The sequence below is a fragment of the Pseudophryne corroboree genome, chromosome 5 (assembly GCF_028390025.1).
Source record: "Pseudophryne corroboree isolate aPseCor3 chromosome 5, aPseCor3.hap2, whole genome shotgun sequence".
NCBI lineage: Eukaryota > Metazoa > Chordata > Amphibia > Anura > Myobatrachidae > Pseudophryne > Pseudophryne corroboree.
The window spans coordinates 838691137-838762806 of NC_086448.1; the positions used below are offsets into that span (position 1 = coordinate 838691137).

Here is a 71670-nt window from a genome sequence, read left to right on the forward strand (position 1 = left end):
AAATAAAGTAAACTTTTATTAAGCACTTACAAGTGCCACCAGGAAGACAGAAGGCTGCAGAGGACGATAGACAGTCATTAATAATACTCATGCAGCAAAAAAAAAAAAAAAAATATTTTTTTTTTGGTGGAGGGGGGTTTCTGGGTGCTCGGAAACCCCCCCTGGGTGCGCCACTGATATACACACACGCGCGCGCGCGCGCACACACACACCCACACCCACACCCACACCCACACCCACACCCACACACACACACACACACACACCTGATCACAAGACAGAGAGCAGAATTGAGCAGCTTTGCCCTGTATAGGGGGTTGTACTCGGTGGCTGGTGGTGGGAATTCCTCCCTGGTACACACAAGAGTATTATACAAGTCACAGCTTTTATTAGCTCAGTCTGTAAACATGAAACATTCTGTAGAAGCCCCTCAAGGTGAAGACCACCTCCAGCAGGGCGACCACATCCTGAATTGGTTTCCTTCACCCAGGGGGTAAAACGGTCCATAATAATATACTGACATCCTCCTCAGCCCCACGGAAGAGCAGACAATGAGATCACAGGGCGCATAATGGTTTAACAGCCGTTCATGCTGCACGTCGCACAGGCCAACCTGCGGGACACTACACCCGACACCATCCTGATACACCGTTATAGTGTCATAGTGTATCCCCTGCTACAGGGTCCATGTCCTGATGACTGTGTACCTCTCTAGGGACCTGCAGAACATTGCACTATCCCATCATATACCCCCTGACATATACATAGTGATATATCCTGCGGATTATTACATTACTGACCTCTCTAGGGACCTGCAGAACATTGCACTATCCCATCATATACCCCCTGACATATACATAGTGATATATCCTGCGGATTATTACATTACTGACCTCTCTAGGGACCAGCAGAACATTGCACTATCCCATCATATACCCCCTGACATATACATAGTGATATATCCTGCGGATTATTACATTACTGACCTCTCTAGGGACCTGCAGAACATTGCACTATCCCATCATATACCCCCTGAGATATACATAGTGATATATCCTGCAGATTATTACATTACTGACCTCTCTAGGGACCTGCAGAACATTGCTCTGTCCCATCATATACCCCCTGACATATACATAGTGATATATCCTGCAGATTTTTACATTAGTGACCTCTCTACGGATCTGCAGAATATTGCTCTATTCCACCATATACCCCTGACAGATACATGGTGGTATATTTAGCAGTTATCAGGGATCTGTTGCTATTCCCGGCATTAGGTAATTGCATTTTGCCTAGACATACTGATATACATATCCTGCGCAGTGTACAAAGTGACATGATCCCTAATGCAATCATTCTGCACTCCTCTATGGGGATACTACACATGCGCGGGCTGCTGTCCCCGGCTGTATAGCCGCCATTGCTGGGGAGCATTCCATAGAAAACCCCCATAGAAGTGTTATAGAGAGTTGTTACTGAGCGCTCCACGTAGAGAGGTGTTACTGAGCGGGCCATGTAGAGAGGTGTTACTGAGCACTCCATGTAGAGAGGTGCTACTGAGCGCTCCATGTAGAGAGGTGTTACTGAGAGCTCCATGTAGAGAGGTGTTACTGAGCGCACCATGTAGAGAGGTGTTACTGAGCGCACCATGTAAAGAGGTGTTACTGAGCGGGCCATGTAGAGAGGTGTTACTGAGCGCTCAATGTAGAGAGGTGTTACTGAGCGCTCCACGTAGAGAGGTGTTACTGAGCGCTCCATGTAGAGAGGTGTTACTGAGCGCTCCACGTAGAGAGGTGTTACTGAGCGCTCCACGTAGAGAGGTGTTACTGAGCGCTCCATGTAGGGAGGTGTTACTGAGAGCTCCATGTAGAGATACTGAGCGCTCCATGTAGGGAGGTGTTACTGAGAGCTCCATGTAGGGAGGTGTTACTGAGCGTGCCATGTAGAGAGGTGTTACTGAGCGGGCCATGTAGAGAGGTGTTACTGAGCACTCCATGTAGAGAGGTGTTACTGAGCGGGCCATGTAGAGAGGTGTTACTGAGCACTCCATGTAGAGAGGTGTTACTGAGCGGGCCATGTAGAGAGATGTTACTGGGAGCTCCATGTAGAGAGGTTTTACTGAGCGCTCCAGGTAGAGAGGTGTTACTGAGCGCTCCATGTAGAGAGGTGTTACTGAGCGCGCCATGTAGAGAGGTGTTACTGAGCGGGCCATGTAGAGAGGTGTTACTGAGCGGGCCATGTAGAGAGGTGTTACTGGGAGCTCCATGTAGAGAGGTGTTACTGAGCGCTCCATGTAGAGAGGTGTTACTGAGCGCTCCATGTAGAGAGGTGTTACTGAGCGCTCCATGTAGAGAGGCGTTACTGAGCGCTCCATGTAGAGAGGTGTTACTGTGCGCTCCAGGTAGAGAGGTGTTACTGAGCGGGCCATGTAGAGAGGTGTTACTGAGCGCTCCATGTAGAGAGGTGTTACTGAGCGCTCCATGTAGAGAGGTGTTACTGAGCGGGCCATGTAGAGAGGTGTTACTGAGCGCTCCATGTAGAGAGGTGTTACTGAGCGCGCCATGTAGAGAGGTGTTACTGAGCGCGCCAGGTAGACAGGTGTTACTGAGCGCTCCATGTAGAGAGGTGTTACTGAGAGCACCATGTAGAGAGGTGTTACTGAGCGCGCCAGGTAGAGAGGTGTTACTGAGCGCTTCATGTAGAGAGGTGTTACTGAGCGCTCCATGTAGAGAGGTGTTACTGAGCGCTTCATGTAGAGAGGTGTTACTGAGAGCTCCATGTAGAGAGGTGTTACTGAGCGCTCCATGTAGAGAGGTGTTACTGAGCGGGCCATGTAGAGAGGTGTTACTGAGCGCTTCATGTAGAGAGGTGTTACTGAGAGCTCCATGTAGAGAGGTGTTACTGAGCACTCCATGTAGAGAGGTGTTACTGAGCGCTCCATGTAGAGAGGCTTTACTGAGCGCACCATTTAGAGAGGTGTTACTGAGCGCTCCATGTAGAGAGGTGTTACTGAGCGCTCCATGTAGAGAGGTGTTACTGAGCGCTCCATGTAGAGAGGTGTTACTGAGCGCTCCATGTAGAGAGGTGTTACTGAGCGCGCCATGTAGAGAGGTGTTACTGAGCGGGCCATGTAGAGAGGTGTTACTGAGCGCTCCATGTAGAGAGGTGTTACTGAGAGCTCCATGTAGAGAGGTGTTACTGAGAGCTCCATGTAGAGATGTGTTACTGAGAGCTCCATGTAGAGAGGTGTTACTGAGCGCTCCATGTAGATAGGTGTTACTGGGAGTTCCATGTAGAGAGGTGTTACTGAGCGCTCCAAGTAGAGAGGTGTTACTGAGCGCTCCAAGTAGAGAGGTGTTACTGAGCGCTCCATGTAGATAGGTGTTACTGAGCGCTCCATGTAGAGAGGTGTTACTGGGAGCTCTATTTAGAAAGGTGTTACTGAGCGCTCCAGGTAGAGAGGTGTTACTGAGCGCTCCATGTAGAGAGGCGTTACTGAGCGGGCCATGTAGAGAGGTGTTACTGAGCACTCCATGTAGAGAGGCGTTACTGAGCGGGCCATGTAGAGAGGTGTTACTGAGCGCTCCATGTAGAGAGGTGTTACTGAGCGCTCCATGTAGAGAGGTGTTACTGAGCGCTCCATGTAGAGAGGTGTTACTGAGCGCTCCATGTAGAGAGGTGTTACTGAGAGCTCCATGTAGAGAGGTGTTACTGAGCGCTCCATGTAGAGAGGTGTTACTGAGCGGGCCATGTAGAGAGGTGTTACTGAGCGGGCCATGTAGAGAGGTGTTACTGAGCGGGCCATGTAGAGAGGTGTTACTGAGCGGGCCATGTAGAGAGGTGTTACTGAGCGGGCCATGTAGAGAGGTGTTACTGAGTGCGCCAGGTAGAGAGGTGTTACTGAGCGCTCCATGTAGAGAGGTGTTACTGAGCGCTCCAGGTAGAGAGGTGTTACTGAGCTCTCCATGTAGAGAGGTGTTACTGAGCGCTCCATATAGAGAGGTGTTACTGAGCGCTTCATGTAGAGAGGTGTTACGGAGCGCTCCATGTAGAGAGGTGTTACTGAGCGCGCCATGTAGAGAGGTGTTACTGAGCGGGCCATGTAGAGAGGTTTTACTGAGCGCTCCATGTAGAGAGGTGTTACTGAGCGCTCCATGTAGAGAGGTGTTACTGAGCGCTCCATATAGAGAGGTGTTACTGAGCGGGCCATATAGAGAGGTGTTACTGAGCGGGCCATATAGAGAGGTGTTACTGAGCGGGCCATATAGACATGTAGGTGCAAAGTCTTTGCACAAGAGCTTGCAATTAGTTTCCTAGTAGAGAGGCCCTGACCTTGTCCCCAAAGAATCTGTGTGGTGCAGTGACAATGGGGTGACACTGGAGGTAGATGGGTGTCCCAGCAGCAGCAGCAGAGGGGGTAACAGAGCAGTGTGCTGGGGAGTGTTGCAGCCATTGTCTCCTGGTGTCTCCCCTCCCACAGCCCGGCCCCCTCCCCCCGCACATTCCCTCTTTCATCTACATTTTAAAGGCTGAGCCGTGAGAAGGATCGTCCGTCATACAGAGCGTTACCCCGGGGTCCCTGCCTGCCCCCTCCCCGGAGCCTGATCCATACACCGGTACCCTGCCTGCCCCCTCCCCGGAGCCTTATCCATACACCGGTACCCTGCCAGCCCCCTCCCCGGAGCCTTATACCGGGGTCCCTGCCTGCCCCCTCCCCGGAGCCTGATCCATACACCGGTACCCTGCCTGCCCCCTCCCCGGAGCCTTATCCATACACCGGTACCCTGCCAGCCCCCTCCCCGGAGCCTTATACCGGGGTCCCTGCCTGCCCCCTCCCCGGAGCCTGATCCATACACCGGTACCCTGCCTGCCCCCTCCCCGGAGCCTTATCCATACACCGGTACCCTGCCAGCCCCCTCCCCGGAGCCTTATACCGGGGTCCCTGCCTGCCCCCTCCCCGGAGCCTGATCCATACACCGGTACCCTGCCTGCCCCCTCCCCGGAGCCTGATCCATACACCGGTACCCTGCCTGCCCCCTCCCCGGAGCTTTATACCGGGGTCCCTGCCTGCCCCCTCTCCGGAGCCTTATACCGGGGTCCCTGCCTGCCCCCTCCCCGGAGCCTTATACCGGGGTCCCTGCCTGCCCCCTCCCCGGAGCCTTATACCGGGGTCCCTGCCTGCCCCCTCCCCGGAGCCTTATACCGGGGTCCCTGCCTGCCCCCTCCCCGGAGCCTTATACCGGGGTCCCTGCCTGCCCCCTCCCCGGAGCTTTATACCGGGGTCCCTGCCTGCCCCCTCCCCGGAGCCTGATCCATACACCGGTACCCTGCCTGCCCCCTCCCCGGAGCCTTATACCGGGGTCCCTGCCTGCCCCCTCCCCGGAGCCTGATCCATACACCGGTACCCTGCCTGCCCCCTCCCCGGAGCCTGATCCATACACCGGTACCCTGCCTGCCCCCCTCCCCGGAGCTTTATACCGGGGTCCCTGCCTGCCCCCTCTCCGGAGCCTTATACCGGGGTCCCTGCCTGCCCCCTCCCCGGAGCCTTATACCGGGGTCCCTGCCTGCCCCCTCCCCGGAGCCTTATACCGGGGTCCCTGCCTGCCCCCTCCCCGGAGCTTTATACCGGGGTCCCTGCCTGCCCCCTCCCCGGAGCCTGATCCATACACCGGTACCCTGCCTGCCCCCTCCCCGGAGCCTTATCCATACACCGGTACCCTGCCAGCCTCCTCCCCGGAGCCTGATCCATACACCGGGGTCCCTGCCTGCCCCCTCCCCGGAGCCTTATACCGGGGTCCCTGCCTGCCCCCTCCCCGGAGCCTTATACCGGGGTCCCTGCCTGCCCCCTCCCCGTAGCCTTATACCGGGGTCCCTGCCTGCCCCCTCCCCGGAGCCTTATACCGGGGTCCCTGCCTGCCCCCTCCCCGGAGCCTTATACCGGGGTCCCTGCCTGCCCCCTCCCCGGAGCCTTATACCGGGGTCCTGCGCTGCCCCCTCCCCGGAGTCTGATCCATACACCGGGGTCCCTGCGCTGTCACTTGGCCGGAGACTAAACTCCATCCTTGGATCCCCTGTGCCAGGATTACCGCTTGGAGCTATGCGGAGGGGCTGAGCCCGGTACACCCGGAGTGTGGCCCCCGCTGAGCCGCAGGATGAGCCCCCCCCGGACGCTGCTGCTGCTGGCTCTATGGCTGCTGCTGCACCAGGTGAGTGACTGTTACATTGTATCCGTGTCACTGCTGCTCACTGGGGGACTACAGGTCCCATCATGCCCTCACTACTGACCTGACACTGAAAGGGGGGGGGGGGGGGGTAGGTGTACAAGAGGACTACAGGTCCCATCATGCCCTCACTACTGACCTGACTCTGATGGAAGGGGTGGTATCTGGACTCCAGGTCGGCACCACTTAGGCTGACATGGACAAAAGGTCGACATGAGTTTTTTTTTCACCTTTTTTTTTTTTTTACTTTTAATTTTTTGGACTTTTTCATACTTTACGATCCACGTGGACTACAATTGGGAACGGTAACCTGTGGCGAGCGCAGTGGTAGCGGAGCGAGGCACCGTGCCCGAAGCATGGCGAGCGAACACGGCGCACTAACTGGGGTTCCCGGTCACACTACGGAGAAAACGACACCAAAAAAGCATAAAAAACTCATGTCGACCTAAGTGGTGTCGACCCTGAGTCCCAGACCCCAAGGGGTATAGGCAAGACAGGAGGACTACAGGTCCCATCATTCCCTCATTATTGACTTGACTGATGGAGGGCAATAGGTGTACAGGAGGACTACAAGTCCCATCATACCCTCATTACTGACCTGACACTGAAAGACGGGGAATATGTCTGACAGGTCATGGGTTTGATTCTGTGTGGAGTTTGTATGTTCTCCCCGTACTCGCGTAGGTTTCCGCCAGGTACTCCGGTTTCCTCCCACAATTGATGGAGGGGGATAGGTGTGACAGGAAGGAGGGGGGGACTACAAGTCCCATCATGCCCTCGTTACCGACCTGACTGATGGGGGATAGGTGTACAGGGGGGCTACAGGTCCCATCATGCCCTCGTTACTGCTGATGGAGGGGGATAGGTGTGACAGGCAGGACAGGGGGACCCATATGGCCGATATACAGGGAAAATGCTCTTATAGAACTACAAGTTTCAGCATAAGCCACTGAAGTCTGCCCAACGTGTGGCCCTCCAGCTATTGTGGGACTACACGTCCCATCATGCCCTGCTACAGTTTTGCTATTAGGAAATGTTAAAATGATGGCATGCTGGGATGTGTAGTCCCACAGCAGCTGGAGGGCCTCGCGTTAAGCACCCCTTTAGAGATCTTCTAAGAGACTGAAATAAGTTGAATGCTATTTATACATGCATGCTGGGGGCCTGTCATACACAGCTGAGGACTATGACAGTAGATTGCTAGCTCTGCAGCCGAGGAGGAATGGCATAGGGTGTGATGTTTCCTATTGAGCTCACGCCTGTACAAAGTTGGAATCCCTGATGGTGGTGGTAAGATGGCGGAGACGAGGGTGATGTCACACCCGGCACTAGTGTAAACTTGTCCAGACTTTTATTAGAACTTCTGAGGAGTCTCCAGGTGGCACTGAGTGATGTCACCCGGGAACCGGATTACTCAGCGCAGCCGCAGGTCATTGCACTGTCCTTAACCCCTTCCTGGCCCTGGTCAGTGATGCGCCTGACGTCCAGCCACTGCCTGGTCTACATCACCAGGACAGGGAGCGGTGTGTGTCGGGGAAATATATCCTGTGTATATATGTGTGTGTGCGTGCGTACGTACGTACGTACGTGGTTATGTGTGTGTATATATAATATATACCCGGTCTCGTGTTATTACTGTGCTGTCCCCACTTATGAAGCGTTGCAGTATAGACCTATATTAATAGATGGGGTTCTAACACTTGTAGACCTCACATTACACAGTGCGCCTGTCCTGGTTCCATAGTCTCCGCCTCCTGCGCTGGCACTGCTGGGGGGAGCTGTACTGGGCTGGGGAATAGGTTGGTGCTATATAAGAGCACCCAGGCTGAGACGCAGGTTGCAGTGACTTGTGGCCCCCGGGGATAAATGCGGTGCTGGAGCGTTTCCCAGCCCTCCATAGACGCACATAGGCGCTCATTCCTGCCTCACCCGAACCGCTGACTCTTCTAATGGCCGGAGACTCGTCATAAAGAGACGCCGATTTCCCTGCAGTCGCCGATGTGTTCTTCCACGGGGGTCTATTTACTAAGCCTTGGATGGAGATGAAGGACCAGCCAATCAGCTCCTGTCATGTCACAGGCTGGTAGCTCTGCCCCGCCCTGTGCGCAGATGCCGCCCTGTGCATTGGTAATAAGAGGAGTGGGGTCACCGTGACCGCCGTGCCTGGATCCTGGCGTGTGACCCAGGGGGTGCGTTTATAGAAGTCGCCGTCGCGTAGATTTACTGTGCACAGGAACAATAGGCGACACGCATGGGCAGACATCTCCTGATGTGTAACTGCTGGTTTCCATACATGTCTACTACACGCGTGTGTCGCCCGGTCAGGTGTTACACCCTAAGCAGCGCCCCACCTGTCTTCATAGCGGATTAATGTCCTCTGTACCCTTTGTTGTCTGGTTTGTGAGGCGGCGCTCGGAGTTATCATGTGACTTATATCATTTACACCTTTCCTCACACGCACACTCTCATGCTGTCAGTGTGACACACACACACACACACACACACACATACGCACACTCTCATGCTGTCAGTGTGACACACACACACACACACATACACACACACACTCATGCTGTCAGTGTGACACACACACACACACACACACACACACACACTCTCATGCTGTCAGTGTGCCACACACACACACACACACACACACACACACACACACACACACACACACACACTCATGCTGTCAGTGTGACACACACACACACTCTTATGCTGTCAGTGTGCCTTCCACATTTACTAAAGCAGCACACTTGCATACAATGTACATACATACATTGAACGGGATGCAGTTCATTTGCCGGCGGTCAGGATACCCAGCCAGAATCCACAGGGGCTATTCCCACTCGTGGAGGTCCACGACACCTATATAGTGGGAATAGAACCTGTGGCTCGCGCAGTGTACATTGGGGGTCATTCCGAGTTGATCGCTAGCTGCATTCGTTCGCTGCGCAGCGATGATGCAAAAAAAGTAACTTCTGCGCATGCGGCGCAATGCACACGTGCAAAGTAATATCACAACAGCCGATGCAGTTTCACACAGGGTCTAGCGATGCATTTCAGTCGCACTGGCTGCCGCAGAGTGATTGACATGAAGTGGGCGTTTCTGGGTGTCAACTGACCGTTTTCAGGGAGTGTTCGGAAAAACGCAGGCGTGGCTGGGCGAACGCAGGGCGTGTTCGTGACGTCAAAACAGGAACTGAACAGTCTGAAGTGATCGCAAGCGCTGAGTAGGTCTGGAGCTACTCTGAAACGACACAAAATTATTTTGTAGCCGCTCTGCGATCCTTTCGTACGCACTTCTGCTAAGCTAAAATACACTCCCAGTGGGCGGCTGCATAGCGTTTGCACGGCTACTAAAAACTGCTAGCGAGCGAACAACTCATAATGACCCCCTAAGTCCTCAGCATGGTAAACCAGCAAGGGGATCCTTTGCGCTCGCCCCGCTGCCAACATTCTGGCGGGCAGGATGCCGCTGTTGGGACACAACAAATATATACATACATATATCACACATACATACAAACACACGTACATACATATAACATGAATGTATATATAGCTCATGAAACGCATACATAAATATTACATGCATACAACACACATAAATATAATCTACACGCACTCATAAATATATACATACACATGTACATAAGATATGAAATAAAATATACATGTAACCTACATATAAGTGTATGAGAGACATAGGCAGGCCTCTCTGGTAGTGGGTACATAGCGGTAGAGTGCTAGCCTGTGGGTCCAGGAGCGATGCATTAGTGGGAGCGTCTGAAGAGGGTCTTTCAGCAGAGAGAAGTCTCTCATTCATCTGCAGGCACATTGCTCAGTCCCCTGGTAACAGGTCTCTCTCAGCCGCTCTCTGTAATTAGGTGGTCAGGCCTTATAAAAACTACATTTACTCTGCTGCTTCCTGGGATGTAATTACCAAATAGCACGGGGTCGTGTATATGTGTATGTCCTGTATATGTGTATACATATTCTATAGATGCTGGGATGTAATTACCACATAGCACGGGGTCGTGTATATGTGTATACATATTATATACATGCTGGGATGTAATTACCACATAGCACGGGGTCGTGTATATGTGTATGTCCTGTATATGTGTATACATATTATATAGATGCTGGGATGTAATTACCACATAGCACGGGGTTATGTATATGTATGTCCTGTATATGTGTATACATATTATATAGATGCTGGGATGTAATTACCACATAGCACGGGGTCGTGTATATGTATATGTCCTGTATATGTGTATACATATTATATAGATGCTGGGATGTAATTAGCACATAGCACGGGGTTATGTATATGTGTATGTCCTGTATATGTGTATACATATTATATACATGCTGGGATGTAATTACCACATAGCACGGGGTCGTGTATATGTGTATGTCCTGTATATGTGTATACATATTATATAGATGCTGGGATGTAATTACCACATAGCACGGGGTCGTGTATATGTGTATGTCCTGTATATGTGTATACATATTATATAGATGCTGGGATGTAATTACCACATAGCACGGGGTCGTGTATATGTGTATGTCCTGTATATGTGTATACATATTATATAGATGCTGGGATGTAATTACCACATAGCACGGGTTTGTGTATAGGTATGTCCTGTATATGTGTATACATATTATATACATGCTGGGATGTAATTACCACATAGCACGGGGTCGTGTATATGTGTATGTCCTGTATATGTCTATACATATTATATAGATGCTGGGATGTAATTACCACATAGCACGGGGTTGTGTATATGTGTATGTCCTGTATATGTGTATACATATTATATACATGCTGGGATGTAATTACCACATAGCACGGGGTCGTGTATATGTGTATGTCCTGTATATGTGTATACATATTATATAGATGCTGGGATGTAATTACCACATAGCACGGGGTCATGTGTATGTCTATGTCCTGTATATGTGTATACTTATTATATAGATGCTGGGATGTAATTACCACATAGCACGGGGTCATGTATATGTATGTCCTGTATATGTGTATACATATTATATAGATGCTGGGATGTAATTGCCACATAGCACGGGGTTATGTACATGTATGTCCTGTATATGTGTATACATATTATATAGATGCTGGGATGTAATTACCACATAGCACGGGGTCGTGTATATGTATATGTCCTGTATATGTGTATACATATTCTATAGATGCTGGGATGTAATTACCACATAGCACGGGGTCGTGTATATGTGTATACATATTATATAGATGCTGGGATGTAATTGCCACATAGCACGGGGTCGTGTATATGTATGTCCTGTATATGTGTATACATATTATATAGATGCTGGGATGTAATTACCACATAGCACGGGGTCGTGTATATGTCTATGTCCTGTATATGTGTATACATATTATATAGATGCTGGGATGTAATTGCCACATAGCACGGGGTCGTGTATATGTGTATGTCCTGTATATGTGTATACATATTATATAGATGCTGGGATGTAATTACCACATAGCACGGGGTTATGTATATGTGTATGTCCTGTATATGTGTATACATATTATATAGATGCTGGGATGTAATTACCACATAGCACGGGGTTATGTATATCCTGTATATGTGTATACATATTATATAGATGCTGGGATGTAATTACCACATAGCACGGGGTTATGTATATGTATGTCCTGTATATGTGTATACATATTATATACATGCTGGGATGTAATCACCACATAGCACGGGGTTATGTGTATATGTATGTCCTGTATATGTGTATACATATTATATAGATGCTGGGATGTAATTACCACATAGCACAGGGTCGTGTATATATATGTATGTTCTGTATATGTGTATACATATTATATACATGCTGGGATGTAATCACCACATAGCACGGGGTTATGTATATGTATGTCCTGTATATGTGTATACATATTATATAGATGCTGGGATGTAATTACCACATAGCACAGGGTCGTGTATATGTATGTTCTGTATATGTGTATACATATTATATACATGCTGGGATGTAATCACCACATAGCACGGGGTTATGTGTATATGTATGTCCTGTATATGTGTATACATATTATATAGATGCTGGGATGTAATCACCACATAGCACGGGGTTATGTGTATATGTATGTCCTGTATATGTGTATACATATTATATAGATGCTGGGATGTAATTACCACATAGCACGGGGTTATGTATATGTGTATGTCCTGTATATGTGTATACATATTATATACATGCTGGGATGTAATTACCACATAGCACGGGGTCGTGTATATGTGTATGTCCTGTATATGTGTATACATCTTATATAGATGCTGGGATGTAATTACCACATAGCACGGGGTTATGTATATGTATGTCCTGTATATGTGTATACATATTATATAGATGCTGGGATGTAATTACCACATAGCACGGGGTCGTGTATATGTATATGTCCTGTATATGTGTATACATATTATATAGATGCTGGGATGTAATTACCACATAGCACGGGGTTATGTATATGTATGTCCTGTATATGTGTATACATATTATATAGATGCTGGGATGTAATTACCACATAGCACGGGGTTATGTATATGTATGTCCTGTATATGTGTATACATATTATATACATGCTGGGATGTAATCACCACATAGCACGGGGTTATGTATATGTATGTCCTGTATATGTGTATACATATTATATAGATGCTGGGATGTAATTACCACATAGCACAGGGTCGTGTATATGTATGTTCTGTATATGTGTATACATATTATATACATGCTGGGATGTAATCACCACATAGCACGGGGTTATGTGTATATGTATGTCCTGTATATGTGTATACATATTATATAGATGCTGGGATGTAATTACCACATAGCACGGGGTTATGTATATGTGTATGTCCTGTATATGTGTATACATATTATATAGATGCTGGGATGTAATTACCACATAGCACGGGGTCGTGTATATGTGTATACATATTATATAGATGCTGGGATGTAATTACCACATAGCACGGGGTTATGTATATGTGTATGTCCTGTATATGTGTATACATATTATATAGATGCTGGGATGTAATTACCACATAGCACGGGGTTATGTATATGTATGTCCTGTATATGTGTATACATATTATATAGATGCTGGGATGTAATTACCACATAGCACGGGGTCGTGTATATGTATATGTCCTGTATATGTGTATACATATTATATAGATGCTGGGATGTAATTAGCACATAGCACGGGGTTATGTATATGTGTATGTCCTGTATATGTGTATACATATTATATACATGCTGGGATGTAATTACCACATAGCACGGGGTCGTGTATATGTGTATGTCCTGTATATGTGTATACATATTATATAGGTGCTGGGATGTAATTACCACATAGCACGGGGTTATGTATATGTGTATGTCCTGTATATGTGTATACATATTATATAGATGCTGGGATGTAATTACCACATAGCACGGGGTCGTGTATATGTGTATACATATTATATAGATGCTGGGATGTAATTACCACATAGCACGGGGTTATGTATATGTGTATGTCCTGTATATGTGTATACATATTATATAGATGCTGGGATGTAATTACCACATAGCACGGGGTTATGTATATGTATGTCCTGTATATGTGTATACATATTATATAGATGCTGGGATGTAATTACCACATAGCACGGGGTCGTGTATATGTATATGTCCTGTATATGTGTATACATATTATATAGATGCTGGGATGTAATTAGCACATAGCACGGGGTTATGTATATGTGTATGTCCTGTATATGTGTATACATATTATATACATGCTGGGATGTAATTACCACATAGCACGGGGTCGTGTATATGTGTATGTCCTGTATATGTGTATACATATTATATAGGTGCTGGGATGTAATTACCACATAGCACGGGGTTATGTATATGTGTATGTCCTGTATATGTGTATACATATTATATAGATGCTGGGATGTAATTACCACATAGCACGGGGTCGTGTATATGTATATGTCCTGTATATGTGTATACATATTATATAGATGCTGGGATGTAATTACCACATAGCACGGGGTTATGTATATGTATGTCCTGTATATGTGTATACATATATAGATGCTGGGATGTAATTACCACATAGCACGGGGTCGTGTATATGTATATGTCCTGTATATGTGTATACATATTATATAGATGCTGGGATGTAATTACCACATAGCACGGGGTTATGTATATGTATGTCCTGTATATGTGTATACATATTATATACATGCTGGGATGTAATTACCACATAGCACGGGGTTATGTATATGTATGTCCTGTATATGTGTATACATATTATATAGATGCTGGGATGTAATTACCACATAGCACGGGGTCGTGTATATGTATATGTCCTGTATATGTGTATACATATTATATAGATGCTGGGATGTAATTACCACATAGCACGGGGTTATGTATATGTATGTCCTGTATATGTGTATACATATTATATACATGCTGGGATGTAATTACCACATAGCACGGGGATATGTATATGTGTATGTCCTGTATACGTGTATACATATTATATACATGCTGGGATGTAATTATCACATAGCACGGGGTTATGTATATGTATGTCCTGTATATGTGTATACATATTATATACATGCTGGGATGTAATTATCACATAGCACGGGGTTATGTATATGTATGTCCTGTATATGTGTATACATATTACTTATATACATGCTGGGATGTAATTACCACATAGCACGGGGTTATGTATATGTTTATGTCCTGTATATGTGTATGTCCTGTATATGTGTATACATATTATATAGATGCTGGGATGTAATTACCACATAGCACGGGGTTATGTATGTCCTGTATATGTGTATACATATTACTTATATACATGCTGGGATGTAATTACCACATAGCACGGGGTTATGTATGTCCTGTATATGTGTATACATATTACTTATATACATGCTGGGATGTAATTACCACATAGCACGGGGTTATGTATGTCCTGTATATGTGTATACATATTACTTCATTAGTCTTGGAGTGCCGCCTCATTCTTTCTACTGTACAGGGGGTCGCCATACCACAGGAGGGCACACAAGCAAGGACTGTGAGTAGGGTTCAGCTGCCCTGCTGGAGTGCCGGGTTGGTATTAATAAAAATAAATAAAATATATATATATATATATATATTTCTGTCTGCAAGGTGATGTGACATGCATCATGAAAGCCACACCCACTCCAGTCAGAGATGACTCAAATGACATCATCTAGCTGCACCCACCTCTTTTCCTCGTGCCTCACACTCCACCTCCCAGAAGTGAGGTATGAGAAGCAGGCCACCAGTATACTTGTATCATGCAAGCAGCTGTATACCTCCTCCGAGGAGTTTCAGTTCTTTAGTTTGTTAATTACAAAAAAAACTATTTCTCAAATATTATGCTTTTCAACACTGACTGTATATCATCCCTGCACATTCACCTCACGTTCCGCTTTCCATCTACTCAGACCCTCTGTAGGGTGTGATCTGTAGACTGAGTCTCTAGAACATCTGTAGAAGCCTAAGATCCCTGCCTCGCCCCTCTCCCTGCCTCGCCTCGCCCCTCTCCCTGCCTCGCCTATCCTCTCCCTGCCTCGCCTCGCCTATCCTCTCCCTGCCTCGCCTAGCCTCTCCCTGCCTCTACTCTAGGGCACAGGTTCTCAAACTCGGTCCTCAGGACCCCACACGGTTCATGTTTTGCAGGTCACATGTAGATTTTTTTTAAATGTGGCAGTTGGTGATCACAGTGCAGCTGCTGGGTGACATGGAAAACGTGAACCGTGTGGGGTCCTGAGGAGCGAGTTTGAGAACCACTGCTCTAGGGCATCCGGAGATTTATTATTATTATTATTTATGTATTAACAGTTTTTATATAGCAGCATATTCCGTTGCGCTTTACAATTGGACACCGTGACGAAACAAAACTGGGTAATAATAACAGACACAGAGGTAGGAGGACCCTGCTCGCTAGCTCTCCCACATCTGCGTGCCCAGCACATACACCTGGTTTGCCACAAGCCATCGTCACCCGTGCTCGCACCTGACAAATGCTGGGTCACCGTAGGATCGGCTCCGCATTCCCCAAGCAGAGCACACTCTGGGCACAGGCTGAGTGGAGGATCTGTCACACTCAGGTGACAGAATTTTGTTTTCTCAGCTGTGCGCACGGACCCCCATAGAGTCCCTGATGTATGGGGAGGGGGGGCAAGGTCTCGGCCCCTGAGGCTGCGGCCGGGCCCTTAGGAGGAATTGCAGCTGAACATGGCTCATTTTGTACCAATTTAACCAAACTTGTTAAACCACTGAAAATTCCCCGTCAGGTTTGCCGTTTTCGAATACGCTTCAGAATATAGTAATTAGGTATCCCCCAGACTGGTGTGCGATGAGCTCATTTATAACTGGGCCGAAGGGCTGGGCCTATGTGTAATAATGAATGTGAGATTTTTATTTTATGGTCATGCAACAGTCCCTGTTTTTGTAACTTAAATCACTGGCAGTATGTAAGAAAAAACGAGCTTATTACTGTTTCTCATTCGTTCATTTATTTTATTTTTTCTTTCATGCCGCTATTATTTATATTTCTGCATTTATGGGTTATGGACAGCCATGGCAACCAGTCACATGTTGTAGTAAGCGGAGAGGCTTTGGAACGCCCTTCTGAAATCTGTGTATTGTAATCCCCCCCTCACCCTCTGCGATCACCTGATAGGCTGAAAGTTGTGTGTATGTGACTGGCCGCCATCATGGTCTGCCCTCCAGAGAGATTGTGAAAAGGAGATAATGACTTGTCAGAAGATGGCTGAGAAACATGCAGCTGTATGCTGAGATGGAGGTGAACGTTCTTACAGAAAAGAAATCCATGTGTTGTGTCGCTGCTTTAATTAGCATTTATAAATGAGTCTGTCTTCAGCAGCACATCCATATACTGGAAAACATACGACTCCGCTCCCCTGTGGCAGGATTGCTTTGGTATATTGCGGCGATAAGGGGCCGTCTATCCCTGCTGAATGTGTCCTGATCGCCGCAAAAGAAATGTTTTCCTGGAAAAATGAGAACTGGGAGTATTCTCACGTAACACTGACGGTATATATGAATAACGTGACCTCCACGCTGGCACTCGGCGGCTGGCATCAGCAGCTGGCACCCCCCCTTCCCCGGTCCCTCTCTGTTGTCTGACTGTCTCCAGATGCTGATTGCCAGGCTGCGGCCTCACCAGGAGAGACAGCTGCGTCCTCACCAAATATGGAGCCTGCTGTGTGTAATCCGATCATTGCAGCAACAGGAGAATGGAGGAGAGGGGAAAATGCTGCTTAATTAGAACAAGATCCGCAGCAGGGTGGGGATGATTCACTAACATGTCCCTTAACCCTTCATAGCATCGGGGGCGATGGTTCCTGGGCCCGCGGTGCTCTGTGAGGAGAGGCCTACGCTGTCCCCGGTGATTGCATGGCGTTACCCCTGCAGAAATCCTTCCAGCGATGGGGGACGTGATTGCGTCACCTCCCAGGCTCCTTCCCATCCTGACCTGATCTGGGTTCTGTGCATGGGCATACGCTCAGTACCACTTCCCTCCCGCAGGTCCTGGCTAGAGGCATATAATGATAGGTTGGGCCTTTGCCCCATAGCCGGTGCCCGGAGTCACTGCACTATGTCAGCCATAGGGTCCTGCATCACTAATGTGCGAGTACATTGTATTATACTGAACACAGTACCCCCCCCCCCCCCCCCTCCTATACACATACAGCAGAAGTTGCCTGCTTCCCATTGCCATACACCATGCATTGTAGATCTCTGCCTGCACACATCATGGCGGGAGCTTGTGCCCCTGTTACTAGGACACTGCCATCGCTGGCGTGGGCGCCACACATTGTACCCAGTGCACAATATATACATTTCCCTCATCACAGGGCCCACGCTGCTCTCTGGTAACACAGGACCCTTGTGTCAGAGTTACACAGGCTAGGTGTGTGTGTGTGTGTGTGTGTGTGTGTGTGTGTGTGTGTGTGTGTGTGTGTGTGTGACAGGGTTCCCAGAACAAGGGGGGGCCTGTGTGACCTGAGCCGCCGCCGGCTGGGTGTGTATACACTGCTGGCCCCAATTACATAAACTGCATGAAACCCACACACTGCCTGCTGGCTCCCTGCCACCTCCAGCAGCCGGGCACACGGCGGGCATAGAGAGCCCAGCACATCGCCCTTTCCCCCTGCCAGGGGGCATTACCAGCCCCCCGTGTTCCTGGAGAGACACACACAGGGCCTAGTGTACAGCCAGCTCAATCAGCACTACACAAACAGCGCAGCACAGGGAGGCAGTATATGGAGACTGAGGCCTACAGTCCTGTATACGGGGAGCTGCCATGATGGTGAATAATAACATATAGTACATACCAAGAGGGAAGGATGAGGTTGTGAGCACCATAGTATATCACATAATTACAGTGTAATATATATAATATAATATATTAGTATTCAGTACTGGTGCGTGAGGTGGCAGGGCTGGCATTTATTGTGCAGATGTGCCAGTCCCTGGGGGGGTTTCAGATGGACCCTTGTAAATAAGACTTCCAAGGACTGCATGCATAAACATGAGTGCTGAGGTGTTACATCCACCCGGGAGACTTTATACGGGAGGGGAGTGAAACCAGCGTCCAGCAGGTAAATCCTCTCTGATGTGTAATAGCATTTACATGTGAATGGATGAAAGGCAATTGTTACACAGAGGTGTCAGGGTGTAGAGTGCAAGCTCTGTGTGCCGGGAAACAGCACAAAGCCCATGTAACCCACACATTGCCGCAGTGCTGATTAACCCCATCAGAGCCGCTGCACGGGGCATTTATGTATCCTGGATTTTCTTTCTGTGTTTAAGCTGTTATTATTATTGGTTTGTAATTCATTACGCTGCAGTTATATGATGATATATCTAAGTAACGTTTATAGTTCTGCAATAAAAGCCTAGCCCTGGGGGAGACGGGCGTAATGTGCCCCTATTAGGGCTGGGCCAGGATGGATATACAGTAAGGGACTCTGCAGTGGATTATTTAAAATTGCTCTGAAAAATCAAAAGTATAAATCTAGAAGTAAATGGGGCAGTGCGATATTACACAGGGGCGGAATCATTGTATATACTGTATACTGGTCCCCTCTAATCTCCTGTCTCTCTCTCCTGTACAGGCAGCTCCAGGTGAGGGATGCCAGAGCGGGCTCTTCACCAAGGCTGGTGACTGCTGCACCACCTGCCCGCCTGGCTCCGGGGTCTTGTTCCCCTGCGGAGATTCTGACACGGAGTGTGAGCCCTGCAGAGCAAGTAAGTAACCGGTGACCCATCTCTCCATGTAACACAGAGCTGCTGTTTCTCCTCCTGTCTTGTGCCAAGGCTGGAGGTGCCCCCCCCGTGTAGTGCCAAGGCTGGAGGTGCCCCCCCCTGTGTAGTGCCAAGGCTGGAGGTGCCCCCCCCCCCCCCCCTGTGTAGTGCCAAGGCTGGAGGTGCCCCCCCCCTGTGTAGTGCCAAGGCTGGAGGTGCCCCCCCCCCTGTGTAGTGCCAAGGCTGGAGGTGCCCCCCCTGTGTAGTGCCAAGGCTGGAGGTGCCCCCCCTGTGTAGTGCCAAGGCTGGAGGTGCCCCCCCTGTGTAGTGCCAAGGCTGGAGGTGCCCCCCCCCTGTGTAGTGCCAAGGCTGGAGGTGCCCCCCCCCCCCTGTGTAGTGCCAAGGCTGGAGGTGCCCCCCCCCTGTGTAGTGCCAAGGCTGGAGGTGCCCCCCCCCCCCCCCCTGTGTAGTGCCAAGGCTGGAGGTGCCCCCCCCCCTGTGTAGTGCCAAGGCTGGAGGTGCCCCCCCCCCCCCCTGTGTAGTGCCAAGGCTAGAGGTGCCCCCCCCCCCTGTGTAGTGCCAAGGCTGGAGGTGCCCCCCCCCCCCCCCCCCTGTGTAGTGCCAAGGCTGGAGGTGCCCCCCCCTGTGTAGTGCCAAGGCTGGAGGTGCCCCCCCCCCCCCCCCTGTGTAGTGCCAAGGCTAGAGGTGCCCCCCCCCCCCCCCCTGTGTAGTGCCAAGGCTGGAGGTGCCCCCCCCCCCCCTGTGTAGTGCCAAGGCTGGAGGTGCCCCCCCTGTGTAGTGCAAAGGCTGGAGGTGCCCCCCCCCTGTGTAGTGCCAAGGCTGGAGGTGCCCCCCCCCCTGTGTAGTGCCAAGGCTGGAGGTGCCCCCCCCCCCCTGTGTAGTGCCAAGGCTGGAGGTGCCCCCCCCCCCTGTGTAGTGCCAAGGCTGGAGGTGCACCCCCCCCCCCCCCCCCCTGTGTAGTGCCAAGGCTGGAGGTGCCCCCCCCCCCCTGTGTAGTGCCAAGGCTGGAGGTGCCCCCCCCCCCCCCCCCCCTGTGTAGTGCCAAGGCTGGAGGTGCCCCCCCTGTGTAGTGCCAAGGCTGGAGGTGCCCCCCCCTGTGTAGTGCCAAGGCTGGAGGTGCCCCCCCTGTGTAGTGCCAAGGCTGGAGGTGCCCCCCCCCCGTGTAGTGCCAGGGCTGGAGGTGCCCCCCCCCCCCCTGTAGTGCCAGGGCTGGAGGTGCCCTCCCCCCCCTGTGTAGTGCCAGGGCTGGAGGCGCCCCCCCCCCCCCCCTGTGTAGTGCCAGGGCTGGAGGTGCCCCCCCCCCCCCCCCCCCCCCTGTGTAGTGCCAGGGCTGGAGGTGCCCTCCCCCCCTGTGTAGTGCCAAGGCTGGAGGTGCCCTCCCCCCCTGTGTAGTGCCAAGGCTGGAGGTGCCCTCCCCCCCTGTGTAGTGCCAAGGCTGGAGGTGCCCTCCCCCCCTGTGTAGTGCCAAGGCTGGAGGTGCCTTCCCCCCCCCCCCCCTGTGTAGTGCCAAGGCTGGAGGTGCCCCCCCCCCCCCCCCCCCCTGTGTAGTGCCAGGGCTGGCGGTGCCCTCCCCCCCTGTGTAGTGCCAAGGCTGGAGGTGCCCTCCCCCCCTGTGTAGTGCCAAGGCTGGAGGTGCCCTCCCCCCCTGTGTAGTGCCAAGGCTGGAGGTGCCCTCCCCCCCTGTGTAGTGCCAAGGCTGGAGGTGCCTTCCCCCCCCCCCCCCTGTGTAGTGCCAAGGCTGGAGGTGCCCCCCCCCCCCCCCCCCCCCCGTGTAATGCCAAGACTGGAGGGGTGCCCCCTTCCCCGTGTAATGCCAAGGTGGGAATTGCCCCACCCCCACCCCCCGTGTAATGCCAATGTGGGAATTGCCCCCCCCCCCCCCCTGTGTAATGCCAAGGCGGGAATTGCCCCCAGTGTTACACCAAGCCTTTTCAATACTTGTTACTGAAATGAGTCATTAATATTCCATTGGATGGGGGCACAGAAGAATGACGAAGCCCGAGGCTATAATCACTGGTTCACTATAAGGCTCCGCCCTCCTGTCACATGGGAGGGGACCCCGGATGGTACAATGATGGTTGTCCCCGTGTCTATAGCTGAAGCTATTATCTGGTTTAGTAGAACATCTTGTGCATCTAGCTAACGCCTTCCTGTTATTCCCGCAGATGCCACCTTCTCCGACATCCATAGCGCCACTGACAAGTGCCAACCGTGCTCCAGCTGCCAGGGCGCCACGCAGTCTGTGCAATCCGCCTGCACCAGCAAACGGGACACCGCCTGCCGCTGCCCCGATGGGAATTACCTGCACTTAGAGAGTGGCGCGTGCCTCCCCTGCCAGCTGTGCCCCAAAGGCTCCGGTGCCAAGGCGGCCTGTACCCGCACTGAGAACACAAAGTGTGAGGAGTGCCCCAGGGGGTTCTACTCAGAAGTGAAGAGCAGCGTATCCCCCTGCCTGACCTGCCGGAGCCAGTGTAACGAGAAGGAGGTGGAAATCGGCGAATGTACCGCGCACCACGACCTCCTGTGTATGGGTGAGTGTCAGGGGGCATCATGTGTACAGGTGGGGAGACGCCGCTCTCTCTCTGCTCTATCAGCAGTGACGTAACCCGCTAGCTCACACTCTAGCAGTATATAGAAAGGGATATTTATAAGTGTATGTATATGTACAGGGGCAAATGCAGTATTTCTAGAGGGGGGGGGGGGGGTGGGTTTTCCAAATGCCAGGCCACAATCTCCTACTGGGGGAGCGGCAGAAGAAACTAGTAACGACCCTGGGCATTAATGTGCACATTTGTCTTTTTATACACTGTATACTGTATGGAATACAGTATTAATATTTAACACTATAGATAGTCTATAGTATAGGCTGTATCAAACAAATTTACATAAGTGGCCAGGAAAAGGTTAACCATCCCATAATATCTAAATACACAAACATAATAGAACCAGTACTGCACTTTCTAAGCACACATTCTCCCACCTCCTGGTAAGGCTCCTGTCTCTTCTACCTGATAGCTACTCCCTGGTCCAGCGCACTGACTGAGGACTCGGATCCACACACACACAATAATCTGGGTAGAAGAAGCTACTACCACTGGGCACGTGCAGCAGCTCTGTCCCTTACACTGCATGATGTGGCAGCAGCTCTAGTAATAATATTATATACTATTGCTATTGTTGTCAGAATTTGAGCCACTTGCCAAGAGGAGGGTGGTTTCTGGGCAACCGGAACCCCCCCTTGCGTTTGCCTATGATGTATATACGGGATGCGGTTATGTGTCCCAGTCACTATACAGACTCCGGAATCCCGCGCTTATTCAGTTTTTTGTACATTTATTATTTTTGTAACGCAGCACAAACTGATAGGAGTAACAATGGGGACCTGTTCCCAAGAGCTTGCACTCTGAGGATAACTGTGAACGGGTATAACCACGTTGCTACGGTCTGTTCATCGCTCCTGAAGCCTAATCGAGTCTGGTCCCGCTCCCAGAGACACAGTTGCTGTTTTGTCTGCTGGGACAGTAGCTCCTCAGGTTGTCCCTAATCTCCTCATTGTGGCTACAGTCCCCCCCCCGTCTCTGCTTTGGCTTCCTCCCCTGTTTGTGTTCCCGTCTCCCAGCGGCAGGCGAATGCGTTACCCCAGGACGGGTGGCTACGGCCAGGTGGGGCGAGAGGGCTGCTTTGTGCTCGGAGAGGTATTTAGGTGGCTAGTGATCCAGAGTGTGATCCTGGGGGATGCGGAAGATTCAGCTGCAGGCTTGGCCGCCGGTCCTCTGGTGGGGGGGATATAGCAGCAGGGGGGGCTCTCCTACGGTCCGGGATTTGCTAGGATATTACGAAAGCGCTTTGAACTGCAGCTTCTTGGCAGCGGCGCGGCTCTGGCTGAGCAGTGAGATAATGGAGATTTTCCAGACGCTGCCCCCGGAATATCTGCTCTCCGTGGGCTGTTAGACCTGAGCGCTCCCCTCTATTTGTCTGATTTCTTAATCCCATCCTTTATAGTATTCATTGAGCCCATTCTTCCCTTTCACACATGCGTTTTATTCCATCAATAGAATATAGCTCCATTCCGCCCGCGGCTAAAGTGTCCTGGTGTCCACCTAATCCCGGCTTTTGTGTCAGGTGTTTAATTGTGTTTTAAATGGGTTTATTTAATGACGGCTCTCTGAGCACCATAGGAATCTCTGGCAGAGGGACTGACCTTATTGCCTAATCCACGCAGCATTAATGTCACTTTCCAGGGAAATCTGCAGAAGAGTTTAACTAAAATGTATCTGTGTAACATTGCGTCATGCAGCGCTAATCTGTATGTGTGTGTGTAACCGCTCTGTTACATGGGCCGTATACTGTACGTCTCGCTATACACAGTGTATCCGCTTTCAGAAACTGATAAATGAAATAAATCCAGACATTAATAAAATAAGGATCTGCATACAGAGAGGCGCAAAGTAACTCTGCACCTAGGTAACGCCATGCTGCACTGCAGGGGGCAGATGTAACATGTGCAGAGAGTTAGGTGTGGAAGGGGCGTGTTCTAGCTCAGATCTACATTGCAGTGTGAGAATAAAGCTGCCCAGCATGTGTGGGCTACATGCAGAAGCAGCCAGTAACTGAGCACCTGGGTAACACCATGCTGCACTGCAGGGGGCAGATGTAACATGTGCAGAGTTAGGTGTGGGAGGGGCGTGTTCTAGCTCAGATCTACATTGCAGTGTGAGAATAAAGCTGCCCAGCACGTGTGGGCTACATGCAGAAGCAGCCAGTAACTGAGCACCTGGGTAACACCATGCTGCACTGCAGGGGGGCAGATGTAACATGTGCAGAGAGTTGGGTGTGGGAGGGGTATGTCCTAGCTCAGATCTACATTGCAGTGTGAGAATAAAGCTGCCCAGTATGTGTGGGCTACATGCAGAAGCAGCCAGTAACTGAGCACCTGGATAACACCATGCTGCACTGCAGGGGGCAGATGTAACATGTGCAGAGAGTTAGGTGTGGGAGGGGCGTGTCCTAGCTCAGAGCTACATTGCAGTGTGAGAATAAAGCTGCCCAGTATGTGTGGGCTACATGCAGTAGCAGCCAGTAACTGAGCACCTGGGTAACACCATGCTGCACTGCAGGGGGGCAGATGTAACATGTGCAGAGAGTTGGGTGTGGGAGGGGTATGTCCTAGCTCAGAGCTACATTGCAGTGTGAGAATAAAGCTGCCAGCATGTGTGGGCTACATGCAGAAGCAGCCAGTAACTGAGCACCTGGATAACACCATGCTGCACTGCAGGGGGCAGATGTAACATGTGCAGAGAGTTAGGTGTGGGAGGGGCGTGTTCTAGCTCAGATCTACATTGCAGTGTGAGAATAAAGCTGCCCAGCACGTGTGGGCTACATGCAGAAGCAGCCAGTAACTGAGCACCTGGGTAACACCATGCTGCACTGCAGGGGGGCAGATGTAACATGTGCAGAGAGTTGGGTGTGGGAGGGGTATGTCCTAGCTCAGATCTACATTGCAGTGTGAGAATAAAGCTGCCCAGTATGTGTGGGCTACATGCAGAAGCAGCCAGTAACTGAGCACCTGGATAACACCATGCTGCACTGCAGGGGGCAGATGTAACATGTGCAGAGAGTTAGGTGTGGGAGGGGCGTGTCCTAGCTCAGAGCTACATTGCAGTGTGAGAATAAAGCTGCCCAGTATGTGTGGGCTACATGCAGTAGCAGCCAGTAACTGGGCACCCGGGTAACACCATGCTGCACTGCAGGGGGGCAGATGTAACATGTGCAGAGAGTTGGGTGTGGGAGGGGTGTGTCCTAGCTCAGAGCTACATTGCAGTGTGAGAATAAAGCTGCCAGCATGTGTGGGCTACATGCAGAAGCAGCCAGTAACTGAGCACCTGGATAACACCATGCTGCACTGCAGGGGGCAGATGTAACATGTGCAGAGAGTTAGGTGTGGGAGGGGCGTGTTCTAGCTCAGATCTACATTGCAGTGTGAGAATAAAGCTGCCCAGCACGTGTGGGCTACATGCAGAAGCAGCCAGTAACTGAGCACCTGGGTAACACCATGCTGCACTGCAGGGGGGCAGATGTAACATGTGCAGAGAGTTGGGTGTGGGAGGGGTATGTCCTAGCTCAGATCTACATTGCAGTGTGAGAATAAAGCTGCCCAGTATGTGTGGGCTACATGCAGAAGCAGCCAGTAACTGAGCACCTGGATAACACCATGCTGCACTGCAGGGGGCAGATGTAACATGTGCAGAGAGTTAGGTGTGGGAGGGGCGTGTCCTAGCTCAGAGCTACATTGCAGTGTGAGAATAAAGCTGCCCAGCATGTGTGGGCTACATGCAGTAGCAGCCAGTAACTGGGCACCCGGGTAACACCATGCTGCACTGCAGGGGGGCAGATGTAACATGTGCAGAGAGTTGGGTGTGGGAGGGGTATGTCCTAGCTCAGATCTACATTGCAGTGTGAGAATAAAGCTGCCAGCATGTGTGGGCTACATGCAGAAGCAGCCAGTATTTACCCTGCATGCAAACATCATGTATTTACTAGTTACGCCCCTGGCGTTGCAGCATGGTGTCTCATGGTTACCCAGAGCGTGGAAGCCATAGAGCAGAGAGATGTGCGCGGTAGGCAGGGCTACAGGTTTGTCTTGGTTTCCTCTCTCTCATCCGTTATACGGTTATTGGGCCGTATTCTCCCAATCTTATCTCTGACCTGAGCCGGTAAACAGCCCTATTGCTCCAGAGATAAGAGCCCGGCTCCAGGAGTCCTATAAATGTCTTATCTTCTTCCTATGAAATGACATCAGCCTGAAATCACAGCAAAGCATACCTGCGGCGGTAGTGGCGTGTGCTTGGCGCAGCGGTGGCGTGTGCTGGGTGCCACTGTGGGGTATCCTAGGCGCAGCTTTGCCGTATACTAGGCAGACGGATTTAGCACATCTACGATGAGCGACCCTGACCTGCGGGGGGACGCCCAGCACAGGGCTAGTCCGCCACGTATGTCTAGCCCTCCCCCCATCGCACAAGTACAAAAGCATCGCACGGCGGCAATGATTGTGTACTTGACGAGTAGCTCCCTGCCAGCGCAGTTCCTGCGCACTGGCCGGGAGCTACTCGTCGCTGTCCGGGTCGCAGCGGCCGCGCTTGACGTCACACAGCCACCGCGGCCTGCCCTCTGCACAGTCCGGGCACGCCTGCATTGCCCAGACTGCCCGCCCAGCGACCGCCTCTGCCTGTCAACCAGGCAGAGGCGATGGCAAGGCTGAGATGGCCGTCGGCTGTCTGGCATGCGCCGGCGCACTCCGGCACATGCGTAGTTCAGACCTGATCGGCTGCTGTGTGAAAACGCACAGCAGCGATCGGGACTGAATTAGGCCCTATGTACTAAGCCTTGGATGGAGATAAAGTACCAGCTAATCAGCTCATAACGCCATTGTCACAGGCTGGGTTGGAAAAATGACAGTTGTGAGCTGATTGGCTGCTACTTTATCTCCGTCCACTTTACCTCCATCCAAGGCTTAGTAAATAGACCCCTTAATCTTTAAAGATGTGAAATATATATATATACTTATTATTATTTTTTTGTGTGTGTGATCCGTCCTCTGACCCTCTGCGAGGAGACACTACAAAGGCAGGAGAGGGGGGAGATGTGAACATCATCTGGTCAGCAGGCAACATGGTGCTGACGGCTCCTCCAGAGGAGGAGGGGCTGCTGGTGGGTGTTGGGGAGAGGGGGGGCCGGGGGTGGGAGGCTCAGCTGGAGAAATTACCATTTATATATTATACCCAGTGAGAGCGGTGTGAGGCCTGTACCAGAGACAGCGTTATATTATACCCAGCGAGAGCGGTGTCAGGCCTGTACCAGAGACAGCGTTATATTATACCCAGTGAGAGCGGTGTCAGGCCTGTACCAGAGACAGCGTTATACCCAGCGAGAGCGGCGTCAGGCCTGTACCAGAGACAGCGTTATATTATACCCAGTGAGAGCGGTGTCAGGCCTGTACCAGAGACGGCGTTATATTATACCCAGTGAGAGCGGTGTCAGGCCTGTATCAGAGACGGCGTTATATTATACCCAGTGAGAGCGGTGTCAGGCCTGTACCAGAGACAGCGTTATATTATACCCAGTGAGAGCGGTGTCAGGCCTGTACCAGAGACGGCGTTATATTATACCCAGTGAGAGCGGTGTCAGGCCTGTACCAGAGACAGCGTTATATTATACCCAGTGAGAGCGGTGTCAGGCCTGTACCAGAGACAGTGTTATATTATACCCAGCGAGAGCGGCGTCAGGCCTGTACCAGAGACAGCGTTATATTATACCCAGCGAGAGCGGTGTCAGGCCTGTACCAGAGACAGCGTTATATTATACCCAGCGAGAGCGGTGTCAGGCCTGTACCAGAGACAGCGTTATATTATACCCAGCGAGAGCGGTGTCAGGCCTGTACCAGAGACAGCGTTATATTATACCCAGCGAGAGCGGTGTCAGGCCTGTACCAGAGACAGCGTTATATTATACCCAGCGAGAGCGGTGTCAGGCCTGTACCAGAGACAGCGTTATATTATACCCAGCGAGAGCGGTGTCAGGCCTGTATCAGAGACAGCGTTATATTATACCCAGTGAGAGCGGTGTCAGGCCTGTACCAGAGACAGCGTTATATATTATACCCAGTGAGAGCGGTGTCAGGCCTGTACCAGAGACAGCGTTATATTATACCCAGTGAGAGCGGTGTCAGGCCTGTACCAGAGACAGCGTTATATTATACCCAGTGAGAGCGGTGTCAGACCTGTACCAGAGACAGCGTTATATTATACCCAGTGAGAGCGGTGTCAGGCCTGTACCAGAGACAGCGTTATATTATACCCAGTGAGAGCGGTGTCAGGCCTGTACCAGAGACAGCGTTATATTATACCCAGTGAGAGCGGTGTCAGGCCTGTACCAGAGACAGCGTTATATTATACCCAGTGAGAGCGGTGTCAGGCCTGTACCAGAGACAGCGTTATATTATTCCCAGCGAGAGCGGTGTCAGGCCTGTACCAGAGACAGCGTTATATTATACCCAGCGAGAGCGGTGTCAGGCCTGTACCAGAGACAGCGTTATATTATACCCAGTGAGAGCGGTGTCAGGCCTGTACCAGAGACAGCGTTATATTATACCCAGTGAGAGCGGTGTCAGGCCTGTACCAGAGACAGCGTTATATTATACCCAGTGAGAGCGGTGTCAGGCCTGTACCAGAGACAGCGTTATATTATACCCAGTGAGAGCGGTGTCAGGCCTGTACCAGAGACAGCGTTATATTATACCCAGCGAGAGCGGCGTCAGGCCTGTACCAGAGACAGCGTTATATTATACCCAGCGAGAGCGGCGTCAGGCCTGTACCAGAGACAGCGTTATATTATACCCAGTGAGAGCGGTGTCAGGCCTGTACCAGAGACAGCGTTATATTATACCCAGTGAGAGCGGTGTCAGGCCTGTACCAGAGACAGCGTTATATTATACCCAGTGAGAGCGGTGTCAGGCCTGTACCAGAGACAGCGTTATATTATACCCAGTGAGAGCGGTGTCAGGCCTGTACCAGAGACAGCGTTATATTATACCCAGCGAGAGCGGTGTCAGGCCTGTACCAGAGACAGCGTTATATTATACCCAGTGAGAGCGGTGTCAGGCCTGTACCAGAGACAGCGTTATATTATACCCAGCGAGAGCGGTGTCAGGCCTGTATCAGAGACAGCGTTATATTATAGCCAGTGAGAGCGGTGTCAGGCCTGTATCAGAGACAGCGTTATATTATAGCCAGTGAGAGCGGTGTCAGACCTGTACCAGAGACAGCGTTATATTATACCCAGTGAGAGCGGTGTCAGGCCTGTACCAGAGACAGCGTTATATTATACCCAGTGAGAGCGGTGTCAGGCCTGTACCAGAGACAGCGTTATATTATACCCAGCGAGAGCGGTGTCAGGCCTGTATCAGAGACAGCGTTATATTATAGCCAGTGAGAGCGGTGTCAGGCCTGTATCAGAGACAGCGTTATATTATAGCCAGTGAGAGCGGTGTCAGACCTGTACCAGAGACAGCGTTATATTATAGCCAGTGAGAGCGGTGTCAGGCCTGTACCAGAGACAGCGTTATATTATACCCAGTGAGAGCGGTGTCAGGCCTGTACCAGAGACAGCGTTATATTATACCCAGTGAGAGCGGTGTCAGGCCTGTACCAGAGACAGCGTTATATTATACCCAGTGAGAGCGGTGTCAGGCCTGTACCAGAGACAGCGTTATATTATACCCAGCGAGAGCGGTGTCAGGCCTGTATCAGAGACAGCGTTATATTATAGCCAGTGAGAGCGGTGTCAGGCCTGTATCAGAGACAGCGTTATATTATAGCCAGTGAGAGCGGTGTCAGACCTGTACCAGAGACAGCGTTATATTATACCCAGTGAGAGCGGTGTCAGGCCTGTACCAGAGACAGCGTTATATTATACCCAGTGAGAGCGGTGTCAGGCCTGTACCAGAGACAGCGTTATATTATACCCAGTGAGAGCGGTGTCAGGCCTGTACCAGAGACAGCGTTATATTATACCCTGTGAGAGCGGTGTCAGGCCTGTACCAGAGACAGCGTTATATTATACCCAGCGAGAGCGGTGTCAGGCCTGTACCAGAGACAGCGTTATATTATACCCAGTGAGAGCGGTGTCAGACCTGTACCAGAGACAGCGTTATATTATACCCAGCGAGAGCGGTGTCAGGCCTGTACCAGAGACAGCGTTATATTATACCCAGCGAGAGCGGCGTCAGGCCTGTACCAGAGACAGCGTTATATTATACCCAGTGAGAGCGGTGTCAGGCCTGTACCAGAGACAGCGTTATATTATACCCTGTGAGAGCGGTGTCAGGCCTGTACCAGAGACAGCGTTATATTATACCCAGCGAGAGCGGTGTCAGGCCTGTACCAGAGACAGCGTTATATTATACCCAGTGAGAGCGGTGTCAGACCTGTACCAGAGACAGCGTTATATTATACCCAGCGAGAGCGGTGTCAGGCCTGTACCAGAGACAGCGTTATATTATACCCAGCGAGAGCGGCGTCAGGCCTGTACCAGAGACAGCGTTATATTATACCCAGTGAGAGCGGTGTCAGGCCTGTACCAGAGACAGCGTTATATTATACCCAGTGAGAGCGGTGTCAGGCCTGTACTAGAGACAGCGTTATATTATACCCAGTGAGAGCGGTGTCAGGCCTGTACCAGAGACAGCGTTATATTATACCCAGTGAGAGCGGTGTCAGGCCTGTACCAGAGACAGCGTTATATTATACCCAGTGAGAGCGGTGTCAGGCCTGTACCAGTGACGGCGTTATATTATAGGTCTATGAACCGCTCTTTCATGCCGCCAGGCACCTCTGCCGCTCTCCCTATATCTGTATGCCGATGTCTCCGCCTATAACGCAGTCTTTCTCCCCAGATAAGGATGTGCCCATTCTGAAGCGCACGGATAAGGATGAGAACAGCACGCTGTCCGGATCCCCTCACTTCGTCCCGCCGGAGGATAACAGTAAGAACATCATCCCCGTCTACTGCTCCGTCCTGGCCGCTGTGGTCATCGGCTTGATCGGTTACGTGGCGTTTAAGTGGTAAGTTTTAGGTTCTGCTGTGAGCTCAGCAACCATATCGGCGGAAGAACTGAGCCGCCTCCCGGCGGCCAGAGTTTAGTCGCCACGAGCGATCTCGTCCCCAATTGATAGGAACATAGTTATTGGTATTGTAGCCACAACAGCAAAAACAATTGGTATTGCTATCGGTTATTAATGGAGGGTATATTCTGCCATGGCGATACTTGTCTGCACCAGTAATGGTTCCTTACCTCTGTACTGCGCCAGTCTCTGTAGATGAGCCACGAGCCACTTACTGCCTCTCTCACGCAAGAAATAATAGTAATGTGAACAGTTCTGCATTCCTAATGTCAGTGCCGCCCTCGGGTGTGATCTCCGTCACCATTAATATACAGGACACAACCAAGACGAACCCATTCACTGTCATGCACACCTGCATTTGCTGGCTTTCTGTCCCTTGATAAATAAGCCCCCTAGGCACAGAATTCCTGGCGGATTTGTTCCACGCCTCATACGGAACGTTTGTTACGGAGCAATAGAACAGTCCGTGAGCTGGGCTTACGCGGAGTCCCCTGTGGAAGCTGTGTGAGAAGAGTTCCAAAGAGCCAGATCTGTAACTCATAGTCGCTGGCATCAAGGACATTCCAGGCGAGGGGCTGGTGCCTTTGTCCTGCTCAGCGGCTGTTCCGGACGATGTGAATAGGATTAGACTCCTGGTTGGTGGATTAGATTAATGCCTTTCATCCACCTCATCTCTTGCTGTTCTATTGCTACTCTCATTTTCACTTGTTCATTGCTGGAACCCGAATCGCTGCAGATAAATCTGCAAACCCCCGGCCAGATAACACCGGAGCCTTTAATTTGGTTCAATTTAAGAGCGTTTTCTTTTTTCTGTTATGGAATTACTTGTTGGGTATTCGATGCTTTACCCCCAGCCTGGGCAGCTGGATCATTACTCTTTGCTTGGGCTCCTGTGTGAGATACCAGGTGACCGAAGTCCTGGGCTGACTGCGGTCATCCGATTTTGCTCAGGCCTATTGTTTGCTCGTGCACAGAGCTCACAGTCGTATGACCAGTGTTGTTTTTTCTGTTCCCAGCTGGAGCTCCTGCAAGCAGAAGAAGCTGCTGACCAAGACCAGGGCTGGTGAGATGGCCACCTCCGGGGAGGGTGAGAAGCTCCACAGTGACAGTGGGGTCTTCCTGGACACCCACAGCCTGCAGGAGCAGAACCAACTCAACAAAGGTATGTTCCAAAAGGAGGCCACACTAAACAGTGTCTGTGACCCAAATGTCCTCACCCTTACTCTCATGCTTGGGGTACAATATATTCGTACTAAGATAGTTATTTGGAGATGACCTACAACACTGTGACATTTCTGTTTTAATAAATACTCAAAACTTTACGTGAAAATGTCTGCAACAATTCTGAATAGTTGCGTCCACCTTATCTACAGCTTTACTGAACTGCTCCTGTAGACCCAACAAAGTCTTAGAAATAACCTCACTTAAACAATTAGCCAACCAAGCATGAACATGATTCCCAGACAGAAGTTCCCCAACGTGGTCCTCAAGGCACCCCAACGGTCCAGGTTTTAAGTCTATCTATAGCTCCGCACAGATGGTTAAATCAAATTGACTGACTGACTGACTGACTGAGGAACTAATTAAGTCTCCTGAGGCCAAGATATGATATACTTAAAACCTGGACCATTGAGGTGCCTTGGGGACCGCATTTGGTAACCTCTGGCCTAAGAGCTTGCACTCCAAAGCAGTACGAGTGCAAGATTTCAAAATGTTTGAGTTTGTGACTTTGACCTTTTTCTTCCAGCAGCAAAACTGGAACCAAAACTGTACATCAACCTGCCGCCACACAAGCAGGAAGAAGTGGAAAGCCTCCTGGCAGACACCAGCCGTGGGAAAGACTGGCAGCGCCTGGCCAACTTGCTGGGCTACGAAGAAGAGGCCATAGATACATTTTCCCGAGGGGAGGACCCGGTTCACACCCTTCTCACTGACTGGTCGTCCAAGGACAGTTCTACTCTAGAGGTCTTGTGCGCGGCCTTGGTCAACATGGAACGGGCAGATGTAGTGGAGACCCTGAACAGCACAACAGATGCCAGTTCTGTGGTGTAAAGATGGCCGTTCTTGTATGGAGACTTCAAGACAGCAGCTAGATTGATTAACTTAATGCAGGTGGAAGTGTCCACAACTGGTGGCCTTATTAATAGTGACTTCATCTTCATGGACACAATCCGCCAGCTGTATTTGACTTTTGCTAGTCACACAAGTTCAGGAAGATGTCTCCTGTCTTTGGGTCATCAGTGATGGATTCGCTTCCTGAATTGCCTCCAGACGTGGACCTCTGTGTGTGGGGTGGGGCGAGGTGATAGACTTTTTCAAGGGCTCCGTTTAAAACGTCTTAAGGACTAGACACTATGAACATAACATTATTGTGGTCCACAATACAAGTTGCTGGCTTAGGGAGGTCTCTTCTCTCCGGTGAATGTTGGACGTTGCAGAAACAGATTTATGACCAGCCCACAAGAGAAGTTCATAAGCCCATATTTACATTTGCAACCAGGAGGTAAAACATTTCCCACGCTCGTTCCATCCGATCCATCCAGACTTGTAGTTACTGTCTCCAGCTTGTTTACATCGCAGGATTTCTCCAACTGGTCAGGAAGCGGTCATCTGACTGCTCCATATGCACATCCCTTGCGCAGAGGTCGCTGTTTTTTTGGGGGGAGGTATTTTTTTTTTATAGAATTAAATATTTTAATATTATTTTAAGACACAAATTCAGGGTTGATGTGGTTTCGTTTTGTTGCTTTCAAAAAATAAAATAAAATAAAAAATTCTTAACTACGGGAATTTTTTTTTTTTCCCCTGGCATTTTTGATTTTTGTTTTCTGTGACTGAAGCCGCAGTTCACTCCGGACATTACTGGTCACCAGCACAAGACTCAACACGGGACAAAATGGAATGTAATTATTTTGCGTTTAATATTTTAATATAAAAAAAGTTGTCTTTTTTGTAATTATTACAGACATGGGAAAGTGTTTTTGTAAGCGAAGTCTGTTTTAGTTGGGCTGTTTTTGTAATAATTCTGGGCACCACTGAGCGGGGAGTCGCTATTTCTTACGGTAGCTCTGATTTTATTAAATGTTTTTTTATTTGAAAAATGTGACTTCACTCTTATTAGGGGTGGATCGGGCATTACGGGGAATATTTCTATCCATCCCCCTGACACGTAGTCAGCTGATGGCGCAATGTTCCATCGCTGTGTTCTACTTTCAGGTCACCATTCCGCAGTGTATTCATAAATTCCCTTTCCGTATAATTTATGGGGGAAATGTGCGCTGCGTGCTGCTGGAACAGTTAGCCGATGGAAATCTGCAACCAGTACCATGTTTCCTCTCACCCCAAAAAGGGAAACACTTAAGGCCTAATTCCACAGATGAGAGGTCTGGAGTTTTGCCACCAAGGGGGAAATGTATCAAGCCTAGGTGAGAGATCAAGTTTAGAAGTTGCCCAAAGCAACCAATACGCATCTAGCTATTATCTCATAGACGGTGCTAGATAAATGACAGAAATGTATTTTTGAGCAACTTCTCCATTTTACCTCTCTCCACGGCTCTGTACATCTCCCCAAAAAATAGTGAATGAGATAATAAATATTCCATAGGTTTGTTCTGAAGATTTCGCTTATTTTAAGCCCAACGGTGGAAACAACTCTACGCAAAACATCTCTACTCCAGGTCTTGGGTGAGGTCAGTTGCTAATGACACCATGTTCAGCACATATAATAAATAACATGTGATGTCTATACCAACCGACACAGCATGATAAAATAATGACATTGCGTTCTGCATGTATAATAACACATATAACCAACGAAAAGGGTTCTTCACAATAAGAAAAGGGTTCTTCACAGTAAGAGTGGTAAGGATTTGGAATTCTTTGCCAGAGAAGGTAGTAATATGGTGGACTCAATCAATAAGTTTAAAAATGGGTTAGACAAATTCCTAGCGGAAAAAAATATCCAAGGATACAGCATTTAATTAATATACAAATTATAATACAGGTTGAACTCGATGGACATTTTGTCTTTTTTCAACCTCAACAACGATGATCAAATTTTGGTTCTAACTTTTTATTTTAACACACTCCCAATCTGCCCAATGACATCTACACGTTCCTGGCCCTGGGCAGGGTGTGATTACAGGTGCTGTGCTAGTTCCTGGCTCTGGGCAGTGGGTGATTATAGACACTGTGCTAGTTCCTGGCTCTGGGCAGTGGGTGATTACAGGCGCTGTGCTAGTTCCTGGCTCTGGGCAGTGGGTGATTACAGGCGCTGTGCTAGTTCCTGGCTCTGGACAGTGGGTGATTACAGGTGCTGTGCTAGTTCCTGGATCTGGGCAGTGGGTGATTACAGGTGCTGTGCTAGTTCCTGGCTCTGGACAGTGGGTGATTACAGGTGCTGTGCTAGTTCCTGGCTCTGGGCAGTGGGTGATTACAGGCACTGTGCTAGTTCCTGGCTCTGGGCAGTGGGTGATTACAGGTGCTGTGCTAGTTCCTGGCTCTGGGCAGTGGGTGATTACAGGCACTGTGCTAGTTCCTGGCTCTGGGCAGTGGGTGATTACAGGTGCTGTGCTAGTTCCTGGCTCAGGGCAGTGGGTGATTACAGGTGCTGTGCTAGTTCCTGGCTCTGGGCAGTGGGTGATTACAGGCGTTGTGCTAGTTCCTGGCTCTGGGCAGTGGGTGATTATAGACACTGTGCTAGTTCCTGGCTCTGGGCAGTGGGTAATTACAGGCGCTGTGCTAGTTCCTGGCTCTGGGCAGTGGGTGATTACAGGCGCTGTGCTAGTTCCTAGCTCTGGGCAGTGGGTGATTACAGGCGCTGTGCTAGTTCCTGGCTCTGGGTAGTGGGTGATTACAGGCGCTGTGCTAGTTCCTGGCTCTGGGCAGTGGGTGATTACAGGCGCTGTGCTAGTTCCTGGCTCTGGGTAGTGGGTGATTATAGACACTGTGCTAGTTCCTAGCTCTGGGCAGTGGGTGATTACAGGCACTGTGCTAGTTCCTGGCTCTGGGCAGTGGGTGATTACAGGCACTGTGCTAGTTCCTGGCTCTGGGTAGTGGGTGATTACAGGCGCTGTGCTAGTTCCTGGCTCTGGGCAGTGGGTGATTACAGGCACTGTGCTAGTTCCTGGCTCTGGGTAGTGGGTGATTACAGGTGCTGTGCTAGTTCCTGGCTCTGGACAGTGGGTGATTACAGGCACTGTGCTAGTTCCTGTCTCTGGGCAGTGGGTGATTACAGGTACTGTGCTAGTTCCTGGCTCTGGGCAGTGGGTGATTACAGGCGCTGTGCTAGTTCCTGGCTCTGGGCAGTGGGTAATTACAGGCGCTGTGCTAGTTCCTGGCTCTGGACAGTGGGTGATTACAGGCACTGTGCTAGTTCCTGTCTCTGGGCAGTGGGTGATTACAGGCACTGTGCTAGTTCCTGGCTCTGGGCAGTGGGTGATTACAGGCACTGTGCTAGTTCCTGGCTCTGGGCAGTGGGTGATTACAGGTGCTGTGCTAGTTCCTGGCTCTGGGCAGTGGGTGATTACAGGTGCTGTGCTAGTTCCTGGCTCTGGGCAGTGGGTGATTACAGGCGCTGTGTTAGTTCCGGGCTCTGGGCAGTGGGTGATTACAGGCGCTGTGCTAGTTCCTGTCTCTGGGCAGTGGGTGATTACTGGCACTGTGCTAGTTCCTGGCTCTGGGCAGTGGGTGATTACAGGCACTGTGCTAGTTCCTGTCTCTGGGCAGTGGGTGATTACTGGCACTGTGCTAGTTCCTGGCTCTGGGCAGTGGGTGATTACAGGCGCTGTGCTAGTTCCTGGCTCTGGGCAGTGGGTGATTACAGACACTGTGCTAGTTCCTGTCTCTGGGCAGTGGGTGATTACAGGCGCTGTGCTAGTTCCTGGCTCTGGGCAGTGGGTGATTACAGGTACTGTGCTAGTTCCTGGCTCTGGGCAGTGGGTGATTACAGGCACTGTGCTAGTTCCTGGCTCTGGGCAGTGGGTGATTACAGGTGCTGTGCTAGTTCCTGGCTCAGGGCAGTGGGTGATTACAGGTGCTGTGCTAGTTCCTGGCTCTGGGCAGTGGGTGATTACAGGCGTTGTGCTAGTTCCTGGCTCTGGGCAGTGGGTGATTATAGACACTGTGCTAGTTCCTGGCTCTGGGCAGTGGGTAATTACAGGCGCTGTGCTAGTTCCTGGCTCTGGGCAGTGGGTGATTACAGGCGCTGTGCTAGTTCCTAGCTCTGGGCAGTGGGTGATTACAGGCGCTGTGCTAGTTCCTGGCTCTGGGTAGTGGGTGATTACAGGCGCTGTGCTAGTTCCTGGCTCTGGGCAGTGGGTGATTACAGGCACTGTGCTAGTTCCTGGCTCTGGGTAGTGGGTGATTATAGACACTGTGCTAGTTCCTAGCTCTGGGCAGTGGGTGATTACAGGCGCTGTGCTAGTTCCTGGCTCTGGGTAGTGGGTGATTACAGGCGCTGTGCTAGTTCCTGGCTCTGGGCAGTGGGTGATTACAGGCACTGTGCTAGTTCCTGGCTCTGGGTAGTGGGTGATTACAGGCACTGTGCTAGTTCCTGGCTCTGGGCAGTGGGTGATTACAGGCGCTGTGCTAGTTCCTGGCTCTGGGTAGTGGGTGATTACAGGCACTGTGCTAGTTCCTGGCTCTGGGCAGTGGGTGATTACAGGCACTGTGCTAGTTCCTGGCTCTGGGTAGTGGGTGATTACAGGCGCTGTGCTAGTTCCTGGCTCTGGGCAGTGGGTGATTACAGGCACTGTGCTAGTTCCTGGCTCTGGGTAGTGGGTGATTACAGGTGCTGTGCTAGTTCCTGGCTCTGGACAGTGGGTGATTACAGGCACTGTGCTAGTTCCTGTCTCTGGGCAGTGGGTGATTACAGGTACTGTGCTAGTTCCTGGCTCTGGGCAGTGGGTGATTACAGGCGCTGTGCTAGTTCCTGGCTCTGGGCAGTGGGTAATTACAGGCGCTGTGCTAGTTCCTGGCTCTGGACAGTGGGTGATTACAGGCACTGTGCTAGTTCCTGTCTCTGGGCAGTGGGTGATTACAGGCACTGTGCTAGTTCCTGGCTCTGGGCAGTGGGTGATTACAGGCACTGTGCTAGTTCCTGGCTCTGGGCAGTGGGTGATTACAGGTGCTGTGCTAGTTCCTGGCTCTGGGCAGTGGGTGATTACAGGTGCTGTGCTAGTTCCTGGCTCTGGGCAGTGGGTGATTACAGGCGCTGTGTTAGTTCCGGGCTCTGGGCAGTGGGTGATTACAGGCGCTGTGCTAGTTCCTGTCTCTGGGCAGTGGGTGATTACTGGCACTGTGCTAGTTCCTGGCTCTGGGCAGTGGGTGATTACAGGCACTGTGCTAGTTCCTGTCTCTGGGCAGTGGGTGATTACTGGCACTGTGCTAGTTCCTGGCTCTGGGCAGTGGGTGATTACAGGCGCTGTGCTAGTTCCTGGCTCTGGGCAGTGGGTGATTACAGACACTGTGCTAGTTCCTGTCTCTGGGCAGTGGGTGATTACAGGCGCTGTGCTAGTTCCTGGCTCTGGGCAGTGGGTGATTACAGGTACTGTGCTAGTTCCTGGCTCTGGGCAGTGGGTGATTACAGGCACTGTGCTAGTTCCTGGCTCTGGGCAGTGGGTGATTACAGGTGCTGTGCTAGTTCCTGGCTCAGGGCAGTGGGTGATTACAGGTGCTGTGCTAGTTCCTGGCTCTGGGCAGTGGGTGATTACAGGCGTTGTGCTAGTTCCTGGCTCTGGGCAGTGGGTGATTATAGACACTGTGCTAGTTCCTGGCTCTGGGCAGTGGGTAATTACAGGCGCTGTGCTAGTTCCTGGCTCTGGGCAGTGGGTGATTACAGGCGCTGTGCTAGTTCCTAGCTCTGGGCAGTGGGTGATTACAGGCGCTGTGCTAGTTCCTGGCTCTGGGTAGTGGGTGATTACAGGCGCTGTGCTAGTTCCTGGCTCTGGGCAGTGGGTGATTACAGGCGCTGTGCTAGTTCCTGGCTCTGGGTAGTGGGTGATTATAGACACTGTGCTAGTTCCTAGCTCTGGGCAGTGGGTGATTACAGGCGCTGTGCTAGTTCCTGGCTCTGGGTAGTGGGTGATTACAGGCGCTGTGCTAGTTCCTGGCTCTGGGCAGTGGGTGATTACAGGCACTGTGCTAGTTCCTGGCTCTGGGCAGTGGGTGATTACAGGCACTGTGCTAGTTCCTGGCTCTGGGTAGTGGGTGATTACAGGTGCTGTGCTAGTTCCTGGCTCTGGACAGTGGGTGATTACAGGCACTGTGCTAGTTCCTGTCTCTGGGCAGTGGGTGATTACAGGTACTGTGCTAGTTCCTGGCTCTGGGCAGTGGGTGATTACAGGCGCTGTGCTAGTTCCTGGCTCTGGGCAGTGGGTAATTACAGGCGCTGTGCTAGTTCCTGGCTCTGGGCAGTTGGTGATTACAGGCGCTGTGCTAGTTCCTGGCTCTGGGTAGTGGGTGATTACAGGCGCTGTGCTAGTTCCTGGCTCTGGGTAGTGGGTGATTACAGGCAATGTGCTAGTTCCTGGCTCTGGGCAGTGGGTGATTACAGGTGCTGTGCTAGTTCCTGGCTCTGGACAGTGGGTGATTACAGGCACTGTGCTAGTTCCTGTCTCTGGGCAGTGGGTGATTACAGGCGCTGTGCTAGTTCCTGGCTCTGGGCAGTGGGTGATTACAGGTGCTGTGCTAGTTCCTGGCTCTGGGCAGTGGGTGATTACAGGTGCTGTGCTAGTTCCTGGCTCTGGGCAGTGGGTGATTACAGGCGCTGTGTTAGTTCCGGGCTCTGGGCAGTGGGTGATTACAGGCGCTGTGCTAGTTCCTGGCTCTGGGCAGTGGGTGATTACAGGCGCTGTGCTAGTTCCTGGCTCTGGGCAGTGGGTGATTACAGACGCTGTGCTAGTTCCTGTCTCTGGGCAGTGGGTGATTACAGGCGCTGTGCTAGTTCCTGGCTCTGGGCAGTGGGTGATTACAGGTGCTGTGCTAGTTCCTGGCTCTGGGCAGTGGGTGATTACAGGCGCTGTGCTAGTTCCTGGCTCTGGGCAGTGGGTGATTACAGGCACTGTGCTAGTTCCTGGCTCTGGGCAGTGGGTGATTACAGGCGCTGTGCTAGTTCCTGGCTCTGGGCAGTGGGTGATTACAGGCGCTGTGCTAGTTCCTGGCTCTGGGCAGTGGGTGATTACAGGCGCTGTGCTAGTTACTGGCTCTGGGCAGTGGGTGATTACAGGTGCTGTGCTAGTTCCTGGCTCTGGGCAGTGGGTGATTACAGGCGCTGTGCTAGTTCCTGGCTCTGGGCAGTGGGTGATTACAGGCGCTGTGCTAGTTCCTGGCTCTGGGCAGTGGGTGATTACAGGCTCTGTGCTAGTTCCTGGATCTGGGCAGTGGGTGATTACAGGCACTGTGCTAGTTCCTGGCTCTGGGCAGGTGGTGATTACAGGCGCTGTGCTAGTTCCTGGCTCTGGGCAGTGGGTGATTACAGGCGCTGTGCTAGTTCCTGGCTCTGGGCAGGTGGTGATTACAGGCGCTGTGCTAGTTACTGGCTCTGGGCAGTGGGTGATTACAGGCGCTGTGCTAGTTCCTGGCTCTGGGCAGTGGGTGATTACAGGCACTGTGCTAGTTCCTGGATCTGGGCAGTGGGTGATTACAGGCACTGTGCTAGTTCCTGGCTCTGGGCAGGTGGTGATTACAGGCGCTGTGCTAGTTCCTGGCTCTGGGCAGTGGGTGATTACAGGCGCTGTGCTAGTTCCTGGCTCTGGGCAGTGGGTGATTACAGGCACTGTGCTAGTTCCTGGATCTGGGCAGTGGGTGATTACAGGCACTGTGCTAGTTCCTGGCTCTGGGCAGGTGGTGATTACAGGCGCTGTGCTAGTTCCTGGCTCTGGGCAGTGGGTGATTACAGGCGCTGTGCTAGTTCCTGGCTCTGGGCAGTGGGTGATTACAGGCGCTGTGCTAGTTCCTGGATCTGGGCAGTGGGTGATTACAGGCACTGTGCTAGTTCCTGGCTCTGGGCAGTGGGTGATTACAGGCGCTGTGCTAGTTCCTGTCTCTGGGCAGTGGGTGATTACAGGCACTGTGCTAGTTCCTGGCTCTGGGTAGTGGGTGATTACAGGCGCTGTGCTAGTTCCTGTCTCTGGGCAGTGTGTGATTACAGGCGCTGTGCTAGTTCCTGGCTCTGGGTAGTAGGTGATTACAGGTGCTGTGCTAGTTCCTGGCTCTGGGCAGTGGGTGATTACAGGCACTGTGCTAGTTCCTGTCTCTGGGCAGTGTGTGATTACAGGCGCTGTGCTTGTTCCTGGCTCTGGGCAGTGGTGATTACAGACGCTGTGCTAGTTCCTGGATCTGGGCAGTGGGTGATTACAGGAGCTGTGCTAGTTCCTGGCTCTGGGCAGTGGGTGATTACAGGCGCTGTGCTAGTTCCTGGCTCTGGGCTGTGAGTGATTACAGGTGCTGTGCTAGTTCCTGGCTCTGGGCAGTGGGTGATTATAGACACTGTGCTAGTTCCTGGCTCTGGGCAGTGGGTGATTACAGGCACTGTGCTAGTTCCTGGCTCTGGGCAGTGGGTGATTACAGGCACTGTGCTAGTTCCTGGCTCTGGGCAGTGGGTGATTACAGGTGCTGTGCTAGTTCCTGGCTCTGGGCAGTGGGTGATTACAGGCGCTGTGCTAGTTCCTGGCTCTGGGCAGTGGGTGATTATAGACACTGTGCTAGTTCCTGGCTCTGGGCAGTGGGTGATTACAGGCTCTGTGCTAGTTCCTGGCTCTGGGCAGTGGGTGATTACAGGTGCTGTGCTAGTTCCTGGCTCTGGGCAGTGGGTGATTACAGGTACTGTGCTAGTTCCTGGCTCTGGGCAGTGGGTGATTACAGGCGCTGTGCTAGTTCCTGGCTCTGGGCAGTGGGTGATTACAGGCGCTGTGCTAGTTCCTGGCTCTGGGCAGTGGGTGATTACAGGCGCTGTGCTAGTTCCTGGCTCTGGGCAGTGGGTAATTACAGGCGCTGTGCTAGTTCCTGGCTCTGGGCAGTTGGTGATTACAGGCGCTGTGCTAGTTCCTGGCTCTGGGTAGTGGGTGATTACAGGCGCTGTGCTAGTTCCTGGCTCTGGGTAGTGGGTGATTACAGGCAATGTGCTAGTTCCTGGCTCTGGGCAGTGGGTGATTACAGGTGCTGTGCTAGTTCCTGGCTCTGGACAGTGGGTGATTACAGGCACTGTGCTAGTTCCTGTCTCTGGGCAGTGGGTGATTACAGGTACTGTGCTAGTTCCTGGCTCTGGGCAGTGGGTGATTACAGGCGCTGTGCTAGTTCCTGGCTCTGGGCAGTGGGTGATTACAGGCACTGTGCTAGTTCCTGGCTCTGGGCAGTGGGTGATTACAGGCGCTGTGCTAGTTCCTGGCTCTGGGCAGTGGGTGATTACAGCACTGTGCTAGTTCCTGGCTCTGGGCAGTGGGTGATTACAGGCGCTGTGTTAGTTCCGGGCTCTGGGCAGTGGGTGATTACAGGCGCTGTGCTAGTTCCTGTCTCTGGGCAGTGTGTGATTACAGGCACTGTGCTAGTTCCTGTCTCTGGGCAGTGGGTGATTACTGGCACTGTGCTAGTTCCTGGCTCTGGGCAGTGGGTGATTACAGGCGCTGTGCTAGTTCCTGGCTCTGGGCAGTGGGTGATTACAGGTGCTGTGCTAGTTCCTGGCTGTGGGCAGTGGGTGATTACAGGTGCTGTGCTAGTTCCTGGCTCTGGGCAGTGGGTGATTACAGGCGCTGTGCTAGTTCCTGGCTCTGGGCAGTGGGTGATTACAGGTACTGTGCTAGTTCCTGGCTCTGGGCAGTGGGTGATTACAGGCAGTGTGCTAGTTCCTGGCTCTGGGCAGTGGGTGATTACAGGCGCTGTGCTAGTTACTGGCTCTGGGCAGTGGGTGATTACAGGTGCTGTGCTAGTTCCTGGCTCTGGGCAGTGGGTGATTACAGGCGCTGTGCTAGTTCCTGGCTCTGGGCAGTGGGTGATTACAGGCGCTGTGCTAGTTCCTGGCTCTGGGCAGTGGGTGATTACAGGCTCTGTGCTAGTTCCTGGATCTGGGCAGTGGGTGATTACAGGCACTGTGCTAGTTCCTGGCTCTGGGCAGGTGGTGATTACAGGCGCTGTGCTAGTTCCTGGCTCTGGGCAGTGGGTGATTACAGGCGCTGTGCTAGTTCCTGGCTCTGGGCAGGTGGTGATTACAGGCGCTGTGCTAGTTCCTGGCTCTGGGCAGTGGGTGATTACAGGCGCTGTGCTAGTTCCTGGCTCTGGGCAGTGGGTGATTACAGGCACTGTGCTAGTTCCTGGATCTGGGCAGTGGGTGATTACAGGCACTGTGCTAGTTCCTGGCTCTGGGCAGGTGGTGATTACAGGCGCTGTGCTAGTTCCTGGCTCTGGGCAGTGGGTGATTACAGGCGCTGTGCTAGTTCCTGGCTCTGGGCAGTGGGTGATTACAGGCACTGTGCTAGTTCCTGGATCTGGGCAGTGGGTGATTACAGGCACTGTGCTAGTTCCTGGCTCTGGGCAGGTGGTGATTACAGGCGCTGTGCTAGTTCCTGGCTCTGGGCAGTGGGTGATTACAGGCGCTGTGCTAGTTCCTGGCTCTGGGCAGTGGGTGATTACAGGCACTGTGCTAGTTCCTGGATCTGGGCAGTGGGTGATTACAGGCACTGTGCTAGTTCCTGGCTCTGGGCAGTGGGTGATTACAGGCGCTGTGCTAGTTCCTGTCTCTGGGCAGTGTGTGATTACAGGCGCTGTGCTAGTTCCTGTCTCTGGGCAGTGTGTGATTACAGGCGCTGTGCTAGTTCCTGGCTCTGGGTAGTAGGTGATTACAGGTGCTGTGCTAGTTCCTGGCTCTGGGCAGTGGGTGATTACAGGCACTGTGCTAGTTCCTGTCTCTGGGCAGTGTGTGATTACAGGCGCTGTGCTTGTTCCTGGCTCTGGGCAGTGGTGATTACAGACGCTGTGCTAGTTCCTGGATCTGGGCAGTGGGTGATTACAGGAGCTGTGCTAGTTCCTGGCTCTGGGCAGTGGGTGATTACAGGCGCTGTGCTAGTTCCTGGCTCTGGGCTGTGAGTGATTACAGGTGCTGTGCTAGTTCCTGGCTCTGGGCAGTGGGTGATTATAGACACTGTGCTAGTTCCTGGCTCTGGGCAGTGGGTGATTACAGGCACTGTGCTAGTTCCTGGCTCTGGGCAGTGGGTGATTACAGGCACTGTGCTAGTTCCTGGCTCTGGGCAGTGGGTGATTACAGGTGCTGTGCTAGTTCCTGGCTCTGGGCAGTGGGTGATTATAGACACTGTGCTAGTTCCTGGCTCTGGGCAGTGGGTGATTACAGGCACTGTGCTAGTTCCTGGCTCTGGGCAGTGGGTGATTACAGGCACTGTGCTAGTTCCTGGCTCTGGGCAGTGGGTGATTATAGACACTGTGCTAGTACCTGGCTCTGGGCAGTGGGTGATTACAGGCACTGTGCTAGTTCCTGGCTCTGGGCAGTGGGTGATTACAGGCGCTGTGATAGTTCCTGGCTCTGGGCAGTGGGTGATTACAGGCACTGTGCTAGTTCCTGGCTCTGGGCAGTGGGTGATTACAGGTGCTGTGCTAGTTCCTGGCTCTGGGCAGTGGGTGATTATAGACACTGTGCTAGTTCCTGGCTCTGGGCAGTGGGTGATTACAGGCACTGTGCTAGTTCCTGGCTCTGGGCAGTGGGTGATTATAGACACTGTGCTAGTTCCTGGCTCTGGGCAGTGGGTGATTACAGGCACTGTGCTAGTTCCTGGCTCTGGGCAGTGGGTGATTACAGGTGCTGTGCTAGTTCCTGGCTCTGGGCAGTGGGTGATTACAGGCACTGTGCTAGTTCCTGGCTCTGGGCAGTGGGTGATTACAGGTGCTGTGCTAGTTCCTGGCTCTGGGCAGTGGGTGATTATAGACACTGTGCTAGTTCCTGGCTCTGGGCAGTGGGTGATTACAGGCACTGTGCTAGTTCCTGGCTCTGGGCAGTGGGTGATTACAGGCGCTGTGCTAGTTCCTGGCTCTGGGGAGTGGGTGATTACAGGCACGGTGCTAGTTCCTGGCTCTGGGCAGTGGGTGATTACAGGCACTGTGCTAGTTCCTGTCTCTGGGCAGTGGGTGATTACAGGTACTGTGCTAGTTCCTGGCTCTGGGCAGTGGGTGATTACAGGCAGTGTGCTAGTTCCTGGCTCTGGGCAGTGGGTGATTACAGGCACTGTGCTAGTTCCTGGCTCTGGGCAGTGGGTGATTACAGGCGCTGTGCTAGTTACTGGCTCTGGGCAGTGGGTGATTACAGGCACTGTGCTAGTTCCTGGCACTGGGCAGTGGGTGATTACAGGCGCTGTGCTAGTTCCTGGCTCTGGGCAGTGGGTGATTACAGGCTCTGTGCTAGTTCCTGGCTCTGGGCAGTGGGTGATTACAGGCTCTGTGCTAGTTCCTGGCTCTGGGCAGTGGGTGATTACAGGCACTGTGCTAGTTCCTGGCTCTGAGCAGTGGGTGATTACAGGCACTGTGCTAGTTCCTGGCTCTGGGCAGTGGGTGATTATAGACACTGTGCTAGTTCCTGGCTCTGGGCAGTGGGTGATTACAGGCAGTGTGCTAGTTTCTGGCTCTGGGCAGTGGGGTGATTACAGGCGCTGTGCTAGTTCCTGGCTCTGGGCAGTGGGTGATTACAGGCGCTGTGCTAGTTCCTGGCTCTGGGCAGTGGGTGATTACAGGCAGTGTGCTAGTTCCTGCCTCAGGGCAGTGGGGTGATTACAGGCGCTGTGCTAGTTCCTGGCTCTGGGCAGTGGGTGATTACAGGCACTGTGCTAGTTCCTGGATCTGGGCAGTGGGTGATTACAGGCACTGTGCTAGTTCCTGGCTCTGGGCAGTGGGTGATTACAGGCACTGTGCTAGTTCCTGGCTCTGGGCAGTGGGTGATTACAGGCGCTGTGCTAGTTCCTGGCTCTGGGCAGTGGGTGATTACAGGCGCTGTGCTAGTTCCTGTCTCTGGGCAGTGTGTGATTACAGGCGCTGTGCTAGTTCCTGGCTCTGGGCAGTGGGTGATTACAGGCGCTGTGCTTGTTCCTGGCTCTGGGCAGTGGTGATTACAGGCGCTGTGCTAGTTCCTGGATCTGGGCAGTGGGTGATTACAGGAGCTGTGCTAGTTCCTGGCTCTGGGCAGTGGGTGATTACAGGCAGTGTGCTAGTTCCTGGCTCTGGGCAGTGGGTGATTACAGGCGCTGTGCTAGTTCCTGGCTCTGGGCAGTGGGTGATTACAGACACTGTGCTAGTTCCTGTCTCTGGGCAGTGGGTGATTACAGGTACTGTGCTAGTTCCTGGCTCTGGGCAGTGGGTGATTACAGGCAGTGTGCTAGTTCCTGGCTCTGGGCAGTGGGTGATTACAGGCGCTGTGCTAGTTACTGGCTCTGGGCAGTGGGTGATTACAGGTGCTGTGCTAGTTCCTGGCTCTGGGCAGTGGGTGATTACAGGCGCTGTGCTAGTTCCTGGCTCTGGGCAGTGGGTGATTACAGGCGCTGTGCTAGTTCCTGGCTCTTGGCAGTGGGTGATTACAGGCAGTGTGCTAGTTCCTGGATCTGGGCAGTGGGTGATTACAGGCACTGTGCTAGTTCCTGGATCTGGGCAGTGGGTGATTACAGGCACTGTGCTAGTTCCTGGCTCTGGGCAGTGGGTGATTACAGGCGCTGTGCTTGTTCCTGGCTCTGGGCAGTGGTGATTACAGGCGCTGTGCTAGTTCCTGGATCTGGGCAGTGGGTGATTACAGGAGCTGTGCTAGTTCCTGGCTCTGGGCAGTGGGTGATTACAGGCGCTGTGCTAGTTCCTGGCTCTGGGCAGTGGGTGATTACAGGCGCTGTGCTAGTTCCTGGATCTGGGCAGTGGGTGATTACAGGCACTGTGCTAGTTCCTGGCTCTGGGCAGTGGGTGATTACAGGCGCTGTGCTAGTTCCTGTCTCTGGGCAGTGTGTGATTACAGGCGCTGTGCTAGTTCCTGTCTCTGGGCAGTGTGTGATTACAGGCGCTGTGCTAGTTCCTGGCTCTGGGTAGTAGGTGATTACAGGTGCTGTGCTAGTTCCTGGCTCTGGGCAGTGGGTGATTATAGACACTGTGCTAGTTCCTGGCTCTGGGCAGTGGGTGATTATAGACACTGTGCTAGTTCCTGGCTCTGGGCAGTGGGTGATTACAGGCACTGTGCTAGTTCCTGGCTCTGGGCAGTGGGTGATTACAGGCACTGTGCTAGTTCCTGGCTCTGGGCAGTGGGTGATTATAGACACTGTGCTAGTACCTGGCTCTGGGCAGTGGGTGATTACAGGCACTGTGCTAGTTCCTGGCTCTGGGCAGTGGGTGATTACAGGCGCTGTGATAGTTCCTGGCTCTGGGCAGTGGGTGATTACAGGCACTGTGCTAGTTCCTGTCTCTGGGCAGTGTGTGATTACAGGCGCTGTGCTTGTTCCTGGCTCTGGGCAGTGGTGATTACAGGCGCTGTGCTAGTTCCTGGATCTGGGCAGTGGGTGATTACAGGAGCTGTGCTAGTTCCTGGCTCTGGGCAGTGGGTGATTACAGGCGCTGTGCTAGTTCCTGGCTCTGGGCTGTGAGTGATTACAGGTGCTGTGCTAGTTCCTGGCTCTGGGCAGTGGGTGATTATAGACACTGTGCTAGTTCCTGGCTCTGGGCAGTGGGTGATTACAGGCACTGTGCTAGTTCCTGGCTCTGGGCAGTGGGTGATTACAGGCACTGTGCTAGTTCCTGGCTCTGGGCAGTGGGTGATTACAGGTGCTGTGCTAGTTCCTGGCTCTGGGCAGTGGGTGATTATAGACACTGTGCTAGTTCCTGGCTCTGGGCAGTGGGTGATTACAGGCACTGTGCTAGTTCCTGGCTCTGGGCAGTGGGTGATTACAGGCACTGTGCTAGTTCCTGGCTCTGGGCAGTGGGTGATTATAGACACTGTGCTAGTACCTGGCTCTGGGCAGTGGGTGATTACAGGCACTGTGCTAGTTCCTGGCTCTGGGCAGTGGGTGATTACAGGCGCTGTGATAGTTCCTGGCTCTGGGCAGTGGGTGATTACAGGCACTGTGCTAGTTCCTGGCTCTGGGCAGTGGGTGATTACAGGTGCTGTGCTAGTTCCTGGCTCTGGGCAGTGGGTGATTATAGACACTGTGCTAGTTCCTGGCTCTGGGCAGTGGGTGATTACAGGCACTGTGCTAGTTCCTGGCTCTGGGCAGTGGGTGATTATAGACACTGTGCTAGTTCCTGGCTCTGGGCAGTGGGTGATTACAGGCACTGTGCTAGTTCCTGGCTCTGGGCAGTGGGTGATTACAGGTGCTGTGCTAGTTCCTGGCTCTGGGCAGTGGGTGATTACAGGCACTGTGCTAGTTCCTGGCTCTGGGCAGTGGGTGATTACAGGTGCTGTGCTAGTTCCTGGCTCTGGGCAGTGGGTGATTATAGACACTGTGCTAGTTCCTGGCTCTGGGCAGTGGGTGATTACAGGCACTGTGCTAGTTCCTGGCTCTGGGCAGTGGGTGATTACAGGCGCTGTGCTAGTTCCTGGCTCTGGGGAGTGGGTGATTACAGGCACGGTGCTAGTTCCTGGCTCTGGGCAGTGGGTGATTACAGGCACTGTGCTAGTTCCTGTCTCTGGGCAGTGGGTGATTACAGGTACTGTGCTAGTTCCTGGCTCTGGGCAGTGGGTGATTACAGGCACTGTGCTAGTTCCTGGCTCTGGGCAGTGGGTGATTACAGGCGCTGTGCTAGTTACTGGCTCTGGGCAGTGGGTGATTACAGGCACTGTGCTAGTTCCTGGCACTGGGCAGTGGGTGATTACAGGCGCTGTGCTAGTTCCTGGCTCTGGGCAGTGGGTGATTACAGGCTCTGTGCTAGTTCCTGGCTCTGGGCAGTGGGTGATTACAGGCTCTGTGCTAGTTCCTGGCTCTGGGCAGTGGGTGATTACAGGCACTGTGCTAGTTCCTGGCTCTGAGCAGTGGGTGATTACAGGCACTGTGCTAGTTCCTGGCTCTGGGCAGTGGGTGATTATAGACACTGTGCTAGTTCCTGGCTCTGGGCAGTGGGTGATTACAGGCAGTGTGCTAGTTTCTGGCTCTGGGCAGTGGGGTGATTACAGGCGCTGTGCTAGTTCCTGGCTCTGGGCAGTGGGTGATTACAGGCGCTGTGCTAGTTCCTGGCTCTGGGCAGTGGGTGATTACAGGCAGTGTGCTAGTTCCTGCCTCAGGGCAGTGGGGTGATTACAGGCGCTGTGCTAGTTCCTGGCTCTGGGCAGTGGGTGATTACAGGCACTGTGCTAGTTCCTGGATCTGGGCAGTGGGTGATTACAGGCACTGTGCTAGTTCCTGGCTCTGGGCAGTGTGTGATTACAGGCGCTGTGCTAGTTCCTGGCTCTGGGCAGTGGGTGATTACAGGCGCTGTGCTAGTTCCTGTCTCTGGGCAGTGTGTGATTACAGGCGCTGTGCTAGTTCCTGGCTCTGGGCAGTGGGTGATTACAGGCGCTGTGCTTGTTCCTGGCTCTGGGCAGTGGTGATTACAGGCGCTGTGCTAGTTCCTGGATCTGGGCAGTGGGTGATTACAGGAGCTGTGCTAGTTCCTGGCTCTGGGCAGTGGGTGATTACAGGCGCTGTGCTAGTTCCTGGCTCTGGGCTGTGAGTGATTACAGGTGCTGTGCTAGTTCCTGGCTCTGGGCAGTGGGTGATTACAGGTGCTGTGCTAGTTCCTGGCTCTGGGCAGTGGGTGATTATAGACACTGTGCTAGTTCCTGGCTCTGGGCAGTGGGTGATTACAGGCACTGTGCTAGTTCCTGGCTCTGGGCAGTGGGTGATTACAGGCACTGTGCTAGTTCCTGGCTCTGGGCAGTGGGTGATTACAGGCACTGTGCTAGTTCCTGGCTCTGGGCAGTGGGTGATTACAGGTGCTGTGCTAGTTCCTGGCTCTGGGCAGTGGGTGATTATAGACACTGTGCTAGTTCCTGGCTCTGGGCAGTGGGTGTATCCAGGCACTGTGCTAGTTCCTGGCTCTGGGCAGTGGGTGATTACAGGCACTGTGCTAGTTCCTGGCTCTGGGCAGTGGGTGATTATAGACACTGTGCTAGTACCTGGCTCTGGGCAGTGGGTGATTACAGGCACTGTGCTAGTTCCTGGCTCTGGGCAGTGGGTGATTACAGGCGCTGTGATAGTTCCTGGCTCTGGGCAGTGGGTGATTACAGGCACTGTGCTAGTTCCTGGCTCTGGGCAGTGGGTGATTACAGGTGCTGTGCTAGTTCCTGGCTCTGGGCAGTGGGTGATTATAGACACTGTGCTAGTTCCTGGCTCTGGGCAGTGGGTGATTACAGGCACTGTGCTAGTTCCTGGCTCTGGGCAGTGGGTGATTATAGACACTGTGCTAGTTCCTGGCTCTGGGCAGTGGGTGATTACAGGCACTGTGCTAGTTCCTGGCTCTGGGCAGTGGGTGATTACAGGTGCTGTGCTAGTTCCTGGCTCTGGGCAGTGGGTGATTACAGGCACTGTGCTAGTTCCTGGCTCTGGGCAGTGGGTGATTACAGGTGCTGTGCTAGTTCCTGGCTCTGGGCAGTGGGTGATTATAGACACTGTGCTAGTTCCTGGCTCTGGGCAGTGGGTGATTACAGGCACTGTGCTAGTTCCTGGCTCTGGGCAGTGGGTGATTACAGGCGCTGTGCTAGTTCCTGGCTCTGGGTAGTGGGTGATTACAGGCGCTGTGCTAGTTCCTGGCTCTGGGTAGTGGGTGATTACAGGCGCTGTGCTAGTTACTGGCTCTGGGCAGTGGGTGATTACAGGTGCTGTGCTAGTTCCTGGCTCTGGGCAGTGGGTGATTACAGGCGCTGTGCTAGTTCCTGGCTCTGGGTAGTGGGTGATTACAGGCGCTGTGCTAGTTACTGGCTCTGGGCAGTGGGTGATTACAGGCACTGTGCTAGTTCCTGGCTCTGGGCAGTGGGTGATTACAGGCGCTGTGCTAGTTACTGGCTCTGGGCAGTGGGTGATTACAGGTGCTGTGCTAGTTCCTGGCTCTGGGCAGTGGGTGATTACAGGCGCTGTGCTAGTTCCTGGCTCTGGGCAGTGGGTGATTACAGGCGCTGTGCTAGTTCCTGGCTCTTGGCAGTGGGTGATTACAGGCGCTGTGCTAGTTCCTGGCTCTGGGCAGTGGGTGATTACAGGCTCTGTGCTAGTTCCTGGATCTGGGCAGTGGGTGATTACAGGCACTGTGCTAGTTCCTGGCTCTGGGCAGTGGGTGATTACAGGCGCTGTGCTAGTTACTGGCTCTGGGCAGTGGGTGATTACAGGCACTGTGCTAGTTCCTGGCTCTGGGCAGTGGGTGATTACAGGCGCTGTGCTAGTTCCTGGCTCTGGGCAGTGGGTGATTACAGGTGCTGTGCTAGTTCCCGGCTCTGGGCAGTGGGTGATTACAGGTAGTGTGCTAGTTCCTGGCTCTGGGCAGTGGGTGAGTATAGGTGCTGTGCTAGTTCCCGGCTCTGGGTAGTGGGTGATTACAGGTAGTGTGCTAGTTCCTGGCTCTGGGCAGTGGGTGAGTATAGGTGCTGTGCTAGTTCCTGGCTCTGGGCAGTGGGTGATTACAGGTGCTGTGCTAGTTCCTGGCTCTGGGCAGTGGGTGATTACAGGCACTGTGCTAGTTCCTGGCTCTGGGCAGTGGGTGATTACAGGTGCTGTGCTAGTTCCTGGCTCTGGGCAGTTGGTGATTACAGGCTCTGGGCTAGTTCCTGGCTCTGGGTAGTAGGTGATTACAGGCACTGTGCTAGTTCCTGGCTCTGGGCAGTGGGTGATTACAGGCACTGTGCTAGTTCCTGGCTCTGGGCAGTGGGTGATTACAGGTGCTGTGCTAGTTCCTGGCTCTGGGCAGTGGGTGATTACAGGCTCTGTGCTAGTTCCTGGCTCTGGGCAGTGGGTGATTACAGGCACTGTGCTAGTTCCTGGCTCTGGGCAGTGGGTGATTACAGGTGCTGTGCTAGTTCCCGGCTCTGGGCAGTGGGTGATTACAGGCTCTGAGCTAGTTCCTGGCTCTGGGTAGTAGGTGAGTATAGGTGCTGTGCTAGTTCCTGGCTCTGGGTAGTAGGTGAGTATAGGCGCTGTGCTAGTTCCTGGCTCTGGGCAGTGGGTGATTACAGGCTCTGGGCTAGTTCCTGGCTCTGGGTAGTAGGTGATTACAGGTGCTGTGCTAGTTCCTGGCTCTGGGCAGTAGGTGATTACAGGCTCTGTGCTAGTTCCTGGCTCTGGGCAGTGGGTGATTACAGGCACTGTGCTAGTTCCTGGCTCTGGGCAGTGGGTGATTACAGGTACTGTGCTAGTTCCTGGCTCTGGGCAGTAGGTGATTACAGGCTCTGTGCTAGTTCCTGGCTCTGGGCAGTGGGTGATTACAGGCAGTGTGCTAGTTCCTGGCTCTGGGCAGTCGGTGATTACAGGTGCTGTGCTAGTTCCTGGATCTGGGCAGTGGGTGATTACAGGCTCTGTGCTAGTTCCTGGCTCTGGGCAGTGGGTGATTACAGGCGCTGTGCTAGTTCCCGGCTCTGGGCAGTGGGTGATTACAGGCGCTGGGCTAGTTCCTGGCTCTGGGCAGTGGGAGATTACAGGCTCTGTGCTAGTTCCTGACTCTGGGCAGATGGCGATTACAGGCGCTGGGCTAGTTCCTGACTCTGGGCAGATGGCGATTACAGGCGCTGGGCTAGTTCCTGGCTCTGGGCAGTGGGTGATTACAGGCAATGTACTAGTTCCTGGCTCTGGGCAGTGGGTGATTACAGGCAATGTACTAGTTCCTGGCTCTGGGCAGTGGGTGATTACAGGCACTGTGCTAGTTCCTGGCTCTGGGCAGTGGGTGATTACAGGCTCTGTGCTAGTTCCTGGCTCTGGGCAGTGGGTGATTACAGGCGCTGTGCTAGTTCCTGGCTCTGGGCAGTGGGTGATTACAGGCGCTGTGCTAGTTCCTGGCTCTGGGCAGTGGGTGATTACAGGCGCTGTGCTAGTTCCTGGCTCTGGGCAGTGGGTGATTACAGGCACTGTGCTAGTTCCTGGCTCTGGGCAGTGGGTGATTACAGCACTGTGCTAGTTCCTGGCTCTGGGCAGTGGGTGATTACAGCACTGTGCTAGTTCCTGGCTCTGGGTAGTGGGTGATTACAGCACTGTGCTAGTTCCTGGCTCTGGGCAGTGGGTGATTACAGCACTGTGCTAGTTCCTGGCTCTGGGTAGTGGGTGATTACAGGTTCTGTGCTAGTTCCTGGCTCTGGGCAGTGGGTGATTACAGGCAATGTACTAGTTCCTGGCTCTGGGCAGTGGGTGATTACAGGTGCTGTGCTAGTTCCTGGCTCTGGGCAGTGGGTGATTACAGGTTCTGTGCTAGTTCCTGGCTCTGGGCAGTGGGTGATTACAGACACTGTGCTAGTTCCTGGCTCTGGGCAGTGGGTGATTACAGGTTCTGTGCTAGTTCCTGGCTCTGGGCAGATGGCGATTACAGGCGCTGGGCTAGTTCCTGGCTCTGGGTAGTGGGTGATTACAGGCAATGTGCTAGTTCCTGGCTCTGGGTAGTGGGTGATTACAGGCAATGTGCTAGTTCCTGGCTCTGGGTAGTTGGTGATTACAGGTTCTGTGCTAGTTCCTGGCTCTGGGCAGTGGGTGGTTACAGACACTGTGCTAGTTCCTGGCTCTGGGCAGATGGCGATTACAGGCGCTGGGCTAGTTCCTGGCTCTGGGTAGTGGGTGATTACAGGCAATGTGCTAGTTCCTGGCTCTGGGTAGTGGGTGATTACAGGCAATGTGCTAGTTCCTGGCTCTGGGTAGTTGGTGATTACAGGTGCTGTGCTAGTTCCTGGCTCTGGGCAGTGGGTGATTACAGGCGCTGTGTTAGTTCCCGGCTCTGGGTGATTACAGGCACTGTGCTAGTTCCTGGCTCTGGGCAGTGGGTGATTACAGGCACTGTGTTAGTTCCCGGCTCTGGGTGATTACAGGCACTGTGTTAGTTCCCGGCTCTGGGCAGTGGGTGATTACAGGCACTGTGTTAGTTCCCGGCTCTGGGCAGTGGGTGATTACAGGCACTGTGTTAGTTCCCGGCTCTGGGCAGTGGGTGATTACAGGCACTGTGTTAGTTCTTGGCTCTGGGTGATTACAGGCGCTGTGCTAGTTCCTGGCTCTGGGCAGTGGGTGATTACAGGCTCTGTGCTAGTTCCTGGCTCTGGGCAGTGGGTGATTACAGGCGCTGTGCTAGTTCCTGGCTCTGGGCAGTGGGTGATTACAGGCTCTGTGCTAGTTCCTGGCTCTGGGCAGTGGGTGATTACAGGCTCTGTGCTAGTTCCTGGCTCTGGGCAGTGGGTGATTACAGGCGCTGTGCTAGTTCCTGGCTCTGGGCAGTGGGTGATTACAGGCTCTGTGCTAGTTCCTGGATCTGGGCAGTGGGTGATTACAGGCTCTGTGCTAGTTCCTGGCTCTGGGCAGTGGGTGATTACAGGCGCTGTGCTAGTTCCTGGCTCTGGGCAGTGGGTGATTACAGGCTCTGTGCTAGTTCCTGGCTCTGGACAGTGGGTGATTACAGGCGCTGTGCTAGTTCCTGGCTCTGGGCAGTTGGTGATTACAGGCGCTGTGCTAGTTCCTGGCTCTGGGCAGTTGGTGATTACAGGTGCTGTGCTAGTTCCTGGCTCTGGGCAGTGGGTGATTACAGGCACTGTGCTAGTTCCTGGCTCTGGGCAGTGGGTGATTACAGGCGCTGTGCTAGTTCCTGGCTCTGGGCAGTGGGTGATTACAGGCACTGTGCTAGTTCCTGGCTCTGGACAGTGGGTGATTACAGGCGCTGTGCTAGTTCCTGGCTCTGGGCAGTTGGTGATTACAGGCGCTGTGCTAGTTCCTGGCTCTGGGCAGTGGGTGATTACAGGCGCTGTGCTAGTTCCTGGCTCTGGGCAGTTGGTGATTACAGGCGCTGTGCTAGTTCCTGGCTCTGGGCAGTTGGTGATTACAGGCTCTGTGCTAGTTCCTGGCTCTGGGCAGTTGGTGATTACAGGTGCTGTGCTAGTTCCTGGCTCTGGGCAGTTGGTGATTACAGGTGCTGTGCTAGTTCCTGGCTCTGGGCAGTTGGTGATTACAGGCGCTGTGCTAGTTCCTGGCTCTGGGCATTGGGTGATGATTACAGACCCTCTTAAGGCCCGTACACACTGGTCGATATATCGGCCGTTCTCCTGAACGGCCGATATATCGCGGACCGTCGGCCAGTGTGTACGGCCGATACATCTGTTAACTCCGTCGTTCACAGACGTATCGCGTCGGCCGCGCAGCACAGCCGACAGCCAATATATCTATCGATATATTGGCGCGTCGCTGTGTGTGTACGGGGCGGTCGGCCGACCACCCGTACACATGCTGCGGCGGCCGGCGGTGATTGACAGGTGAACTGGGCGGGCGTGTGTACACGCCCGCCCAGTTCATGACGTCAGTCCCCGACGGATCGAGCAGTGTGTATGCTGAACACACTGCTCGATCCGTCCATAGATATATCTGCAGATCAATTGATCTGCAGATATATCTGTTAGTGTGTACCCACCTTTAGTGAGTTTCTGTGCTGAACGTCTCGTGTTACATATAAACATAGAAATTGACGGCAGATAAGAACCTCTTGGCCCATCCAGTCTGTACCTTCATCTTTTGGCAATTGTCACCCTCATTGTTCGCTAGGTCTCTGTAAGGATATTGCCTATCCCGAGCGTGTTTACTGTCATTTACTTGTCCAAACATTTTATACAGAAATCAGTGACATTAAACCCCGGCAGAGCCGCGGGAATCTTGGTCTATTATGAATAACGTGTTCTGTATTACATTCTAACGACTTTTACTCGGTAAATCATTTACAAGTTGATCATTTCTGTATTTCCCTGAATGTCCGTCCCCAGCTAAGTTACTGACTTGGGTCCATAAGCAGCCGATAGAAATGGGTTTATCTTCTTCCTATGTAAGAACGGACGATTATAACATGCAGCGAAAACCAATATTATTTTATTTTAGTTGTATTTGCTGGAGATCAATACGAGGGGAGGAAGGGGGAGAGATGGTCTTCATCTGCTGCCGTGTGTAGGATTCCAGGAGAATTGCGCAGACATTCACGCCGTGTTTGTTTTACCGTCCTGCTGCTTAATCCAGCACTAATTAGTTTAAACAAGTAATCTCCTTGTTTGAAAACAGAAATTGATCTTCATGTCACAGATGGCGCTGACATTCCTGGCAGAGGATGCGGCGTATTCTCCGGCCCATGCCCTGTTCTGCCTCTCTCCGGAGATTAGTTCTCACGCTGCAGGACGGGTTATGTGCAGGGGGTAAAGGAACCAACGCAGTTGCCTAAAGCAAACACAATATGGGGTAAATTTACTAAGATTCGTATTTTCCCGTTTGAGGTCAAAGTTCAATCACGAATGACATCGAAAGTGTAAATATGCAACTTTTTGAATTGATTACGACTAATTTACTAAGCTGCCGTATTCTGCATTTTCGGGTTTTCCGATGTCGATGTCATTCGTTTTTTTTCGGCAGTGTTTTACGTGAGTGACTTGTAAAACACTGCCGACTTTAATACAATGAATCTCGGCCGGATCTGAGAGATCCGTGCTGGGCTTCATTGTGCAGCTTGTAAAAAAAAAAAAAAAAATGTTTAAATGTAAAAAAAAAATTGCGTGGGGTCCCCCCTCCTAAGGCAAACCAGCCTCGGGCTCTTTGAGCCGATCCTGGTTGCAGAAATATGGGGAAAAAATGGACAGGTGTTCCCCCATATTTAAGCAACCAGCATCGGGCTCTGCGCCTGGTCCTGGTTCCAAAAATACGGGGAACAAAAAGAGTAGGGGTCCCCCGTATTTTTGAAACCAGCACCGGGCTCCACTAGCTGGACAGATAATGCCACAGCCGGGGGTCACTTTTATACAGTGCCTTGCGGCCGTGGCATCAAATATCCAACTAGTCACCCCTGGCTGGGGTACCCTGGGGGAGTGGGGACCCCTTCAATCAAGGGGTCCCCCCCCCAGCCACCCAAGGGCCAGGGGTGAAGCCCGAGGCTGTCCTCCCCATCCAATGGGCTGCGTATGGGGGGCTGATAGCCTTTGTGAAAAGTGATTGATATTGTTTTTAGTAGCAGTACTACAAGGCCCAGCAAGCCTCCCCCGCAAGCTGGTACTTGGAGAACCACAAGTACCAGCATGCGGCGGAAAAATGGGCCCGCTGGTACCTGTAGTACTAATACTAAAAAAATACCCCAATAAAGACAACACACACACACACACCTTGAAAGTATAACTTTAATACATCCATCCACACCTCCATATACACATACTTACCTTATGTTCCCACGCAGGTCGGTCCTCTTCTCCAGTAGAATCCATGGTGTACCTGTAGAAAAAATTATACTCACATAATCCATGGTTGAAGGCTCCTCTGCTTGTAATCCTTTTGTAATCCACGTACTTGAAAAAATAAAAAAACGGACACCCGACCACGAACTGAAAGGGGACCCATGTTTTCACATGGGCCCCCTTTCCCCGAATGCCAGAAACCCACTCTGACTGATGTCTAAGTGGGTTTCTTCAGCCAATCAGGGAGCGCCACGTTGTGGCACCCTCCTGATCGGCTGTGTGCTCCTGTACTGTATGACAGGCAGCACCCGGCAGTGTTACAATGTAGCGCCTATGCGCTCCATTGTAACCAATGGTGGGAACTTTCAGGTCAGCGGTTGACCGAAAGTGACCTCACCGCTGACCTAAAAGTTCCCACCATTGGTTACAATGGAGCGCATAGGCGCTACATTGTAACACTGTCGTGTGCCGCCTGTCATACAGTACAGGAGCACACAGCCGATCAGGAGGGTGCCACAACGTGGCGCTCCCTGATTGGCTGAAGAAACCCACTTAGACATCAGTCAGAGTGGGTTTCTGGCATTCGGGGAAAGGGGGCCCATGTGAAAACATGGGTCCCCTTTCAGTTCGTGGTCGGGTGTCCGTTTTTTTTATTTTTTCAAGTACGTGGATTACAAAAGGATTACAAGCAGAGGAGCCTTCAACCATGGATTATGTGAGTATAATTTTTTCTACAGGTACACCATGGATTCTACTGGAGAAGAGGACCGACCTGCGTGGGAACATAAGGTAAGTATGTGTATATGGAGGTGTGGATGGATGTATTAAAGTTATACTTTCAAGGTGTGTGTGTGTTGTCTTTATTGGGGTATTTTTTTAGTAGTAGTACTACAGGTACCAGCGGGCCCATTTTTCGCCGCATGCTGGTACTTGTGGTTCTCCAAGTACCAGCTTGCGGGGGAGGCTTGCTGGGCCTTGTAGTACTGCTACTAAAAACAATATCAAACACTTTGAACAAAGGCTATCAGCCCCCCCATCCGCAGCCCATTGGATGGGGGGGGACAGCCTCGGGCTTCACCCCTGGCCCTTGGGTGGCTGGGGGGGGGGGACACCTTGATTGAAGGGGTCCCCACTCCCCCAGGGTACCCCGGCCAGGGGTGACTAGTTGGATATTTGATGCCACGGCCGCAAGGCACTGTATAAAAGTGACCCCCGGCTGTGGCATTATCTGTCCAGCTAGTGGAGCCCGGTGCTGGTTTCAAAAATACGGGGGACCCCTACTCTTTTTGTCCCCCGTATTTTTGGAACCAGGACCAGGCGCAGAGCCCGATGCTGGTTGCTTAAATATGGGGGAACCCCTGTCCATTTTTCCCCCATATTTCTGCAACCAGGATCGGCTCAAAGAGCCCGAGGCTGGTTTGCCTTAGGAGGGGGGACCCCACGCAATTTTTTTTCTGAAAATTTAGAACATTTCCCCCCCCCCCCCCCCCCCCCCCTTCCCACTGAAAAACATGCACGGATCTCATGGATCCGTGCATGCCTATACAAACACGGGATAAAAAAGCAGGTCTGTTTTTTTTTAGCACTTTTTCACGATTTGTATTTTATCGCGGCAGTGTTTTGCTATTGTCGGCAGTGTTTGTGTTTTGCACTTTTTAGTAAATGACCGATTTCTACCAAATTGCAGGCGTATTTGACCGATGGTGTATTGATTCGTGATTTTTTCCTAGGACTTCCAAAATATTACGAATGCCCTCATCACTGCCGTGATTTTTGCTTAGTAAATTACCGAGATGACACTTTGAAGAAAAAACGGCATCTCGGTCAAAATCGGGACCTTAGTAAATATACCCCAATGATTCCATACCTCAGATCCAGCCATGTCCATTACTGACTGTTCTCCGTTCTCTATATCCCAGTATTCAGTGCTGTCCCCATCCCCACCGTGGCAATTACCTCTCACTTTATCATTATACCGCCATCTTTTATGTGCGCCGTCATGCGAATACTCAACTGATCTCTCTGGGTCTGGAACGTCGCATGTTTCTGTCTCCGCCCTGGTTTTTTCCAGCAATACCCCGTCTCTAACAGACTCCAGATCCTGTGGCTGACGGTCCCTGCTGGGCCGCTGAGGGAAAGGGCCGTGCCATTTTCTTCTTTGACTCCAGACGTTTGTCACCCGTTGCATCAGAGCGTTCCTGCCAGATGTTTGGTGGCGCTTGCGCTGCACTGCTGCCTTGCTGGCAATAATCCAGAGAACCACTCAGGGGTGACGTGACCGTATCGGGGCGTGTTACAGCTTGTAACTGCGATTCCGTACATAGGTACAATGGCTCTGGCGTCTTACTTCTGACGGCCATTCGTGCCGGATCTGAGACTCCTCCAGTGAGCGTCACAATACAAACCTGGCAGCGGCAGCATTTGCATATTTCCACACAGCCGCTGCGCACGGAATCGCGGTTGTGGCGGCATTTGGGTACATCTCTGAATCCGGCCCCCTATGTATTATATGGGTTGAGTATCTGCACTCTCTACTTATGATTATCAATATTCAATATAATAGAAACCCCTTTTAGTAAATTAATGAGAGAGTTCATTTGTCAAACAGGGGTGCTGCCAACTACAGTGTACTTGATAAACAGACTAATTGGGAGAAGAAAGAAGAATCTGTAATTGTTGACGCACAAGCGAGAGATGCGTTGTTACCAAATGGTGAATTAAAACCAGTGACCCTAATAGACACGAAGATTTAGGGACAGGATACAACACGTTAGTAACAACGCGTGGACACCATTTTAAATCTTTACTCCACGATCTTTATTTTCTTTATTCACACAAATGTCAAGTCTGTCGTTTTTAACTTCCATGTTTCACTGTAGTCTAGGATAATCTGTGAGTTATTTTCACATTAATTTAATCAATTAATTATACAAGTTATATTTGAAATGACTAATATCTCTCGCTTGTGCGTCAACAATTACAGATTCTTCTTTCTTCTCCCAATTAGTCCCTTATGTATTATTCCAGACGGTGATCTATTAGTTTCAGAGAAAAATTGCAAATGTTATTTAGTTATTAAGTTATTCATATAGCACACACATATTCCGCAGTGCTGTACAGAGACATTTTTCAGTCCCTGTTCCAATGGAGCTTACACGCTATTATTACTATTATTATCCTTTATTTATATTGCGCCACAAGGGTTCCGCAGCGCCGAATTACAGAGTACATAAATAATCAAACAGGAAGACAGTAACTTACAGTTGATGACAATATAGGACAAGTACAGGGTATATATACGGGATCCGGTCTGAAGATCGACAGTATCTAGGTCGACAATGTTTAGGTCGACCACTATAGGTCGACATGGATGAAAGGTTGACAGGGTTTCTAGGTCGACATGTGCTAGGATGACAGGTCTAAAGGCCGACATGAGTTTTTCACGTTTTTTTTCTTTTTTGAATTTTTTCAGACTTTTTCATACTACGATTGGAACGGTAATCTGTGCCGAGCGAACCGAAGGCACCATGCCCGAAGCATGGCGAGCGAAGCAAGCCATGCGAGGGGACGCGGTGCACTAATTTGGGATCCCGGTCACTCTACGAAGAAAACGACACCAAAAAATAAATAAATCCTCATGTCGACCTTTAGACCTGTCGACCTAGCACATGTCGACCTAGAAACCCTGTCGACCTTCCATCCATGTCGACCTATAGTGGTCGACCTAAACATTGTCGACCTAGATACTGTCGATTTGATGAACCACACCCATATATACATAGCTACATCAGCAGATGACACTGGAATAAGTATCAGGTGGCAGAAGACTGCTGGATGTGGTACAGTTGAAGATTATTAAAGTAAGACAAACTATGGGCCCTCATTCCGAGTTGATCGCTCGCTAGCTACTTTTAGCAGCCGTGCAAACGCATAGTCGCTGCCCACGGGGCAGTGTTTTTCGCTACGCAGTGAATAACGGCTGCTAGCGATCAACTCGGAATGACCCCCTATACTCCCTAATACTGTACATACATACACACACATGCGTGTACATTTTTGACAGCCAATGAATCTATTACACCCACGCAATCATGTTGAGAACATACAAACTCCACACCAAACAGCCGTGATCAGGAATTGAACTCATGACCCCAGTGATGTGACGCTGCAATTCTAACCACTTTGCAACTCATTCATCAAACCGTCTGCAGGAAACTATGAGTGTATAAATAAAATCCCCGATCTTTGGACAATAACATAACATGGGAGATACAGCTATGGGGGGATCCTCTGTACGCTAGAAGGTTCCAGAGAGGGGACACAAGCGAGCGACTGACCCCCTAATAATAAACAGACAGATAGATGGGGGCACATCGGCTTCCTGCCCCTACTGAGCGCTGACTGTGAGTCTGGCTACCTGGTACAGAGACTCATTACCCTCCCCCAGACGCCCCCTCACTCCAGGGCCTGCAATAAATTACTGCACCCAGCCTGGCGCTGAGCATCTGGGATCTCTGCTGATGGGAAACAGAGGGGCCTCGTCCTGGAATCCTATTCTTCGGAATGTCCCCCCAGCTGGGAGGGATGGTTTCATTTTGGGACACGTTAACCCCTTCCCAGCAGATAATCTGATGCAATAAGCATTCTCTTCCTGATCTAATACCCTGCGTCAGTCACTGCCTCAGTGGAGCTTGCAATCTATATTCCCTACCACATAAGCCCCAGGCTGCATTGTGTCAGTACACCTTTGCAGTGTGGGTGGGCACTGAAGCCCCCATTGGCAGCCGCACTGTAATAGCTGATAACGCCTGTTGGGGCCGCAGACTTTCTCCCATAGATTCGCCAATGCTTTCCCTGCAGAGGACAATAACTGAGTGACGCCTTATTACTTATAAAATAAAGCATTTCTCAATGGTGAAATTATTATTATTATTACAGTAATAGAAATGTATTTCAGCCATTTTTTTATTGTATATATTTGCAAGTGGAAGTGAGAGTCGACGCCTGGGCTTTCAGCGCACGTGCGACCCGGCTGCATAGGCGCATCTTGGCAGTGACCGGCCCAGCAAAGCGGTAAACTAGAACCGGTACTCGGCTGCCTCACTGCGAATGTATATTGATATATTGTGCCCATGATAATACCTGCGCCCCTCGCAGTATAATCGGTACCGAGAGGACTAGTTCCGGAAATACCGTCTTCTCCTCTCAGTGGGAATTGGCAAGTTCTAATATTCATTCTGGGACAGGAGTCATCGGAACGGCCTGTGATTACCGTGCGCTTACAGGACACTTGGGGGCAGATGTACTAAAAGCCTTGGAGAGAGATAAGGTGGAGAGAGATAAAGTACCAGCCAATCAGCTCCTACCTGCCATGTTACAGACTGTGGGGGAGTTGTACTAAGCCTTGGAGAGAGGTAAAGTACCAGCCAATCAGCTCCTACCATTTTTCAAACACAGCCTGTAGCATGGCAGGTAAGAGCTGATTGGCTGGTACTTTCCCTCTCTCCAAGGCTTAGTACAACTCCCCCACAGTCTGTAACATGGCAGGTAGGAGCTGATTGGCTGGTACTTTCCCTCTCCACTTTATCTCTCTCCAAGACTTAGTACAACTCCCCCACAGCCTGTAACATGGCAGGTAGGAGCTGATTGGCTGGTACTTTCCCTCTCCACTTTATCTCTCTCCAAGACTTAGTACAACTCCCCCACAGCCTGTAACATGGCAGGTAGGAGCTGATTGGCCGGTACTTTATCTCTCTCCACTTTATCTCTCTCCAATACTTAGTACACCTCCCCCACATCCTGTAGCATGGCAGGTAGGAGCTGATTGGCTGGTTCTTTCTCTCTCCAATACTTAGTACACCTCCCCCACATCCTGTAGCATGGCAGGTAGGAGCTGATTGGCTGGTTCTTTCTCTCTCCAAGACTTAGTACATCTCCCCCACAGCCTGTAGCATGGCAGGTAGGAGCTGATTGGCTGGTACTTTCTCTCTCCAAGACTTAGTACATCTCCCCCACATCCTGTAGCATGGCAGGTAGGAGCTGATTGGCTGGTTCTTTCTCTCTCCAAGACTTAGTACATCTCCCCCACAGCCTGTAGCATGGCAGATAGGCGCTGATTGGATGGTACTTTATCTCTCTCCACTTTATCTCTCTCCAATACTTAGTACACCTCCCTCACATCCTGTAGCATGGCAGGTAGGAGCTGATTGGCTGGTACTTTCTCTCTCCAAGACTTAGTACATCTCCCCCACAGCCTGTAGCATGGCAGATAGGAGCTGATTGGCTGGTACTTTCTCTCTCCAAGACTTAGTACATCTCCCCCACATCCTGTAGCATGGCAGATAGGAGCTGATTGGATGGTACTTTATCTCTCTCCAAGGCTTAGTACACCTCCCCCTTGGTGTGAAATCTGACCCTGGTGACCTGTACCGTGTTCCTCACCTCCGGGCCCGGATTGCGCGTACGAGTCGCCCGTTACTGTGAAATAAGACGCTGCCATGTCACAGTGATTCCGGAGCCTCGCTCGCTGCACATTTCCCAGTATAGCGTGGAACGTGACTTTCCTGAGTGGGAGCAGACAGGTGGCTGTAAATGTGGGGACGAGGGGGAAACTCTAGATCCCTGTCGGATTTACAGTTTATCCAGCAGCAGCTGCTGCGGGCCCATCTGACGGCCTTTGTTTGCCTTGTCCCCGGGTGGGCGCCGTTACGTGCGATGAGCAGTCAGGGAATCACCAATCGCCTGACGCTCAGTCTCCCCCCTTTCTAGAGTCTGATGATGTCCGGTGCTAAAACCAAATCAACCAATCAGCCTTTGGTTTTTGTTTTGCGCCACGTAGAGAATGAAAGCGGGTTCCTGATTGGTTGCACCTTTGAGCGAGGTTGGTAAATAACCCGCTGTGACTAAAAACAGGGGCAGTGGGATAAAACGCGGGGTATTATATAAAGAAAAACCTGATCGTATCAATTATAATGACTTGTGATTAGTATAACGAGAGCAGGGTAAGTAACGGCGGCGAAGGAGCCATTATCATAGCAAGCGGCGCTGTCTACTAAATTATCCATCTTTTATTTCCTTACGTCTTACTACAGGATGTCACCGTTCCCCGCTGCGCCCAGCTGTCGAGTCGCCACCATTTCTGTCCTCTGTAATGATGGGTTAATGGTGGCGCAATTGTATTGAACTGTCAGTCACTGTCATAGTAACATAGTAACATAGTATCTGAGGTTGAAAAAAGACAATTGTCCATCGAGTTCAACCTATTTGTGGTCTCCTATGCATGATGATTTGACTAAAATTTCTGACTGATGCTGCTGTCAGCCGTTGCATTTTATCCCTATTTATAGTAACTATAATGCATGACTATGCACCATACCCCTGGATATCCTTATCCATTAGGAATTTATCTAACCCATTCTTAAAGGTGTTGACAGATTCCGCCATTACAACTCCCTCGGGCAGGGAATTCCAAACACGTATTGTCCTTACCGTGAAAAAGCCTTTACGCCGTATTGTGCGGAATCTCCTCTCCTCTAACCTGAGCGAGTGTCCACGAGTCCTCTGCGTTGATCTAACCAAAAACAGGTCCCGCGCAAGCTCTGTGTATTGTCCCCTTATATATTTGTAGATGTTGATCATATCCCCTCTTAGTCTCCGCTTTTCCAATGTAAACATGCCTAGTCTTTCAAGCCTTTCCTTGTATTCCATCGTCTCCATGCCCTTAATTAGTTTGGTCGCCCTCCTCTGTAACTTTTCTAGCTCCAGGATATCCTTTTTGTAGTACGGTGCCCAGAATTGTACACAGTATTCAAGGTGTGGCCTCACTAGTGATTTATATAACGGGAGTATAATACTCTCGTCCCTAGCATCAATACCCCGTTTTATGCATGCTAATATCTTATTAGCCTTCTTTGCTGCAGTCCTACTTTGGGTACTACTGCTTAGCTTGCTATCTATGAGGACACCTAAGTCCTTTTCCAGTACAGAATCCCCTAATTTTACCCCATTTAGTAGGTAGGTGTAATTTTTGTTCTTGTTACCACAGTGCATTACCTTACACTTGTCTGTGTTGAAGCGCATTCTCCATTTGGCTGCCCATGCTTCTAATTTAACTAAGTCGTTCTGAAGAGACTTGGCATCCTCCTCTGTATTTATAGCCTTACACAATTTGGTATCATCTGCAAAAATTGACACCATGCTCTCTAGACCTTCTGTTAGGTCATTAATGAAAATATTGAACAATAGCGGTCCTAATACTGAGCCTTGCGGCACACCACTTAGCACTTCAGTCCAAGTTGAAAAAGATCCATTAACCACAACGCGCTGCTTCCTATTATCTAACCAGTTTTTGACCCAAGTGCATATTGTGCTTCCTAGCCCTGATTCTTATAGCTTGTAGATAAGTCTCATGTGTGGTACAGTATCGAACGCTTTGGCAAAGTCTAAAAAGATTACATCCACGTCTTTACCCTGATCTAGGTTTGCGCTTACTGTTTCATAAAAGCCAAGTAAGTTGGTTTGACAGGATCTGTCCTTCATAAACCCATGTTGATTCCTTTTAATGACCTTATTGGTTTCAAGGAACTTCTGAATACTATCTCTTAGAATACCTTCCAATACTTTCCCCACTATAGATGTAAGACTAACTGGTCTATAATTACCTGGTTCAGCTTTACTTCCCTTTTTGATTATAGGCACTACTTCCGCTATACGCCAGTCTTTGGGAACCATACCTGATATAACTGAATCCTCAAAGATCAAAGATAGCGGTTTTGCCAGTTCAGAGTGAAGCTCCATTAGAACCCTTGGATGAATACCATCGGGCCCTGGTGATTTATTAATCTTTAAATGTTTTAATCGGTCACAGACTACTTCCTCGCTTAAATAAGTACCTATCAGTGTGATATTCTCATTATTGAGATTGTGTGTCAGTCCCTGAATTGGGTCCTCTCTAGTGAAAACTGTTGAAAAAAACTCATTTAGTGTGTCCGCTATGTCATTATCATTTTTGCTTAAGATTCCAAACTTGTCTTTTAAAGGGCCTATACTCTCCTTTTTTAATCTCTTGCTATTAATGTATTTAAAGAATTTTTTGGGATTCGCTTTGCTTTCCTTTGCTACTAGTTTTTCAGTTTCTACTTTAGCCGCTCTTATTTCCTTTTTGCAATTTTTGTTACATTCCTTATAGTGCTGAAATGACTCTGCTTCCCCGTCAGATTTGTATTTTTTAAATGCTCGCCTTTTCTTGCCCATAAGTTCCTTAATCTTTTTGTTAAGCCACATCGGTTTATGATTTTTATTCCCTTTTTTGCTACTCATAGGAATATATTTGAGTGTATTTTTAGCTAGCAGGAATTTTAGTACCTCCCATTTCTCCGTAGTATTTTTTCCTAAAAACAAACCTTCCCATTCAATATCCCTGAAAAATACCCTCATCTTTTCAAAATTTGCTTTGCTAAAGTTTAAAGTCCTAGTTGAGCCAGTATAGGGCTGTTTGTAGAAACTGATATTGAATGTGACCATATTGTGGTCGCTGTTTCCTATGGGTTCCCCTACTATAATACCCGATACCAAATCCTGATTGTTTGTTAATACCAGGTCTAAGATTGCATTGTACCTAGTTGGTTCCTCAATTAGTTGGACTAAGTAGTTATCATTAAGTGTGTTTAAAAACATATTGCCCCTAGCAGTATCACATGAATCATTTTTCCAGTTTATCTCTGGATAGTTAAAATCTCCCATCACTACTATGTCTCCTACTCCTGCTGCTCTTTCAATTTGCTTTAGTAACAATTCCTCATCAGATACATTAATACCAGGCGGCCTGTAGCATAAACCCAATACTAACTTTTTTGTTCCTTTTTCACCGCATGCAATTTCTACCCATAATGTCTCAACAGTGTCTACAGTACCCTCCTGAGTATCTTCCCATATATTAGGTTTTAAAAACGGCTTTACGTACAGACACACCCCTCCACCCTTTTTATTTCGTCTGTCTCTCCTAAACAGTGTATAGCCCTCTAGATTGACTGTCCAATCATGAGATTCATCCCACCAAGTTTCAGTAATGCCTATAATATCATACTGTTTGCTTGCTGCAAGTATTTCTAGTTCACCCTTTTTACCAGTAATGCTTCTAGCGTTCACATACATACAACTAAGATAAGTATTTTCCCTTGCGTTAGGGACATCTTTCACCTTATGTGGCAAGGATGACCTGTAATCGTCATTGGTTAGTGCTTTGGTAAAATCTCTTTTAGTACCCATGTTAGTAACCTTACTGCCTGCTCTTACCCTCCCCCCAACTTCTCCCCCATTTCGTTTACTACCGCCATCCCCACTATTCTCACTGCATGACCCGTAGTTTCTAGATAAACCCTCCCCCCAGGCTCCTAGTTTAAAATCTCCTCCAACCTTCTAACCATCCTTCCCCCCAGCACCGCTGCCCCCTCCTCAGTCAGGTGCAATCCGTCACGACAAAAGAGATGGCGCCTGACTGAGAAGTCCGCCCAGTGTTCCAGGAACACAAACCCCTCTTTCCTGCACCAATCCCTAAGCCACACATTTACCTCCCTAATCTCCCTCTGCCTCCCTGGACTAGCGCGTGGCACGGGTAATAATTCTGAGAATATTACCTTAGATGTCCTTGCCTTCAGTTTCTTTCCTAAGTCCCTATAGTCTTTCTTAAGGACATCCCACCTTCCGCTAACTTTGTCATTGGTGCCAACGTGCACCAAGACCGCCGGGTCTTTGCCAGCCCCTCCCAACAATCTATCTACCCGGTCCGCGATGTGCCGTACCCGAGCACCCGGGAGACAACAGACTGTACGGCGATCACGGTCCCGGTAGCAGATTGCCCTATCTGCCTTCCTGATGATAGAATCCCCTACCACCACCATCTGACTAGGTACCTCACTATCTTTTATCCCAACCGCGCCAGAGGGACCGCACCTCTGGATGCTAGAGGGAGCAGTCTCCTCCGGCACCGTCATTTCTTCACTATCATCCACCGATTCCTCGTCCAATCGGGCAAATTTGTTCGGGTTTGATAGTTCGGAGATGTCGTGCCTCCCCCTCTTTTTCTTCCTTCTAACTGTGACCCAACTGGCTACCTGATCATCATCCTCATCTACCGGTGACCCCTCCCGCAACTCCTCCACCGTTCTGTCTAAACTACTCTCGAGATTGTGAATCTCCCTCAGTCGCGTAACGGTTTGCTCTAGATCAGTTACCTGGGCTTCCAGGGCAACCGTACGCACACACCTCGTACAGATGTAATCACACTGGGCCAGTAGCTCCAGGTGTGCATACATCTTGCACGACATGCACTGAGTGAGGTCCCCAATCACAGCCCCTCCCATATTGTTTGCAAGGTCTAACTCCCTGTTACTCGCAAAGAAAAAGCAGCAAAAATAAAAAATAGAAGACAAGCAATATCACTTATACAATAATTAAGCTGGCTTATACTTATCTATCTTTGTGCGGTTCTTGGTCCTTCACTTTTATGCAGCCGTAGTACTCTCTCCTGCGGCACCTATACTCCACTTAGCAGTTGCAGTTGTTCCAGCTCACTGCACCTCCTTTTCACTCGGCTTCCAGCTCCTGCTTTTTCTGTATTCTAATTCACCTTTTTGCTGTTTACAACTCACACTTAGAAATCCCAGGAGCACTTGGAAGAGACCAGCCCCACAGTCTTCATGTTTTGCTTATTTGTTTACTCTGCAATTGGCGCTGCGGAACCCTTGTGGCGCCATATAAATAAAGGATAATAATAATAATTACAAGTACAATGGTTTTGGCGGATCTGTGTCTCGGATCCCTGACCAGTATCATGGACCCTATCACAGCAGCCGGTGTGAGTGGGACGCGTTCGGCCTGAGGTAGGGTCTGTCTCCCATCTCTCTCCATTCTCTGCCAGAATCCCGTAGATCTAGTCTGACAGTCGCCCCAATGTTGTCTTCACAGCGCTGTCCGTTCAGGGGGCACTGAGAACTACGGATCAGCTTCTTTCCTCTGCTATCTATGTACTTACAGTGCACCGCGTCCAGGAGATGGAAGTTCTCCTCTGATAGTAATAGATATTTTGTGCTGATCAGGTGTACAGGTCGGTATGTGCGTTCATCACTATATTATGGATGAGTGGATTTCCAGATCTTTTCTCATGTGGAGATTAAATAAATCCCCATAGTGCAATATACGCTATATAGACACAAGTGATTGGACACTGACAGCAGATAGATGAGCGGGATGTTACTGACCTCAGTGTGTGTCCACCGCGTGCAGTGATTACTGCAAACACCCTTCTTGGCAAACTGTCCACAAGTTCCTGGACACCAGCATGTGGTATGCATTGTCATTCAGCCTTAGCTCTAGAACGCATCCGTCGCTCCAAATCATCCCAGATGTTTCCAGTGGGGATAAGATCTGGACTCTGAGCTGGCCCGTCCATCCGGGTTACCGAACTTCTGTGTACCAGTCCGGCGTCGCCCTGGAAACATGACGGGTGGCATTGTCGTCTTGATAAAAACATTTGTCATTTCCGAAGAACTGCCACAGTGTAGGGAGGAGAGAGTTATCAAGAACATCTAGTAGACCCATGCCAAACCAGGGATGTCCAACAATCACGTTTGTCTACAAAGTATAGATGTGTGTGTGTATAAATCCAAAGGTCATAAACGTGGACTCAAATAGTCCAAGTTAGCTTAGTTTGACATCACGGAAGGAGGTGTAGAGGTCCAACCCTACGCAGTTCATCCAGTAAGGGAGTCCCTTAACAGATAAAACGTATACAGTAAGGGTGAACCTCCACCTTCAATAGGAAGTTCCAATGGTGGCACTACTGTGGTCCAGCCACGTGCACACTGTTCTCCCTAGCATTTTACAGGGCACCTTTCCTTATCTACACCCTCCTACTCCAATTGGCACAGGTGCAGTCATGTGTCACCACTAATGGCGTCCATTGATGGTCAGTCATGGTTGGATTTCCGTCACTGGTTTTCTGCCATCAATGGAAAATGCTGATGGCACCATCAATGGTGAAACCTCCGATGGACAACCCTACTTCTCCTCTGGAACATGTGTTGATGCCAATCCAGCCATGAAGTGGACAGGATTGCCGAGAGCGTAACCGGCTGGGATGATCAGTAACCCCCCCTCTTGGTGTCCCAGGAAGTGGGTCGGCTGAACTAAGGGGTCTATTTACCAAACCTCGGATGGAGATAAAGTGGACCCCATGATGACGCATTTTGCATGATCACAGTACATTGCTGCCCCTATCTATGGAGACCTCCAACTTACCCGTCTGCAGGACACCACATAAAGCTATAAGAGCTGTACAATAATGACCGGAGGAGATCATGTTTTCTCTGTAATCATCCTGTCTTAGGAAGATGAAGCACAAGCAGAAAATATGATTAATTATAAATACAATAAAAGTCTTTGTGTGTCATTGCACCCGCGGTGTGTACCTTGCAGGAGCGTCGCCAACTCCCCTCGTTCAGGAACAGAAAACAAGTTTAATGAACCACAATCATTTATCATCTGCAAATCTGTTACTACAAACTGAGGGGAAGTTCTGTGGCAATGCGCCGTGAGTCACTAGCGGCGGCATCACATTATATATCCGGTTATTATATCAATATAGGAGGGACAGGAGCTGGAACTGCGACGCAAGATTCACACAGAGCAATACTGCAGCGTGGAATGTGTAGTCATAGCATAAAGCTTCTCCAGATCATTAGCGTTATATCCAGCATGTAAGTCACACATACATGGGGTAACAGCGGCTATAGGTTTCAGGTTAGCAAGCCAAAAAAAGCAAGCAAATGGGCAAAACCATGCTGCACTGCAGGTGGGGCAGCTGTAACATGTGCAGAGAGAGTTAGATTTGGGTGGGTTATATTGTTTCTGTGCAGTGTAAATACTGGCTGCTTTATTTTTACACTGCAATTTAGATTTCTGTTTGAAC

The 71670-nt window shown here is 51.0% G+C and overlaps 1 protein-coding gene across 2 annotated transcripts; it reads left to right on the plus strand.

The window, feature by feature from the left end:
- Positions 1-4509: 4509 nt before the first annotated feature.
- On the plus strand, positions 4510-34455 carry LOC134928652 (tumor necrosis factor receptor superfamily member 16-like). Of its 2 annotated transcripts, none has more exons than XM_063924605.1 (6): positions 4510-6209; positions 19526-19658; positions 21842-22207; positions 31126-31294; positions 32371-32516; positions 33105-34455. In XM_063924605.1, exons 1-6 carry the CDS (start codon positions 6156-6158, stop codon positions 33404-33406), a joined length of 1170 nt encoding a protein of 389 aa, XP_063780675.1. In that variant the 5' UTR covers positions 4510-6155; the 3' UTR covers positions 33407-34455. The 2 variants fall into 2 exon arrangements, with proteins under 2 accessions (XP_063780675.1, XP_063780674.1); XM_063924604.1 differs by having other exon boundaries at positions 4511-6209; positions 33102-34455.
- The last annotated feature ends 37215 nt before the right edge of the window (positions 34456-71670 follow it).

What these genes read in the sequence shown, in the direction of transcription:
- LOC134928652 (XM_063924604.1), top strand. Translation starts at nt 6,156, where the DNA reads ATGAGCCCCCCCCGGACGCTGCTGCTGCTGGCTCTATGGCTGCTGCTG. An exon ending in TATGGCTGCTGCTGCACCAG is followed by an intron (nt 6,210 to 19,525) that starts GTGAGTGACTGT and finishes TCTCCTGTACAG; the next exon opens with GCAGCTCCAGGTGAGGGATG. An exon ending in GTGTGAGCCCTGCAGAGCAA is followed by an intron (nt 19,659 to 21,841) that starts GTAAGTAACCGG and finishes TTATTCCCGCAG; the next exon opens with ATGCCACCTTCTCCGACATC.